Raw genomic sequence first — 72,089 nt, 5'->3', positions numbered from 1 at the left:
AATTTTCATTCACATGGCCGAGAGGTTCTAGGCGCTACAGTCTGGAGCCGCGCGACCGCTACGGTCGCAGGTTCGAATCCTGCCTCGGGCATGGATGTGAGTGATGTCCTTAGGTTAGTTAGTTTTAACTAGTTCTAAGTTCTAGGCGACTGATGACCTCAGAAGTTAAGTCGCATAGTGGTCAGAGCCATTTGAACCATTTTTTTGTCTACCATGCTTACATACGTACTCGATACAGGAGCGTTATACAAGCGAGTGTACAGCTTGTAATTTTTTTGTTTTTCTTTAGTCATCTGTCTAGTGACTGGTCTGGCGCTGCCAGCCACCAATCCCCATTCTGTGCCAACGTTTTTATCTCAGTGTAGCGCCTGCAGTTTATGTCCTCAGTTATTTGCTGAATGTGTTCCAATCTCTTCTTCCTCTAAAGTAACTTTGAAAATTTATAATATAATATATATAATATAATATAATATAATATAATATAATGATATCATAGTCACCCAGTTTCTGCGATTTCTTAAGAATGATCGAAACAGAAGAAATGAATTAAAATTTGTGCTGCGACCAAGACTCGAACCCAGATCTTGTGGATCTACAAACGGAAGAGCAACGGGCCCAAGATGTAAAGAAGGCGGGAGAAACCAATTGCACTGCCCGAAATCCATACAGACGGTTTCTTCAGGGGAAAAACGAAGGTCGTTGTCGATGATCCAGGAGTAAAGACGATCAAGACACCGCTGAAGACGCCACTCAGCGAGACGGGTCTGTGGAGGACTGCTATAGACGGCAAAAGCGTCATCAAAAAGGGTGTTGGGGATGTCCGGTTGGAGACAGGCCATTATAGGGTTAATTGCGACAGCAAAGAGGATGAGACTCAGGGTGGAACCCTGAGGTACACCGGTTTCCTGGATAAAGGTGTCTGACAGGGTAGAACCCACACACACCTTGAAAACTCGGACTTTTAAAAATTCCTGAAGGAAACAGGGCAGGCGGCCACGGAAGCCCCACATTTGAAGAGTGTGGAGGATACCAGTTCTCCAACAGGTGTCGTAGGCCTTCTCCAAATCGAAAAACACGGCCACATTCTGGGATTTCCGCAGAAAGCGATTCATGACATGGGTAGATAAAGTGACGAGATGGTCAAGTGAAGAACGTCGCATTCGACATCCACATTGTGCAGTCGTCAGTAAATTGCAAGGCTCGAGCCACCATACCAGCCAGGCATGAGTCATATGTTCCTTCATCTTGCAGACACAGATGCTGAGAGAGATGGGCTAGAAAGAAGGTTTGTGTCCTTACTGGGCTTATCTGTGGGTATGACAGTGGCCTCACGCTAACGTCCAGGAAATGCTCACTCTGCCCAGATGGAGTTCTACATATTAATCAGATGGTGCTTGCCTGCAAGGGAAAGGTACTGCAACATCTGAATGTGGAAAGCGTCTGGCTCTTGGGCGTAGAATCGCGATGAACTGAGAGCATGATCTAGCTCCCTCATAGTAAAGGCGGCATTGTAGCACTCATGATTCTGAGAAGAGAAGGATATCGACTGAGCCTCCTCCACTCGTTTGCGATGGAGGAAGTCAGGGTAATACTGAGAAATTTCCGCAAAATGGCGACTCAAGGTATTGGAGACAGCAATAGGTTCACGGTGACATAGCCCGCTACAGCAGGAAATTGGCGAATGGATATTGGTCCCAGAGCGCCATCGGAGGTTGGTCCACACAACAGAGGAAGGGGTGGAATTTATAAAGAACTAATGAATGAAATCCAGCTAGCTTTTTTGCTATCCATAGAACGTGACGACACTTTGCACACGTCTGAGTTTGCCTTCATAGGATGATGGTTAAAAATTGCATCACGACATGTGTCAGTCCACCATGGGACTGCAACACTGTGTGGTAAAGAGGAAGTGGGAGGAATGGAAGGCACTGCAGCTGTAAGGATAACGTTTGTGAGATATTCCACTTGGTCATCACAAGCGGGGAAATCTTGTTCTTTGAAGGTCGTCAAGGAGGAGTAAAGCCGCCAGTCAGCCTTAGTAATCTGCCATTTGGGTGTGCACACAGATGGGGTAGGAGTCAGCAAATGGATAGCACATGGAAAATGGTCGCTCGAGTAGATGTCAGAAAGAACAGACCACTCAAGATGGTGGGCAAGCTGGGCAGTGCAGAAGGATAGGTCCCAATGAGAATAGGTGCTCCAATGTTAAGGCAGAAGAGGTGAGTTGATTAAAAAGATCAGCCGAGAGGGCACCTCTCCGACAGGTTCTCAGAGAACCGTGTAACGCCGGAAATGCATATCTTCCTATTTCCATCTATTGCACTGCAAATTTTTTCCTTATTTTCTTACCTGAAGATATAACATTTCTGTGTCTTTGTAAATTGTAATTTGTTTTACTATTTGTATGTATATGCATTTATGTCGATGTATAATTGGTTTGTTTTGTGAATATTATTTGTATTTATACGCTGGGTCTGGCCTAGGGAAAACTATACTATCTAACGAATACATCGATAGGTCGTGTGGAGAACGAAAGTGTTTAGGATCTTTGGTAGTATTAACTCTGCCGCGTGGAGCGCGGGCTGAGCAGAGAGGGTCTGGCTGGGGTGGTGCAGTGGAGCAGGCGTGTTGTGTGACGCTCCCGCGAGTTGCCGTGCTTTCGGGGTTGGGCAGCATGTAATTGCGCTCGACTTGCTATGATAGTTTCTGACACGGTGTCGCGGATGGGAAGCATTAGTTGGCGCACATCAAGAGCCCGTTTCGCCTGGTGAAGAAGGCGCGCCAACATCCAGCTTCTGCAACAGCGACGGCCGACAATGAGTGACTGTCGCCACCTCCTCGATCGACGGCTTCAAACCTTCAATCAACCAACAAGAAAGACTGGAAGCACGTAAAGTTTTAGAACTGTATGGCAGACCTCAGCTTTTCAAACTGTTCCATTTTCGTAACTATAATTACAGCAACTTAGCATGAACATTTGTTGCTCATTGTCCCAATTGCATTACCAAGCAGGGTCCCTTCCTTTTCCGGAATGAACTCGTGTCGTTGAAATTCAAACGCCAGTATTAAAGTAAAAGCATTCGATTTCACTGCTTTAATTTCAAAGTTCAGTTAAGGTATTCATAGCTGGCTACAATATTTAGATTGCACAAGCAAAAATTAAGAGTGCGAGTTTTGTTTGCATATTTTAGCTTACCTGTGACTCCAGCTCAGCTTGGTACGTACTAAATTTCACTATTGTTAATTGTTCAGAATCATTTAATTCAAGTTCAAAGTTAAATCTCTTATTTCTAAATTGCGTAGATTCAAGTAGCTTTTGAAATGATTGTTGAGGTAGTCCAAGACTAACCGTATTTTACTGAATTTCGATGTGCTTCAGAAAGAAAGCTCACTATTAACTTCAGTCACTAAATTAACTTTCGATTTTCCGGTTTTATTAATTCTTTTGCTAAATTAAGTCAGAGTGTAGCGAAATTTATTACTTGTGACAAACTTTCAGTTTTCACACTACACGTGTCAACCTTCAGTTGCCACACTTCTAGTGCTAATTATATGTGTAATAACCTTTCTTTTTCAGTTACTATAGTAATTGTCCATAGGACTGGCGACCGTAACCTCCCCCAAATCTCAAATATCTAATTACCGCTAGTTAATTGTTAACGTAATGGCCGCACATTTACTTTCTTTATCAACTTTACCCCTTTTCAAAATTAATTTCCACCAGTTTCATTTGCAATTTTCCTTTCATTTAGATGTAACCCTTTCCTCCCTCTTTACCGACAGATTAACTTCGGTGACGATTGCTTTTCCCACATTTCCATTAGGTACACGCGGTTTAATTTTTCACTGTCATTAAGGTCGATAAGTGAGAGGGAGGTTACAACCCCAAAGGTGATGATGGTCATTAAAGTCACTAAGTAGCAGAAATGGGTGAGGTAGCTGCCCAATAAGCTGAAGGAAGTCTGCCCTGGTGACATCGAATGATTGAGGGATATAAATGGTACAAAGGGATAACGCCAAGTTACGGTGGAAAAGGCGAACTGCAAGATGTTGAAGATGGGTAGTCAGGGAGATAGGTTGGCTATGAATGTTATCCCACATGAGAAGCATAACGGCTTCATACCAACCTAAGGTGGAAGATCAAAAACGAATTGGGAAGAAACGTGAAAGCTCAAAGTGGTCATGAGGACACAGTATTGTTTTCTGGAGGAAGAGTACAAGGGGACGCTGCAATGCTAAAAGCAGCTCTAAATCCTCTTTGTGGGACCAAAGCCCGCGAAGGTTTCATTGGAGAAGAGTCATGAGAAGGAAGAAGTGAAGATGTGTCGTCTCGGCGGCTGCCGAGTGACAGTCTGGGAAGACTCGCTGCTACAGGGAACTGAAGCAGGAGGATCCTGCTCAAAGAAGTCCGCAGAAGGATTGGCTTGCCTATGTTGTCGGTCTGTGGAGTCCAACGTAGAAAAACGGAGGCCAGCCAGGCTAAGGTTTCATGTGACAACACCGTTGAAGAGGATATTCAAGTCAGTGAAGGAGAAGACCATTTTCCTTTGTTGGACTTCTTCGAGTCTTTCCGGTTAGCAGAGGAAGACTCAGGTGTTGTCTGACAGGAGGGACATAGGAAGATTTCACAGGCGTAATCCTTCTGTCCTTTTTGTCCTGCCAATTGTGTAGCTGGTGGCTTCACCTCTTGAGGCGAGAGTTTGATGGCTTGTTGTACAGCTGGATGGGGGGATGGCGATGCTACCTTGACACTTGGGGTTTTGTCAATCTCAGAGCTGAATTTGAGGTCGCATGTATGCGTGGTTATGTCCTTCATGGAGCAAGAGGTATCAAGAACAGAACTGTAAATGCCAGACGGAGGGACGCAGGTTTAGCAACTAGAAAATAACTTGCGGGGGACAGGGTAAGGCACTCTTCCCTCTATCTGGATCTCCTGGACAGCCTGCTCATCGAGATACACGAGATAAACCCGAGAAGAGGCGGCATGGCCACCATTGCAGTTGACGCAGCAGGGAGAAGGAGGTGGACAGTCACCCTCACACACAACCCTACCATAGGTGACACATTTTGCTCAGTTTCGACAAGATGTTCTAGCGTGGTTGAAACGATGAGACTGGTAGCAGCGCATCAGGTATGGAATATACGGTTGGACTGCATGGCCACAATTGAAGTTGACACAGCAGGGAGAAGGAGGTGGACAGTCTCCCTCACACACATCGCTACCATAGGTGACACATTTTGCGCAGTTTCGACAAGATGTTCTAGCGTGGTTGAAACGATGGGACTGGTAGCAGCGCATCAGGTTTGGAATATACGGTTGGACTGCGATAATTTCATAGCCTTCTTTGATCTTGGATGGAAGCACCACTCTATCAAAGGCGCGAAAAAGAGTGTGGGTGACGACTAAGGAGGAATATACATTTTTCATCACCCACTGCAAGCAATACCACCCTGATCAGAGAGGTAAGACGGGATTTCGGCCTCGGTCAGACCATCATGCAGCTTAGTGTAAATAATACCTAGCGTAGAATTCAGAGTTCTGTTGGCCTCAACATGAACAGAATAGCCATGGAGAAGCGAGGCAGCAAGCAGTTGTCGCGCTTGAGATTCAGAAGTAGTCCCCAAAAGCTAAGTACCATTCCATAAACGAGAGCAGGATTTCACAGAGCCGGCAATGGCACTTACACCTTTCTGAATAATTAATGTATTTACCGTTGCAAAGGGCTGACTGTCTTCAGTACGTGAAATGACATGGAATCATGGTGCAACTAGATGGGTCTTTGAATCGTTAGCCTCATTCCGTTTACGTTTCATACACGCTGAGTGTCAAGATGATTGATGCATTGTGAGAAAATCCACCATGATTGCCAGCATCTCAAATGGCAAGCTCCTTCCAACTGGGGGCCCCTTCACAAGGGGACGCTACTGCCTTAGGTGATTGTTCACACCTCAGGTCACATCTTCTGAACACCTGACAGAGGAACCAAGCGGTAATTTGGGAAGATAGCAGTTCAGGGAATCACCCCTCCCGGGCCTGGCCTGAACCAGGGGGTGCGAACCCTACCTGCCGACCCGGGGCTGGGAATTCCGTATTACCCAGTCTCCTGTTATGCATCACACACGTGGGCTGGCCATCAGGAGTGTACAGGGAGGAAGAAGAAAAAGAGGAACTTCAAACGCCAAAGCGGAGGAACGAGAGGAGAAGGGGGACAAAGAAAGGAAAATGGAATGAAAGACAGTGGTGAGACTGTTCTTATATCAGCGACAGGCAATATCGAACATTCCATTAACACCACAGACATGTTCCTCAAGGGAGTGGAAAAAGAATAGCAAGTGGACAGACATACATCATGGGAGGGAAAAGATGCTGCAAAGTCTGGGGCTTGTGCTAGCCAAGCACGACCCCTCCAAAGAGTGATGAGCCCCATAGGGGGAGGAGGCGAACATTGAGTTGAGTTAGTAGGTCCTCACATCTTTACCATAGTCAATAATCTTGGTTCCACCCCACAAAGGAGTATGGGCATTAAAATCATATAGAAGTAGAAAACTTGGGAGGAGATGGGCAATTAGTGTAGGGAATACATGGTGCAGCGATACACCATCTGGAAGGAGGTAGATATCGTAATTTCTTGTGTTGTCTTCACTCTGAGAGCCACAGCTTCTAAAAGTGTTTAAAAGGACTGAGGCTTGCTAGAGACAGAGGTAAGGTCATAGACACAAACTCCACCTGACAGTCTGTCACAGTCACTACAGATTTTGTAGTACCCCCAACAGCCACAAAGGGCGTGGGAGTGCATCATGGGAAACCAGGATTCCTGAAGGGCAAGGAAATGAGCAGGTGTTACGCTTGAAAGTTATCATAACTCAGCCTGGCGGGAGAAGAAACGACCGCAATTCCACTGGAGAACGACGCTTTCTACCATCTGGGAAGGCATGAAGGGACCATGGAGGCAAATTACGCCTCAGGGGCACCCATCATCATTGGTTGAGTTTTCGCAACCAGTACCATTGCGTCTGAGGCGTCACCAGGATCTAGGTCCTCAGGGGATGCAAGAATCTCCACCTAGTCCTTGGACACAGAACTGTTAGCAAGTGGTGGTGCTGTGGCCACTGGAGTCTCCCATTTCCTAACAGACTTCTTCTTTGTTTGTTTGACATCTAGCTGCTCTTTAGGGCCTTGCTCAGAGAGCTTCTTGGAAAGAGCTTCAGGGAGAGAGGAAGGCCATGAAGCCCTTCAACCAGCAGCTAGTGGTTGCTTCAGCCAACGGCTGGTGTCAACTTGACCATGGGAGGAGACTGCAGAAGGTAGAGTTCCAAGGGACCACTTCCACGGAGGAGCCAGAGGAGGCTGTTGCTTATGTGCTGGGGGAAGGGGACTGATGTCCCTGGCGTTGGGGGGGAGGGGGGGGGAAGATGTCTCACAGTAGAAGGTCTGGGAGCAACAGAAGAAGATGTGTCCCCAGCCACCAGGATGGAGGATGAAGATGGGTGGTCCTGAGAGCCCACAGGAGTAAGTTTAGACAAGGGACTTAATGGCATCAATCTTGGCAGCGCCATCATAATGGCAATATAAGACGATAGCATTCAAACAGGGTACAGCCTTTCATATTTCATGGTAAGACAGCCTGTCTAGGGTCTTGTACTCCATAATTTTAGGTCCTTTTGGAATACCGTGGAATCTGGCGAGCAGAGGGTGTGGTGCTCACTACAGTTGACACAGGAGGGAGGAGGTGCAAAAGGGGTATTTGGATGCAGCGAACGTCTGCAATCTCTACGTGTGGCGCTGGAATTGTACTGGGAGGACATGTGCTCAAATTTTCAGCACATAAAACACCATGTAGAGGGAGGGACATATGGTTTGACATCACATAGGTATACCATCAACTTGACCTTTTCAGGTAACGAATCACCCTCAAAGGCCAAATGAAGGCACTGGGCAACCCTATTGTCTCTAGGCTCGCTATAGATATGCTGGACGAAGTGAACGCCCTGTTGTTCTAAATTGGCATGTAGCTAGACGTCGGACTGCAACATGAAGTCATGATGAAAAGTAATGCCCTGGACCATGTTGAAGCTTTTATGGGGAGTGTCAGAAACAGAAGAATATCACCCAGCTTGTCACAGGTGAATAACCCCTGGACTGGGCAGGGGATGACATCTGAATCAGGACTGATTCATTGCGCATTTTGGACAGGACTGTCACTTACCCAAACTTACCCTCCAGCTGCTCAAAAAAATAAAAAATAAAAAATAAAAAATTGATTCTATGTACCCAGAAAGGAGTTCCCATCGGTTCTGCTGCACACTAAATAACGAGGGGTACATGGTTTCTTCATTATGTAGCCCCACTTTTGTCCCGTGATGTAGCGAGGGTGGGAAACGACTTGGAGTCATTGGCGCAGCATTGTATTCTCGCTTCCCTTTCTTCGAGACTGCTGGGCCCATTCGATCCCCAACGAAAGATGACTTTGTTTGCTTCATTGCTGGTCATCCTCTCTGATATCACCCACTCCGATCAGGGGTTCTCCCCACAGACGCCACCCAGCCACAGCAAAGCCCACCTAGTGCGATGGACATGGCCGGAAGTCCCGATGCCCCAAGAAAATGGAAATCTATTCCTTGGCGTATGTGGGAAGGAGCAGCTCAGGCATCAGTATTGTGATCTCTGTGCAGGCATGGTACTGCCACCAAGAGGGTACATAACGACCCCACCATGATGGGCTGGCTACTGAGCTAGATACTGAGTGTGTAGAAATCCATTATTTCCAGGCACCAAAAGAGGCCAATAGCCTATGGATGGAAATTGTGCACCACATAAGGGTCCTCACCCAGATAACTGGAATGTCGGCAGAGAGTCAGTGCCATAACAATAATGCGTGTAGAGATCTTAATGCATGAGGGACGTAAGATGCACCATGTAAGGTGCCCTCCCCAAATGGCCTACACTTCAGAAAAATTTGGTATGATGAAGGTCAAACCCGGAAAGGGGACCATGACTTAGCAAGCCGAAAGGTTCGAGACTCCTTTTAGTCGCCTCTTACGAAAATCAGGAGTACCTAGGGTCCATTCGTCCATTCTAAACCACAGACAGGAGGGCCGGGCGGGGGGGGGGGGGGGGGGGGGGGGAAAGGAGACCTCATGAACTAACTGCTTGAAATAATGTTCAGAGGGTGCGTTTAGCGCAATTTACAACCATCTTCAGTATTTTGTAGATACTGTTATTGAGAAATTGTAGTCTTACGTAGAATTTCGGCCAGGTACAAGTTTATCCTCACTGCTGTACACTAAAAATAAAAGTTCCCGTCACTGGCTGAATACGACCGGGCAGTAGGTCGAAGGAACAAATAAACGACTTGTAAAAGTTTGGTGGGTTATAGGAAGAACGCGAAACATGGGGTTTCAGCACAGGTGGACTAAATGGTATCTATGAACTTTTTTTGTAGTTAATCGTTTTTCTCTGTATTCAAGTAACATACAGGAATGCAGCTGGGTGACGTCGTCGACAACCGCCGATATTTCTACAGGAACACACCACACGAGTTTCAAGGCAAATCTGCAGCAAGTGAGCGCTGTAGAAGCGAATGTAAAACCTCGGTTTTCAGAGAAATTCCAGTTTTTTAATAGCACTATCCCAGTAGCTGGAAGCGCATGCCAGAATGTCCGTACTGTTATATTCCATACGATGACCGGTGCGAAGACAATGTTCTACAAAGGCGCATTTGCTCGGCTGTTGTAAGCGTGTGTGCTGCTTACGCACCGTACACCGGTCCTCCACAGTCCTGATACTCTGACCAATACACAACATGCCACAACCGTTAAGGAATAGGCAGACATCCGCCTAACGCAAACAAAGATCATCCTTTATGAAACTTAAAAGGACTCTGATCTTAGATGTTGGTCGAAAAACGCACTTCACATCATATTTCCGCTAAGTACGACCAATCTTGTTCGAGATACTCCCTGCGTAAGACAAAAAGACTGTAGACTTTGGAGCCACCTCGATATTATTATCACACATCCGGTGCACAGTTGGTCGACAATGCAACCCACGTCTAATCCGTCTTTCACTGTAACTATTCTGAAGAAAGCTGACAAACTTTCAGGGTTCGAGTTGACATGGGGCCTGTGAACCAAGGTACGAAGTACTCATACACTTTCAGCCGGATGGTGACAACTGTCAGCCTGCGGATACAAGTCAGTGTGAGTAGGCTTCCTACAGACACATGTCCCAACGTTCTCTCTACCTTCCTCTTGACCATCACATCAAGGAAGGGAAGATAGTCATCCTTTTCCACCTCCATCGTGAAAGGAATATCAGAGTGGATTGAATTCAGGTGTTCAAAAAAGTCGTTCAAATTCTCGCTGCAATGAGGTCAAACAATAAAAGTATCGTCTACATATCTGAAAAAAAGAACCTCGAAGGTTTCAAAACGCCGACTCCAAGGCACGTTTCTCGAAATCTTCCATACACAAATTCTCAGTATAGGTGACAACGGGCTTCCCATCGCAACTGCATCTGTCTGCGCGTAGTACTGATCATTGATTAAAAAGTAAGTGGAAGTAAAGCCATGTCGAAATAGGTCCGTTAATTCAGCTCCATACCTAACCTTAATCAACCGTAACGGGTAAGACAGAAGAACACGAGTGAAGAGAGATACCACATCGAAACTTACTAGAATATCAGAGTAATTCAAAAGCGTTCCCTCTGATCGACGTAAGAAATTCGCAGAGTTCCTAATGTGGTGCTCACACAACCTACTATAAGGTAACAAGGTGTTTCACTTTACGTAAGTTGGAGCACAAGTGTGTGTGCGCGCGCGCGTGTCTTTGTGTGTGCGTGGGTGAGTGATGTTTACGAAGTTTCTGTGAAATCCAAGGTACTAAATTCACTTGCAGTGTGTGATGTTTACGTAGTTTCTTTGAAACCGAGTTACTAAATGCGATTGCACAGCGCTTACATGCTTCAGTTTTGCTTTGTAAATGGCAGTGTGTGCTCCAGTCGAAATATCGGCGGTTGTCGACATCACTTGGCAGCAATGAAAATTGTGTGCTTCGGGAGAAACTATGGTACCCAATTTTTTTCTTTATGCTGGAATCTCCGTTTTAAGGGTTTCGAAGTCGCTTTGCAGTAGTTTAAGGATTTCGACAGTTGAGTTTGCAGTAGTGCGTATATTAGTAAACAGTCACAGCATGACCGAGGTGAGTCGTCATTTATGAGTTTCAGACCTACTTTACATTAAAAATATGTCGCAAAGCAGTTAATTCTACTTCACACAAAATGTTGTTTTTATACCTTACTTTTCCCATTTTTTACACAAGCAACTGTTGAACTTCCGACTTTTTGTTGAGAGCTGTGTGTTAATGCTATCTTACAATTTAGTTGGAAAAGGAAGGCTGGAATTTAAAGTCTTTTGGGTATAGATGTCATTAGAGACGGTGTTCTGAATCCAGACCTTTTCAGAATACAGCGATGGCCAACTGCAGAGACCAAATACAAAACATTTAGCGAACGCCGATAACTGTAGCCTTTACATAATTGAACACAAGCTTTGAAGAGCAACAGAAGAGATTGTAAATCATGATTTCCAAACAATTATTGACTGGTTCTCAGAAAATGGACTCTCCCTAAATTTTGAACAAAAGCACTATATTCACTTATCTGCAACGAAGAGAGGGCGACCAACAATTGATAAAGCGCATTATTGGAGTCAACAAATAGGACAGAATGCTCCAAATTTTAGGTGAACATACTGATGACTCGTTGAACTGGAAGAACCATGTTACTAAGCCCCTCGCCGGCCGCAGTGGCCGAGCGGTTCTAGGCGCTTCAGTCCGGAACCGTGCTGCTGCTACGGTCGCAGGTTCGAATCCTGCCTCGGGCATGGATGTGTGTGATGTCCTTAGGTTAGTTCGGTTTAAGTAGTTCTAAGTTCTAGGGGACTGGTGACCTCACATGTTAAGTCACATAGTGCTCAGAGCCAGTTTTGAACGAATCCCCTCGAGCTATTAAGTAAGATTGCTAATATAACGAATGACGCAGAGTTACGAGGCATATGTTTGTCACTGACCATTGTTTTTGACGCTACGAGCAGGTAGGTGAGCTGCCTAAGTGCTGTAAACCATCTTCCCTGGATTGAGGCGACTACAGAAGTTCTAGATGATGCTTACATCAAATAATAAATGTAAACTGATGGAAATATCCATAAAACTCGTCAAAGCGGCGCATAAACATACCAGTAAATTTGGTTGAAGCGTGAAAATACACACGTTTCGTTTATGTGAAAATATTGATCCCGATGCTAGATGTCAGTTCGTTGATCACGTAGGAAACATGTGAATCTTAACATGAAGCGTTGAGTGACTAGCACGAAGAGTTTGTGTACCTTCAATATTAAACTTTTAAAACATACAATGAAATCCATTTTGGTCCTCAGAATATCGGTAAATGCAAAAAGCGCATTGATAAAATGCGGAAGAAGTTAAAATATTTACGACAGCCTAAGAACGTTTCAATCCACTTCTAACGCGAAGAAAAATATACAGGATGTTCCTTCTAAGAATCATCACGCGCATTTACTCTGATGTTTCGACAGTTTTTTGTAACCATTTAGCTGTATAAATCATTCAAAATTTGCAATTTCGTTTCGTCGCTACGTCTTTAATGCGACGCCCATGACGATAGAAAACATGTGTATGTTTTCGATTACAAAAAATTGGTTTTTACAGATGGTTTTTAAACCGAAACTTTACCACCCATTCAGTAGTCTACTGCTGTATTTCTTTTTATCAGCATGTATTAACAGGGCAGCAAAACCGTAAAAATGACCAGTAATCCAGCAGTAACTGAATAGCACTCTTCCGTGGCGGTTGAAGTAGTCGCGCGTCAGTTCCTGTTTTACTGCCCTGTTAATACATAGATAAAACAAATACCGCACTAGACTAATCTGAATGGGCACTTAAAGTACCTCTTTAAAAATCACTTTCTTTGTAATGGGAAACAAACAGGCACTTTCCCTCGACGATGGGCATCACGTGAAGGGAGTGATGAAATTAATTTGTTTGAGCTGTCTCCTGAGCTACATACTGCGAAATATAAAGCGCGAAAATCTGCTGAACTTACCCCAGACACTTCTCACCCCCCCCCCCCCCCAAACTCCGCAGCCCATCCCCACACACAAAAAGGCGAGGTCGGTTCTACTACGTGTAAGCCCTTATTTTTAAACTGCATTAGAGTACGGTACACTGAAGCACTATCAACTAGAAACAGAAAATAAAACAATGACATCCAAAGCAGCTTGGAAAAACTAAAAACTGGTATTTTCGAAGCAGCAGAAGAAGTAATAGGAAAACAAAGGACAGAGAAAAGGAAGGAATGGATCACTAATGACCTACTAAATATGATGGAAGAAAGAAGGAAATTAAAAAATTCTGTGAAGAGGGAAGGCCAAGAGAAATACAAGAGTCTGAAAAACAGAATCAACAGAGAGAAAAAACAAGCAAGAGAAAAATACCTGCTGATCTCTGTATTTCAGTTGAGGACAACATGAGAAATGGAAATATTGGCAAGGCCTATGAATGTGTGAGACATTTCTTTGGAGACAGATGAAACAAGTATAGGGCTGTGATGGATGAAAATGGCAATATGTGGGATGACGATGATGAAGTTGCAAGAAGATGGAAACAATATATAGGAAAACTGTACAGCGGACCAGAACTGCCTGAAAACATCATGGAAGAAGAAACAGAGGTAGATGCACACAACATAGGTGAACCTATATTAAAGGAAGAGTTTGGACTAGGTCTGAAAAAACTGAAAAACAGCAAATCTCTTGGTATAGACAATATCCCAGCTGAACTTCTGAAATCTGGAGGAGCAAAACTGAAGCAGGAGTTGTATAATCTTGTTTTCAACATCTACGAGCAGCGTAAAATTTCTACAGACTTTGAGAAAAACATTATGATCCCCATTCCAAAGAAGGCAAATGCTACAAGACGTGAAAAATATAGGACGCTCAGCCTAGTTACTCACGCCTCTAAAATAGTGACCTCAATTATCCTAAAACGCATAGAAAAAAAGTCGAAGCTACACTCTCCCAAGACCAGTTTGGAGTCCAGAAAGATAGAGGAACCAGAGAAGCAATATTTGCTCTAAAACTAATAAGAGAGAAACGACTAGATAAGAACCTGACAACATACATAGCTTTCGTAGGTGTAGAGAAAGCCTTTGATAATGTTAAATGGGATAAGATGTTTGAGGTACTCAAAAAGTAGGAGTAGACTATAAAGATAGAAAAATGATATGGAACCTGTACAAAAACGACACAGCAGTTATCCGTGGACGGACAAAACAAGAAGAGGTGCAGATACGGAAAGGTGTCCGACAAGGTTGAGCACTATCCCCTGTTATCTTTAACCTATCCATTGAAGAGGCGCTGAAAAAAGTAAGGGAAAATTCACAGACAGGTGTAGTAATTCATAGCCAACGAATAGATATGATAAGATATGCCGATGATATAGCTGTCCTAGCTGAAAGTGAAGAATATCTTGTAGTCCTACTGAATACAATGGATAAAGTTATGGGGGAAGAATATAATATGAAAATTAATAAAGCAAAAACAAAAGCAATTGCATGCGACAAAAAAGAGCAAGTGAAGGTCCAAGTTCATGTAGGCAATGAACTGCTTGAATAAGCTGATAAATTTACTTATCTGGGCATTAATATTACCAGGGATGGAAGGAGCAAGGCAGAAGTGAGAAGTAGAAATGATCAAGCAAGGGCTGCTTTTAACAAGAAGAAAAACATCTTAACATCTAAGAGCATCAGCCTTGAAATCAGGAAAAGATTTTTGAAATCATGTGTGTGGAGTGTGGCGTGCTATGGGTGTGAAACATGGACTCTCGGGACAGAAGAAGACCAGAAGTTGGTATCGACAAGGTCACAAACGAAGTGGTCCTGGAAAGAGCAGGTGAGAAGAGAAGCGTCTGGAGTTTCATTGTTAAAAGAAGACTGCAATTTACAGGTCATCTATTAAGACATAAAGGACTACTGTCCACAATCATAGAGGGATGTGTCGAGGGAAAAAGACCAAGAGGAAGACCACGGCCGAGGTACATGGATCAAATCGTGAAAGACGTGGGATGTAACACCTATAAAGAAATGAAGAAAAAAGCTGAAAGACGCACAGAACGGAGACAAGCTGCCATTGTAGCAGTTGCAAACCAATCCTTCGATTGACCACTACAGAAGAAGAGAAGAAGAGTACGGTACCACGGTTGTTTGCAGTGCGTTAATTAACAATCCTATTAAGTCATATGAGCGACTACTGAAATACATTACCATAGCGCAGCGATAATATTCACATATCGCGGTAGTGACAGGCGTCACATTTTCTCCCTGTTTAGCCACATGCACGCACAAGAACATTAATTATTCGTGGATTTAGATATAGACTCACCAATGCTTCCGGCGTTGGTTGCCGCTACGAGGAGCAAAAGCACGATTGTAGCAGATGGCCACATCGAGGCTCCCACGCGGGAGAGAAAACGTCGCGTTGTCATATCACTAACAACCGAACGCGTACGTGGCACGTCGTACTCCGCGGATGTCATCAGACGACTGAAGCGCCCCACAAACGGTACCCGGTTGGTGGCTGCGCACTCGACTGACGTCACAGTTTGGAAGCCCGCACACGCGTGTAGAAAGCTGTCCCGTTACCACCTGGATCTACCAGCCTTGTTGTTGGGGTGCAGCTCCTCAGAAACCGTTCTGTCTCACTGCCGGCGACACTGCCTTCCTATCAGCGTGATCTTCGCGATTCCGGTACAGGGTTAGTTGTTATTTCCACAGGTTGCCTCTTCATCTATACGTAAATATACATCTACATCTATACTAAGCAAGTCACCTTGCGGTGTGTGACCGAGTGTACTTTGTGTATCATCGTCACTTTTCTCTTTATCCCGTTGCAGCCGCGAGTACTTCCCGGAAAGAAAAATGGCAGGTAAGCCTCAGTGTGGGTTCGAATCTCTCAAATTTCATCTTCATGGTCCTTACGCGAGATATACGTAGGGGAAAGCATTACATTTTCTGACTCCTCTGGGAACGTATGATCTCGGAACTTTGTCAGTAAGCCATACCGCGATGCAAAACGCCTCTCTTGCAGGGCCTGTCACTGGAATTGGTTGATCTACTGTGAGACACTTCAGTGGTGGTGGTGGTTAGTGTTTAACGTCCCGTCGACAACGAGGTCATTAGAGACGGAGCAAAGCTCGGGTGAGGGAAGGATTGGGAAGGATATCGACCGTGCCCTTTCAAAGGAACCATCTCGGCATTTGCCTGAAACGATTTAGGGAAATCACGGAAAACCTAAATCAGGATGGCCGGAGACGGGATTGAACCGTCGTCCTCCCGAATGCGAGTCCAGTGTGCTAACCACTGCCCCACCTCGCTCGGTGACACTTCAGTGCTTACAAGGGAACCTCCCCATTGCACCCCCCTCAGATTTAGTTATAAGTTAGCACAGTGGATAGACCTTGAAAAACTGAACACAGATCAATCGAGAAAACAGGAAGAAGTTGTGTGGAACTATGAAAAAAATAAGCAAAATATACAAACTCAGTAGTCCATGCGCAGGATAGGCAACATCTAGGAGAATACAAGCTTAGGAGCGCCGTGGTCCCGTGGTTAGCGTGAGCCCCTGCGGAACGAGATGTCCTGGGTTCAAGTCTACCTTCGAGTGAAAAGTTTGATTTTTTTTTTTTTTCAGACGATTATCAAAGTTCAGGCACTCACGCATAATCAACTTCGCTCTCCAAAATTCCAGGACATGTTCAGATTTGCTTGGACATATGCAGGATTTGACGGTCTACACACGGAAAAATTTGAAAACGTTAAAAACATATGTTTTGACAGAGCACAGGGAAGACTTTGCGACTGTGAAATGTTGCATTCATTTGTTGCAGTTTATGTGACAAACTCTTATGTTTTCATCACTTTTTTGGGAGTGATTATCACATCCACAAGAAAACCTAAATCGGGCAAGGTAGAAGAATCTTTTTACCCATTCGCCAAGTGTGCAAGTTGGGTGGGTCGACAACATATTCCTGTCATGTGACGCACATGCCGTCACCAGTGTCGTATAGAATATATCAGACGTGTTTTCCTGTGGAGGAATCGGTTGACCTATGACCTTGCGATCATTTTTCCCATTTGAGAGGCACGTCCTTTCGTCTACTAATAGCACGGTTTTGCGGTGTGGTCGCAAAACACAGACACTAAACTTAATACTGTGACCAGAGATGTCAATGAACGAACGGACAGATCATAAGTTTGCGAAAATAAAGAAATTAAAATTGTCACTTGAGGGAAGACATGAACCAAAGACCTCGTTCCGCAGGTGCTCGCGCTAACCACATGACCACTGCGCTCCTGAGCTAAGAGTATCCTTGATGTTGCTTATCTTGCTCATGGACTACTCAGTTTGTATATTTTGCTTTTTTTTTCATAGTTCCACACAACTTCTTCCTGTTTTCTCGATTGATCTGTGTTCAGTTTTTCAAGGCCTATCCACTGTGCCAACTTATAACTAAATCTGAGGGGGGTGCGATGGGGAGGTTCCCTTGTTAGTAAATGACGCTGCAACGAAACGCGCTACTTTTCTTTGGACCTGCTCTATTTCCTCTATCAGTGCTGTTGTTACGGATCCTAGAATGACAAGCAGTACTCAGGTACTGGTCGAACGAGTGTTGTAAGATACCTCCTTTGTTGATGCACTATATTTTCTGCGGATTCTTCCAATGAATCTCAGCCTGGCATCAGCGTTTCCTGCTATTAGTTTTATGTGGCCGTTCCGCTTTAAATTGCACCATGCGCATACTCTTTATTGTTTCATGGACGCAACTGCTTCCACTGATTGTTTTGCAATCGTTTAATCATACAATGAAGAGTCATTCTGTCTAAGTAGTCGCAATACCCGCACGTTACATTTGTTTATGCTGAGGGCAACTGCCACGCGATCCACCAAACGTTGACCCTCCCCTCTGCATGTCTTCCTGGATTTCGCTACAGTTTTCTGGAGTAGCGACTTCTCTGTAAGCAGCAGTATAATCCATGAAAAGCCTCATAGAACTTCAGATGTTGTTACTACTTAATTTACATACGGGGCGGGCCATTTTAATACATAGTGATGAGTAACTCGTGGCAGAGATGAGATACGGCGAAGTGTTTGTTGTAGGTGGCAAAGAGGGGCACGCACTGATAAAAAGTGCCGTGCCAAGGTGATTCGGAGGTTAAAGTGATTTTTAAAACGGGAACCCTTGTATTGATTAAGATTTTAAAGAGTAGCAAATTTTACGTATAAAACCATACATTTTTCGAAGTCATAGCAAGTTTCAATGAAGGTCAAATGAGCAAATATGGTTTTAGTTCTCTTAAGGAGTAACTCGAAATACAAGAGGGATACAGCAAAATACAATGTTAGATACAAATTGAAAGAGGCATAAGGAGTCATATATCTTACCAATAACTATGACGTTAAAGGTGACTACTGAAGTTTATTCGAAGGTTGAGTTTTGTTTCATGAAGACCCCTATTTGTGACATCGAATTTAGAATGAGTGAAGAGAGATTTGGACTTTAAGTTTTAATTAACTAATTTACTGGCAAAAATCAACACATCACAACGCCTAAATGTTATTCTGACATTTTTGAGACAGAAGAAACAAATAAAACGTAGATAATTGTTTAAAAGACGTCGAGTGAGTCCTGTCACCTCTCCCATCCCTTTCATTTTGCACCTGGAAATTAAGGATTGAACATATGCTCAGAGTGACCAGCGTTTGCTTCAAATTATAAATTAATCCTCTGTAAGAAATATCTGATAGCTGAAAGCATGATATCTCGTGGAATGGCTGCACAAGGTCTCAGTATACTTTGGTCACGATTTCTCTTGTCACTGGCTGCAGCTCGTAACAAATTTTTTTTTGAATATCCACACAGGCAAAAATCAGGGAAGTTAGGTAAGGTGAATAAGCGAGCCATACAGTGGTACGACCATGTCCAATCCATTGGTGCGGATATCGTTCATTTCAAAATGCCCTTTAGATCCGGTGAGTAATGTGTCAGTGCACCATCGAACTGCCCCAAATTCTTTGTCTGACCTCAAAGTCAACATCTTCAAGTAAGCGCGGTAAATGGTCTGTCAAGATTTCTAAGAAATTAAAAAAAAGGGACCTGCCAGATAGCCACTGACAATTCCACACTAAAAATTAAGGCTCCAACGATGCTGATTATCAACAGTTCTGTACAACTGTAGATGGACATCCGACCAGTAATGACAGTTGTCCCTGTTTAATTGACCAGTATTTGTAAATGAGGTTTCATCTGGAAGGGACGTGAACACCTCTTGATGATGTAGAGCCCAGTGGCAAAATGCAAGGCATTCTTCGAGCTTCCGAAGCCTTAGTTCTTGCGTCATTATGATATGGAAAGGATGAAATCTCTGAGCCTTTAGGATTCTGAGAACCTTAGACTTCGATAATACTAGATCCGCTTGAATTTGTCGTGAACTAATATGAGGATATAGCTGTACCACAACAAGAACGGCTACGACTCGATTATAATTTTCCCGACATCCATTACTATGACGTACACGACGTAACTACCTCCAGGCTATGTCAGTCAGATGGCGAATAGTGACGTTACTTGGGAAAACGTCTAGCATCAGTTGCAGCCACGTGGACGTCTACACCCTGACGCTCTCCTAAAATCGTAATCATCTCTGCAATTCCATTTGGAATGTACTCAAGCGTTGTACACTACTGGGCAATAAATATGCTACACCACGAAGATGACGTGTTACACACGCGAAATTTAACCGACAGGAAGAAAATGTTGTGATATGCAAATGATTAGCTTTTCAGAGCATTCACACAAGGTTGGCGCCGATGGCGACACCTACAACGTGCTGACATGAGGAAAGTTTTCAACCGATTTCTCATACACAAACAGCAGTTGACCGGTGTTGCCTGGTGAAACGTTGTTGTGACGCCTCGTGTAAGGAGGAGAAATGCGTACCATCACGTTTCCGACTTTGATAAAGGTTGTACTGTAGCCGATCGCGATTGCGGTTTATCGTATCGCGACGTTGCTGTTCGCGTTGGTCGAGATCCAATGATTGTCAGCAGAATATGGAATCTGTGGGTTCAGGAGGGTAATACGGAACGCCGTGCTGCATCCCAACGGCCTCGTATCACTAGCAGTCGAGATGACAGGCATCTTATCCGCATGACTGAAACATATCGTGCAGCCACGTCTCGGTCCCTGAGTCAACAGATGGGGACGTTTGCAAGACAACAACCATCTTCACGAACAGTTCGACGACGTTTGCAGCAGCATGGACCATCAGCTCGGAGATCATGGCTGCGGTTACCCTTGACGCTGCATCACAGACAGGAGCGCCTGCGATGGTGTACCCAGCGACGAACCTGGGTGCACGAATGGCAAAACGTAATTTTTTCGGATGAATCCAGGTGTTGTTTACAGCATCATGATGGTCGCATCAGTGTCTGGCGACACCGCGGTGAACGCACATTGGAAGCATGTATTCGTCATCGCCATACTGGCGTATCACACGGCGTGATGGTATGGGGTGCCATTGGTTACATGTCTCGGTCACCTCTTGTTCCCATTGACGGCACTTTGAACAGTGGACGTTACATTTCAGATGTGTTACGACCCGTGGTTCTTCCCTTCATTCGATCCCCGCGAAACCGTACATTTCAGCAGGATAATGCACGACTGCATGTTGCAGGTCCTGTACGGGCCTTTCTGGAAACAGAATATGTTCGACTGCTGCCCTGGCCAGCACATTCTCCAGATCTCTCACCAACTGAAAACGTCTGGTCAACGGTGGCTGAGCAACTGGCCCATCACAATACGCCAGTCACTACTCTTAGTGAACTGTAGTATCGTGTTGAAGCTGCATGGGCAGCTGTACCTGTACACGCCATCTAAGCTCTGTTTGACTCAATGCCCAGGAGTATCAAGGCCATTATTACGGCCAGAGGTGGTTGTTCTTGGTACTGATTTCTCAGGATTTATGCACCCAAATAGCGTGAAAATGTAATCAAATGTCAGTTCTAGTATAATATATTTGTCCAATGAATACCCGTTTATCATCTGCATTTATTCTTGGCGTAGCTATTTTAATTTCCAGTAGTGTAGGCATATGATTCAACCAAATAAAGCGAAATCGAATCGCAGTTTTAGCGAAGTGAGGACTCGTATTGCCACTGACACAAGAACACTGTTCCAGCATGCGGACGTGTGCTACACCTCTCTCTCATCCCGCACTCTCCGAGGGTCGAGCACTATGGCCCCAGACGATCACCCTCTCGTTCGCTCTACCAGTGGCACCGTACAAGATCATCAAATTAGACTGTGTCACAATCTACAGCAATAGAACCACCTACTGGTAATCAGCAGTTACTTCATCTGATTCAAATTTAGTAAATAAACGAGACTATTATGCGTATAAGTTGTGTTACAATAGATCTTATCCATTTTATTGCCTACTCGACTGAGCAACTTTTTATCCCTTGTACTACGGGTGCATTATTAACATTTATGAGCGAGAATAGTTCTGGGACCTTTGCATAGGTGCATATGTGTAAACATTTTGTTTCTCCGAACTGCTTCGACGAATCAGAACAAGTCTTATCGATCTTGTGGAGAGAATTCTCTGTCCTGAAAGACTCACATGTGCACGCCACACATACTCCACTACCGCAGTAACAGCTTCCCACGTGTAGTGCGCGCCTGACCTGTTATAAGGAACCGCAAAATTCTCCACCCGATAGCGGATGTCAAGAAATTTGCATCCAAAACCGTCGCAGAATCATGCAAGCTTCTGATTTTTACGTTCGACTTTGCTCCAAACCAGAGGACCACGGTCGCTCAGGGAGCAGTGTTGCTAAACCATCGCTGTGCTTCCACCCCCGGGTGAATCTAGCAGTCTCCACCAAATCAGCCATCAGCTTGTGGGGACCGAGGCTGGTCTCTGAACCCAAGGGGCAAGAGTCGTCAGTGCCTTCAGTGCGCTGTATCGCTGCCGGCAGAGGCTCCTTTGACGTTCAGAGAACGCTATTCAGCGTGGCTCTTCGTCCAGCGAAGTCGGACTAGCATTTCCCAAAGAAATTATAATACCACGAAGAAAAGCATGGATTTAAAATACACTACCTCATGAAAAGCATTCGGACAACTTGTAGTGGATAATAATATGAAGTTTGTCCACCTTTCGCCTTTATGGTGGCTTGAACTCTCTTGGGGAATGTTCAATGAGTGATTGTCTGTGGAGAAATGGCAGCCCATTCTTCCTCAAGAGCCGAAACCAGAGAAGGTAGTGGATCGGATGTTGGGGTCTGAAGCGAAGTCGACGTTCTAACACATTGCTCTTAAGTAGCCACTTTATTTCAGGAAATTTACTGTCCGCCCACTACTTTGAAGCCCATGGTAATGACAGGGTGCACTGTCATAGTGGCACAAGCACTGAACCATTCCTTTGCTAGATGTAGTACACAGCACTGTAAAATGGTTCATCCCCTCCCACATTTAGCTTTCCCCTTAGCACAATGAGGGGACCACAAACTGACCACGGAAGACACCCCATACCGCAACATGACGTCTACACGGTTAATGTTCTCCAGGAAATCGCCAAACACAAGTCTACATCTACATCCATACTCCGCAAGCCTCCTGACGGTGTGTGGTGGAGGGTACCTTGAGTACCTCTATCGGTTCTCCCTTCTATTCCAGTCTCGTATTGTTCGTGGAATGAAGGATTGTCGATATGCTTCTGTGTGGGCTCTAATCTCTCTGATTTTATCCTCATGGTCTCTTCGCGAGATATACGTAGGAGGGAGCAATATACTGCTTGAATCCTCGGTGAAGGTATGTTCTCGAAACTTCAACAAAAGCCTGTACCGAGCTACTGAGCGTCTCTCCTCCAGAGTCTTCCACCGGAGTTTATCTATCATCTCCGAAACGCCTTCGCGATTACTAAATGATCCTGTAACAAAGCGCGCTGCTCTCCGTTGGATCTTCTCTATCTCTTCTACCAACCCTATCTGGTACGGATCCCACACTGCTTAGTAGTATTCAAGCAGTGGGCGCACAAGCGTACTGTAACCTACTTCCTTTGTTTTCGGATTGCATTTCCTTGGGATTCTTCTAATGAATCTCAGTCTGGCATCTGCTTTACCGACGATCAACTTTATATGATCATTCCATTTTAAATCACTCCTAATGCGTACTCCCAGATAATTCATGGAATTAACTGCTTCCAGTTGCTGACCTGCTGTATTGTGCTAAATGATAAGGGATCTTTCTTTCTATGTATTTGCAGCACATTACACTTGTCTACATTGAGATTCAATTGCCATTCCCTGCACCATGCGTCAATTCGCTGCAGATCCTCCTGCATTTCAGTACAATTTTCCATTTGTAGGGAAGCAGCCTACTCACGCTGTTGTAAATTCACATCAGTTTCCATTGTGTGCCAGCCAGTCTGCTGTAACTAGCTCTGACGTCATAAATGTTGCGCAATACCTTAAAAATCAAGCAAATGACCTAAAACTTTTCTAGCATGTCAGGAATAATACTAAATTAATGTGTGTTAAATATCAGTTCGATAACATAAGTCATTTTCGAAATTTGGACGTTTTTCTGAAAAAATTATTGGCGCAACAGAAAAGAGCTAGAGACTTCAAAATTTATATTTAGATTCATCTTTCATAATGATTTAATAAAAATAGTACTTTGGATTTCACAAATTAAGATTTTAGTAGAAATTCATGATTTTGTGGTTTTCGTCTCAAAACTGAAGGAAGCAAGATAGATTAAGTAGGCTAGTAAATAAGGCTAGGATGTTTAGATTTAAATAGGTTGGAGGTCCGCTATGATTATGAAGATGTGTAAAGTTTCTTTTTAATACCTATAAAATTATAGCGATAGCGGATCTCAGCAGGGCCAGTTCAGAGCTCATCTACTGCGTGCAGGGCAATTAAATTAATTCTCTCGCCTAAAGTATTTAACTTAGCCACGTCAAAATTTTATTATCAATAGTTACCTGCGTGCTGAATGCACGTTTAAATTAAGAGCTTCCTCGGCCATCAGCAAAAGAAGCTATAAATTATTATGTAACTTGAAGTGGTGCGTTACTAGCCCAGCGGCTAGTTGGGAGAGCGGATAAGATCAGGCGTTCCCTTCGCCGTCCGCACCGCGGCTTTATGTATAAGGACGCTACGCGAGGAAGCAAGGCCCCAGTTCTCTCCAGACGCTGAATGACACGCCATCTGTGTCGGGAGCCGCGTCGCATCAGTGTCACTGCTACAAACAGCCTCGGGTGCCGTATTAAGTTACTAGAGATACGCGGAACCATGAAAATATATTATGTGAAGTGTTAATTCTGGAATGATTTTCATTATCTAGCTTCAGTTTGCGTATTGTCGTATTTTCACGTGCCGTCGCGGGACAGACATTCTACCAAATATTTAGCGTGGCGTTTGATGAAATATTTTCATCAAATTATGGCGAGCATTCTTTTTAACATTTAATTCGGACATTTATAGTTGCATCAGCGCATTAGACTCTGAACTGCTCGGTTAGTTAGGTTGTAGGGATACTTGTGTTTTTTATCAGTGAATTTCAGAATATACTCAACTATTTTGGAAAACCGTTTTTGATTAGAAATCCCGGACAATCTCCTAATTCCTCAGAGCTATAAGCTGCAGCTATAATGGTATCTCAATTGAAGTGGGCACTAGGATCTCTAATTACTGGCTCCATGTTTTATTAAATCACTTTCTGGGTGCCAAGAAGTAAATAGAGAGCCAGTGTTGAGAACGGCGAAAGACAGCATTAACAACATTCTAAGAGCCAGAAACTGATTCAACTTGCAAGCATTTATACAGCAATGCAATTTAAATTATTTTTACAAACTTATCCGCCGCCCCACATATGGTGCATCGGCCGGGAAATCAACTAAGTGAAAGTGATTTTTTAACTATTCGGATTCGCGAGTGGAATGCGACACGCAGCTGAGTAATAGAACAGTGAAAGTGTTACGCGTGCATGTGAACGACGCAATTGGATTAACAACGCATCTGGATTGACGGAGCTGGCACTGAGTCTAGCGGTGCTGCCGGCATCGCGAGAAGCCAGTCTCGCCGCACCGCAGTCGTCCGCTGGAGCAGCCGGCGCAGCGCCTGCAATTGCGGGCCACGCAAACACACAACAGCCGTCGGAGAGCCGTCTGCAGTTCAACGTGCCACGTCGCATCAGGAATCCTGGTACGCCGCGCCGGCAACGCCATACGTCGTGCAGAAGGAACTAAGTTAAGTGAAAAACTGTTAAAAATTTTACTAACCTGCACTAAAAGACTGTCGGCGATGGAACCGCCAAAAGAAACTGAGTTTAAACTTAAATTAGAACCTATGTCTGTTGAGGGAACTGTAAATTCAGACAACGTTTCAAGTATAAACATGCATGAAGGTAGTAATGTTAAAGTGAAAAATGAAGTATTGTCTCCTGACAATAGTGTGCGAAGGGGCAATGATTCAATAATAGAGACCCCTGTAGTAAAGCGGAAAGTAGAAATGGTAAATTTATTGGATGATAGTTTCTCTGATGAATTAAAAATGAAACAGTCATCAGAAATGGTAGAGTTTAAGAAGGAGAAGTTAGAGATGACTAATCAATCAGAAGTTTCATTTAATTTTGATGATTCGGGTATTGGAGCTAGATTTATGTCACCTGAGTGTGATAAAAAACCCGCCAGTGAGCAACCCAAAGATGCTGGGGCTGTTGATCTAAATGTTATATTACAAGCAATAGCTGCCAGTAATGCACAAATGACAGCTGAATTAAAGTCTGAAATGGTGGCCAGTCAAACAAATTTTAATAAACGATTTGAGGCAATGGACAATAAATTAGAATCCAATAAAGCTGAATTAGAAAATTCTTTCAAGGCTAGTTGCAATAAGTTGAAAGAGGATCTGGACAGTTTGAATTATAAAATTGATTACAACCATGAGGATATTAAGAAAAAGGTTGCTCAACAGTTTTCTGAAATGTATAAAACAGTTAAATCCGAAGTTGCTGAGGTTCGCAAAGACTTCCAAATGGAAGATGCGAAGCTGGAGCACAAGTTAACAGAAAAGATCGAGGCGGAATCTGAACTGTGCTCAGATAGATTTAAAGATGTTAATATTAAAGTAAACATATGTCAAGCAGATGTAGATGCAATTAAAACTGACACTACTCATATTGTGCAAAGAGTAGATAATGTTGAAATGAAAGTAGAAAATATCAGTACTAACATTGCTAACATTGAGAGTAAAGTAGCTTCAGTAACTTCTGGTAATGGTAGTATACAACAAGTTGTAGCTGCAAATGCCGCTTTTATCGGGTGTCGGCAGTTCTTGCGGTTCGATCCAGATAAAAATATCCACCCGCTAGATTTCTGGAACGATTTTGAAGATGTGATTCCACCAACTTGGTCTGAACGAGAGAAAATCTCGTTTATTAGAAGCCATTTAGCAGGTGACGCCATGCGTTGGTCAGCTGATGTTATGTTGAAGTGTAAAACATTAGCGGAGTTTAAAGCAGCTTTTATTAATGAGTATTGGTCTAGCAATAAGCAAAATGAAGTGTTGAGAGAATTTTGGAGTGGAAAACGCTTCAATGCAGGCAAGGAATCAATTAAAGAGTTTGCTAGGTCATGGATCTCACGTTTGTCACATTTGGCGGAAAAGCTAAAACCAGAAATGATTATACTAGGTCTTGAAGCCAAACTGCCATGGTATTGGCAAACGAGAATTATATCAGCCCCTAGAGACAATCTGGATCGTTTCATTGAATATTTGGAACGTGTAGAACGTGTTGCTGCCAATGAGGAGCAAGCACGTAATAACCGTAATGCCAATAATAATAATAGTAACTTTAGGAACGAGCAAAATGGCAATGTAAACATCAGAACAGTAGGTGTTCGCCATCCTAAGAGAGGTAGGAATTGGGGAAATAAGTATCAGAACCAACAATGGCGTCCAAGGGATAATAATTTTGTTCCAAACAGAAATATGCATGTAAACAACAGTACGGAAAGTAATGCTGTGCCAGTCAACTATAATGAAAATAAAGGAAACAGTAGTAGGCCGAGGCAGGAAAACTAGTTCCCGTCTATGAGGACACTGGCGCTCACCAGGCGGTTACTTTTCCTAAGCCAGTAGTTAAGGGAATTGGTAAGACAGATCAGAATACTCAAACTGAGCATGTGGATGAAGTGTCGGTAGCAGCTAAGGATACAACAGAAATATTAGATCACTCACAGTATTTGATAGATACCGTGTTAGAAACGCTTTCTAAGTGGGAAGAGAAAGAGAAGGCGCAGCTGTGTAACGATAGGGACGAGCTACAAAATACTGAATTGTCAGGTGAAGAAGCAGAAGAAATTCATGCTTATATTTACGATGAGAATGATGTGCTCTTATCTAAAGTGCCTGTGCAGGATGTTGATAATGTACTAATAGATTTAGGACAGGAGATAAGTGAAAATGTAGAGGGTAGGCTGTTGAGGGTCGATGAACCCAGTAGCTGTGACCAGTTGTCACTTGAGAAGGAAACCGACGATAATGGTGAAAGTGATTTAGCTGTAACTAATGTTATGCCCGGTCTGGAGGCGCAGAATCGCTCAGACTACAGTAATTTGGGTTATGTTCAGCAAACTAAATGTAATGAAGTCGTGCGGTGTTTCGATTTAAAATTAATAGACCGACTGGAAAAGGCAGCTGAAAATGTAATTCAGGAAACCCCTACACACTGTGACCTAAATGTAATGAAGACAGATGTCGATCACTTTAGTTGGAGACAAATCCAAAAGGAACTACTAGATGAATTTGAGAAACCACCTGTACAACCTAGAATAAGCCACCCTATGATAATAGTGAATATGTTGGGTATCAATGTACGTTGTCTCTTAGACAGTGGAAGTGAGGTGAGTGCAATATCTCAGTCCTTCTTTGACGCATTACCTGGTAAAGACAAGCTTACAGTAATGAGAGTATCAGGACTAAGAATAATTGGTGCTACTGGCAAGGTGTCAAAAACGGTAAAGCAAGAAGCTTTACTGCCCTTTAACATTAATGGTAATTTAATTGATCATCCATGTTTAATTGTAAACAATCTCAGTATTGAGGTTTTAATTGGCATAGATTTCTTGTCAAAATATCAGAGTGTTGTTGACTTTGAAAGAAGCCAGTTAAAAATGGTCTTGCCAATAACCGGAATAATTACAGTCCCTTTTAGTGATAAACATGTAGTAACTGATGATGAAACTTGGGAGCTGCCTATACGAGTTCTGAAAAATAGGAGGTATTGGGACGAAGGTGTTAATCTTAGTAACAGTAAGCTGAACACAGCAGAAGAAGGAGAAGCAATTATTTTAGACAAAATAAAAGCTAAATTGCAGGAAATCTATAAGATTTCAGACAGTCAAAAGGAAGAACTGAGACAGGTTCTAAAAAGGCATCATAAAGTATTTTCAGATCGACGTGGCGTGGTCAAAGGTTATGTATGAATGCTGTAGGGAGGAGGTTGCTCTGTAACCTCTACACAGTGTGGCAGCTGTGCAGTCCCAGCTGTGTGAGATCTTCTTTCCTTTTCAGGTCTCACTCATTCTTCATCTTTCCTGTCCTCAAAAATTTCGACCTCTTCTTTCCAGACATGAAAATTTTCTGTCATGACTATCAAGCCATGAGTTATGTAACCATTCTATCTACCGATTAGTGACAAAAAAAATACCTAATGTGACAAACCTAATAGTGACAAACAATAGGGAAGTATGAAGTAATTAAGATACAAATGTATTTGAGTAACAATTATGTATAGTACCCTGGTAATATAATAAGTACAAAGTGTTGTTTTATTGGAAATGGTCCACCAACAGTAAGTTAAAAAGATATATATTAATTCATGTACAAGCAGGATCTGAAGTGGTAGTAAAACATATTGCATGCTGTAGAGCTAACTAATCAATAGTAAAAGAGATTGCTTAGTGTTATGAAAAATATGCAGATAAGTTGTAAGATTAAACTCACCTGGTGTAGCAAGGAAAGGCAGTGTAATAGAATTGAGCAGTGTTTGTGGTTGAAACGTGAAGGACACGTCCCTGAAGTATTTATAAGGTTGGAGCTGGCCATTATTTTAGGGTAGTGTGTGACAGGATACACCTACACGTATTGAGGTTATGAGTTGGAGGCGTGAATGCGACCATAGGTACCCTTATGTTAGATGAGACAGAGCAGCTCATGGTGTCCTATAGGTTTAAGGAATTAGCATTACGCTCGTACATAATTACGTGATGCACATTAGTGGTAGGTCTGAGAGAGACTACCTGAGGTTTCAGCGTCCGATCGAGTGGAAATGGATTGCCACGTGAGCAAACTAATCAGTTGCAGTACACTATGGATATGAAATAAATATGCTGTCCTATGCTTTAAATATTAATAGTGAGTGTTAAATAAGTACATACACTAGCAAAATAAATAAATACCATACTGACAGACGTGAAACATTATTTTAGCTCAGCATAAATACACTTCAAAGTAGGTAAGTACCTAATTGCAGATGTGGAATTGACAACAGCAGAGGACCAATAAGTGGATTTAGTAGTCAACTAAACGTAGTGTGTTTTGAACACTCACAACTGTACTATTACCAAAAGTTACTCACATGTACAAAGAAGCTGAGAAAACAACCACTAATCATACTCATACTATCTCTAAGAATAAGGTAATCAAAGATGAGTCAATTAAGTGCTTAAAATACAAATGTGTCAGGAATGTACCGAGCATTGGTTCAGTGTTCCGGCCCAGAAATAATTAATTCAGATTAAATAGGATTTATGATTATATGCCTTGAGCATAAAATTTTCTCTAGTACGTGACTAACGGCGTTTTGAGAGATTTGTTTACCGATTTTATGACAATTAAGTAACCGCGAGAGCAATACTGAAAAAGTTCTGTTAACTTCGTTCCAGTAACATATTGGAAGAGAAAATGTATATATCCCCATTTCATTGTGACCCACCCTTAGATATTAAGTGAACAGAGTCTGAGGCACTCTTTTTGTTTGTTCTACAGCACAAACCAGATAATGGCAGCCTGGTAGCTGCGTGAAAGCGTGGAGTGACTTGGACACAACTCACAGTGACCCCTCCCCTTTCCCCCATGTAATTTAGAGAGAACGTGAAGGACGCACACCATAGCAACTTCCCCTCCTCTACCCTTGTGAATGGAAGTGTAGGACGCCAGCCAAATCGGCTACAACCACGTGTGTAAAAATTATTGGTGAACTTTTCTTTCAGGTTTAGAAAAGACTGCTAAGAGATAATCATCTGTTTATGTGTCATGTTATTTTCTTTGAATTTGTGTATGTAAAAATGTATTTCATGTATTTAATGGATTTAAGATTTTCATAATTTTTCAATTTGTATGTGTTTGTCTAAGGCAATATGTATACCAAAATATTTCATTGACTTTGCTTAAAATTTTGAGTAATGACATTGTTTAAAAGGCAGTGAACATGCCCACAATTTAAATAATTAATGTAGGTAATCAGTTTTCTTTAATGTTTCTACAGGTTTATATTTCAATTTTGATTTTCATAGGGAGTTAAACTGTACTCTTGCTTCCCTTTTTGTAATTAAATTTTTTTTTCATTCATTAACATTCATAAACAAAAAATTTAAGTAGAGGGTGATGTAGGGAAGCAGCCTACTCACGCTGTTGTAAATTCACATCAGTTTCCATTGTGTGCCAGCCAGTCTGCTGTAACTAGCTCTGACGTCATAAATGTTGCGCAATACCTTAAAAATCAAGCAAATGACCTAAAACTTTTCTAGCATGTCAGGAATAATACTAAATTAATGTGTGTTAAATATCAGTTCGATAACGTAAGTCATTTTCGAAATTTGGACGTTTTTCTGAAAAAATTATTGGCGCAACAGAAAAGAGCTAGAGACTTCAAAATTTATATTTAGATTCATCTTTCATAATGATTTAATAAAAATAGTACTTTGGATTTCACAAATTAAGATTTTAGTAGAAATTCATGATTTTGTGGTTTTCGTCTCAAAACTGAAGGAAGCAAGATAGATTAAGTAGGCTAGTAAATAAGGCTAGGATGTTTAGATTTAAATAGGTTGGAGGTCCGCTATGATTATGAAGATGTGTAAAGTTTCTTTTTAATACCTATAAAATTATAGCGATAGCGGATCTCAACAGGGCCAGTTCAGAGCTCATCTACTGCGTGCAGGGCAATTAAATTAATTCTCTCGCCTAAAGTATTTAACTTAGCCACGTCAAAATTTTATTATCAATAGTTACCTGCGTGCTGAATGCACGTTTAAATTAAGAGCTTCCTCGGCCATCAGCAAAAGAAGCTATAAATTATTATGTAACTTGAAGTGGTGCGTTACTAGCCCAGCGGCTAGTTGGGAGAGCGGATAAGATCAGGCGTTCCCTTCGCCGTCCGCACCGCGGCTTTATGTATAAGGACGCTACGCGAGGAAGCAAGGCCCCAGTTCTCTCCAGACGCTGAATGACACGCCATCTGTGTCGGGAGCCGCGTCGCATCAGTGTCACTGCTACAAACAGCCTCGGGTGCCGTATTAAGTTACTAGAGATACGCGGAACCATGAAAATATATTATGTGAAGTGTTAATTCTGGAATGATTTTCATTATCTAGCTTCAGTTTGCGTATTGTCGTATTTTCACGTGCCGTCGCGGGACAGACATTCTACCAAATATTTAGCGTGGCGTTTGATGAAATATTTTCATCAAATTATGGCGAGCATTCTTTTTAACATTTAATTCGGACATTTATAGTTGCATCAGCGCATTAGACTCTGAACTGCTCGGTTAGTTAGGTTGTAGGGATACTTGTGTTTTTTATCAGTGAATTTCAGAATATACTCAACTATTTTGGAAAACCGTTTTTGATTAGAAATCCCGGACAATCTCCTAATTCCTCAGAGCTATAAGCTGCAGCTATAATGGTATCTCAATTGAAGTGGGCACTAGGATCTCTAATTACTGGCTCCATGTTTTATTAAATCACTTTCTGGGTGCCAAGAAGTAAATAGAGAGCCAGTGTTGAGAACGGCGAAAGACAGCATTAACAACATTCTAAGAGCCAGAAACTGATTCAACTTGCAAGCATTTATACAGCAATGTAATTTAATTTATTTTTACAAACTTATCCGCCGCCCCACATATTGTTACAACCTCTCGATATACCACAGCATCGACCGCAAAAAGCCTCAGTGAACTTCCGATGTCATCCACAAGGTCATTTATGAATATTGTGAATAGCAATGGTCCTACGACACTCCCCTGCGGCACACCTGAAATCACTCTTACTTCGGAAGACTTCTCTCCGTTGAGAATGACATGCTGCGTTCTGTTATCCAGGAACTCTTCAATCCAATCACACAATTGGTCTGATAGTCCATATGCTCTTACTTTGTTCATTAAACGACTGTGGGGAACTGTATGGAAAGCCTTGCGGAAGTCAAAAAACACGGCATCTACCTGGGAACCCGTGTCTATGGCCCTCTGAGTCTCGTGGACGAATAGCGCGAGCTGGGTTTCACACGATCGTCTTTCTCGAAACCCATGATGATTCCTACAGAGTAGATTTCTAGTCTCCAGAAAAGTAATTATACTCGAATATAATACGTGTTCCAGAATTCTACAACTGATCGGCGTTAGAGATATAGGTCGATAGAACTGCACATCTGTTCGACGTCCCTTCTTGAAAACGGGGATGACCTGTGGCCTTTTCCAATCCTTTGGAACGCTACGCTCTTCTAGAGACTTACGGTACACCGCTGCAAATAGGGGGGCAAGTTCCTTCGCGTACTCTGTGTAAAATCGAACTGGTATCCCATCAGGTCCAACGGCCTTTCCTCTTTTGAGCGATTTTAACTGTTTCTCTATCCCTCTGTCGTCTATTTCGATATCTACTATTTTGTCATCTGTGAGACAATCTAGAGAAGGAACTACAGTGCAGTCTTCCTCTGTGAAACAGCTTTGGGAAAAGACATTTAGTATTTCGGCCTTTAATCTGTCATCCTCTGTTTCAGTGCCAATTTGGTCACAGAGTGTCTGGGCATTTTGTTTTGATCCACCTACCGCTCCATGTCACTGCCATAGGATACAGTGTGATTCGTTACTCCAAATCACTCGTTTGCAGGCAACCCCTGTCCATTAGCTCACTCCTTACGCTACTTCCAGCGTCGGTTAGCACTGACGGCAGGAATGTGTGGCTCATGAGGCGGAGATCCACCACTGGGCTCCATCCTTTTTAGCTCCATAGGCACAGTCATTGTGCTAGCTGGATTCCCGGCAGCACTTTGGAACTGACGAGTGATTTCTTCTGCTGATTCAATGCGATTTTTTGCAACCACCCTCCACAGCGCTCGACGGTTGCTGTCCATCAGTACATGACATCAGTCTTGTATTCGTTTATCTGTGATTGTTTCTCTACGCTTCCACTTCACAGTCATATCACCAACTTTGGAAGTTTTAGAAGGGTTGAATGTATCCCCGGTGAATTAGTCACATGGGTGACATCCGATGACTATAGTTCAATTCTTTTATCTTGGCGGTTCGCGCATGCCCGCCCAGACGCAGGAGATTGCTGCGTTGCCAGTTGTACGCGCCAAGAGAAGCAGCGCCATAGTATAGTTCGCAAACTTACGTTTCGGTGGGAGCGCGCAGTTTATGAAGTAAAGCCTCCACGGCCGCATTAACCCTTTCGCTGCTACAGAGACGTGCTCCCCGCATTCCCCGATGTGTGCGATTTTGTCATCATTGAACTGCTCGTCTCTGCAGACACACGGTGTTTCGACTGCTTTGACACACTTTATCATTCGATTTCACAAAAACTATTTGGCCCAAAAATTTGATTTTTACACATCATTTTGACTGATACCTTCCCCCCATAAATGACTTAATTTTGTTTCGATGTTCAACGCACTTACTGTGCAGCATTAGATGTAGTAAACCGCTGCACGAAATTTTGAAGAGTTTGCAGAGGTAAAAGTGCATAGCATATACTTTCCGTGTGGTCGATTTTAGTTGCCACTAGAAATTTCAAAAAATTACATTCAAACGAATAAAATTCATGAAGTAAGACACTTCGATATTGTTTTTAAATAAAGAAAATATTAAGCACCGAACAACGTTTGAACTCAGAACCTTTCATTTAGCAGACATACACTTTAACCATTACACTAACACAGCTCGTCGTTCAATACATCTCCCGGAGGACTTTAAACTATCACACAATATACCGACAAACACTGTTGGTGTGACTATGAATTACTCACGTTTGGTCGAAGTACAATAGGAAATAAACAATTACCGCTGTTCTTTATTGCGAAAAAGAAGTTAGTGAGAATGATACAAACACCTTTCCTTGCTGTCGCTATTAGGAGGTTTATTGCTTGTTTGGTTTAATTAATTAATAGAATATGAAGCAATTGGTATAAAGAATGCTTTTTCCAAACTTTCTATAAAAGAAAGTCTGCTATCAAGACATTGATTTTGTTCAATTACTTTATTTATGACTGAACGTTTCTAAAACTGTATAGACTCGTCCGTGCTCTGCTCTGCAGTCAAGCTCTGGCAACGTCGTTCTCTGTTTATTGGCTGACTGTGTTTTGTGACGTCAGATGCGCAGAGCGAACCTAATCTCGGCCGCCGTCATAAATGACGCGCACTTTAGTACACGTTCGAAGACACTTGGGCTCTACTGACCGACCCACTGTTCAGTTACTGCTTCTCTATTGTTAACACGATCTGCCTCGTATTATATGGGTGCTTTCGCCTCTGGTTGACACGTAGTGGTCGATGCGCATTACACAGGGGGATCTGGATACTCCTGATCAGATAGCGTATCTAGCGATAGATTTACGAAAGCATACAATGAGAGGCATTGACTGAAAAACATTTAATACGAAAGCACATAACATAAAAAAAATCGTTTAACACGAAATAGTTGAGGCTGTCCATAACTCCTGCTATCACTTTAAAAACCCATAACTTGGAAACTATTAGAGACAGTATATCGAGGTTTTATTTAAAACATTCTTGGTATTCTTGGTGTGTCAGTTCTGGATAAAATCTCGAACTTTCGACGATTACCTGCATCGTCATCGTCAGGAGCTGACTGTCTTCACTGCTTTTTTTTTATATTGTGATTTCATTCCCCTGCCCCATATGGGCAGGGGAGGGCTGTCAGCGGTACAATCCGCCGCTCTTCAGCCGAGTGACATGACAACTTAAAATAAGAATAAAATGTTAGATACATAAGGCGATAAAGGGGGACTTAAAACAGAAAATGGGAGAAAATGGAGGTAAAAAATAGACTAACACGGAGATGTTCATGGAGGACAGTTAAAAAAGTCACCAGAAAACTAAAAAACACAGTGGGCGATTCTTCAGAACTCAGAGAAGACACTGAATGGACAAGCACAGGTTAAAAGTCGGCCACAGTAGTAAAAACAATCAGGAACAACACACTTAAAAGCCACTTGGAGCACACATGACGAAGAATAAAACTGCCAGGCGGGACCTGCCGAGGGAAAGGGCAGAGAGGGTGGGAAAGGAGGGGAGAGCAATGGGCAGCAGGGGAAGCAGCGGGACGAAGAGAGGAGGGGCATCAGTGGGTACACGAAGAAGCAGGAGACACGTGGGGCGGGAGATGAAGGGGGAAGACAGGGCAGGAGGGAGCGCAGAGACACTGAAAGGGGGCACAAGAGATGGAGGGTGAGTAGTCTTCACTGCTGCTGTGGTAGCCTCTATGGTCTATATAGTCCGAAGACGGCTTCTGATTGGTCGGCTTATGATTGGTCGGCGATTACGTACTGCTGTCGCAGACGGTGTCAGTTTGTGCACTGGTGGCGCCACCGCTTCCGTTGGAACGTAAACCGTGGAAGGAACGTCTCTGCTGCTTCTCTGCATCAAGCGCTCGTTTCCATGCACAGCTCAGATGGTATCCGCTATTGCGGTTAAAGTTCCGTTGGCTCATTCTTATTTCAACAGCCTCCTTAATAATAGGTTCCCAGTACGTGGAGGCATGGGACAGAATTTTAGTTTCGTCGAACAATATTTTATGTTTGTTCGTGAGGCTGTGCTCCGCAACTGCCGATTTCTACAGTTCTCTATTTTTAATATGGCGTTGGTGCTCTGCACAGCGGTCGGAAACGGTACGAATCGTCTGACCTATATAATTGCTTCCACACTCACAGGGTATATTATAAACTCCAGGGAACCTGAGGTCGAGATTGTCCTTAACAGGGCGCATCATCTCCTTAATTTTCTTAGGGGGTGCATTCAGGTATAAATCGGTATGCGTCGGCTTACGGTATACAGAATGAACAGAGTTTCCATCATCCTGCTCAGAAGAGAGCCGTTTTGAACACGTTGGTATATATAGCCAAAACTGTTTCTGACGAGGACCACTTAAGGTCCGAAATTAACCATCTGAAGAACGTGTTCCGAAAGAATGGCTATGGTGCACACGATACAAAGGCAGCGTTATCCAAAAGAAGGAAACGTGAAAATGCTGCAACCTCACAGGATGAAACACCGATTGCGGTTCTTCCTTTTTGTGGCGCGATTTCTAGCAAAATAGGGAGAGTCCTGCGTAGACCGATTTTTCGTCCTCCTAAGAAAATTAAGGAGATGATGCGCCCTGTTAAGGACAATCTCGACCTCTGGGTCCCTGGAGTTTATAATATACCCTGTGAGTGTGGAAGCAATTATATAGGTCAGACGATTCGTACCGTTTCCGACCGCTGTGCAGAGCACCAACGCTATATTAAAAATAAAGAACTGGAGAAATCGGTAATTGCGGAGCATAGCCTCACGAACTAATATAGAATATTGTTCGATGAAACTAAAATTCTGTCCCATGCCTCCACGTACTGGGATTCTGTTGTTAAGGAGGCTGTTGAAATAAGAATGAGCCAAAATAACTTTAGCCACGATAGCGGATACCATGTGAGCTGTGCATGGAAACGAGCGCTTGATGCAGAGAAGCAGCACAGACGTTCCTTCCACGGTTTACGTTCAAACGGAAGCGGTGGCGCCACCGGCGCACACACTGACACCGTCTGCGACAGCAGTACGTAATCACCGACCAATCATAAGCCGACCAATCACAAGCCGTCTTCGGGCTACATAGAGGCTACCACAGCAGCAGTGAAGACAGTCAGCTCCTGATGATGACGATGGAGGTAATCGTCGAAAGCTCGAGATTTTATCCAGAACTGACACGGCAAGAATACTGAGAATGTTTTATATGTTAGTACCGTCGCGAAAAACGGTTTGTTGTAAAATATTCAGCAGCTTAGATTGATTTTTTTTCTGTTATGCCAAAATTTCAATCCGTGTCCCACTTGTCGCTCGTAGAACATCGAAGCGGTATTCGCGTTCTGCCCTTGTGCGGGTCAGCAGTGGCGCATCAAAGGTTCTGATTGTACACTCACTCTTTGACGTAACCTCAAACATCCTGACGTCGGGAGAGAGCGGGTCCATACGACGAGATCATCACGATCCACCCGTCTTTCAGGAAGTGTGTCATACAGCACGTTCCACGCATTCAAACTTCAATGTCGGGCTGCACCATCACAGTGGAAGACTAAGAACGGCTGCAGCTCTTCGATCTGCAGTAGCAGAAATTGGTCGTTCATGACCAGGTAAACATTTCCCGTTATGGCTTCTTTTTCAGCGAAGAAATATGGATACATCACCCTATCGTGCATTAGAACGCAACAGATATGATTAACGGTATCATGTAGGTTTTCGGAGCCTGCGACCTTTTTGTTTTGTCGATTCACATGTCCAGAAGTGTAAAACCTGAAAACAGGCACTTAGTCATCATCAGCATCCATGATGACCAACATGGAACATGCAAATGCATATCGCAGACGACTATCTTGCATGGTGACCAATATGGAACACCCAGATGTGTACCGCAGAGGATTATCGTTAAACTGCAATACTTGGACCATTTGCATTACATACACAAAAATCTTCATGCGACAATAAACTAATGAGACTGATATGAAAAAAAGTTACTTACCGTTTTAGTCAAGTTTAGTGTTGTCTCCTTCAGAGTAGTTCCCTTCTGATTGCACACACTTTTTCCAGCGCTTCTGGTGCACCATTTCTGGAACTCATCTTCTGTAATATCCTCCAAGACCCTCGTCACAGCTTTTTGGACATCTTGTGTTGTTTCAAAATGGTGTCCCTTGACCGCCGTTTTCACTCTTGGAAACAGAAAAAAGTCGCACTGAGTGATATCTGGTGAATAAGGTGGCTGTGGAAGTACTGAAATTTGTTTTGAGGTTAAAAATAGCCGTACTGACAGAGCGTATGGGATGGCGCATTATCGTGATGCAGAATCCATTATCAGCAGTGTTGGCATAGACACGAAGAACTCTTTTACGAAGTCTTTCTAAAATTTCTTTGTAGCAATATTGGTTAACTGTTTGTCCAGGAGGCACCCACTCTTTATGAACAATTCCCTTGGAATTTAAGAAGCACACATGCATGCATTTCACTTTTGACTGTGACATGCGAGCTTTTTTTGGACTGGGTGATCCCTTTGAGCACCATTGCGAACTCTGGCGTTTTGTCTCTGGATCGTACTGAAAAAACCAACTTCCATCACCAGTGATAACACGGCTCAACAATTCTGGATTGATTTCCGTTTGCTCTAACATATCGGCTGCCACATTTTCCCGTGTTTCTCTCTGTTGTGGTGTGAAATTTTTGGGGACCATTTTTGTACAAATCTTTCTCATACCAAGATCTTCAGTTATTATTAGACGAACCGTTTCTCGATTGATGTTCAGTTCTTCTGCAATCATTTTCACGGATAATATTCGATCAGATTGTACGAGTTCACGCACCCGGGCCAAGTTGACATCCGTCCTTGAGCTTGATGGTCGTCCACTGTGGTCTTCATTTTCCACATTCGTTCTGCCTTCACGAGCTCTTGACATAACCTCCTCTCCAAAAGCCTTCTGAAGCTTACCGTAAGTTGTCGTCGCGTTTTCAGCCAATTTAACGCAAAAAGAAATGGCATACCGTTGCGCAATATTATGCGGTTCCATTTCCGTGACGAGAGACACAAACACGTGTTAACTTATTACAGTACAACTCACGACTGAGCAGTTGCATCGATGTGTCTCTTGGAGTAGAAGCAGCTTATAGACCAAGGTTAAAGATATTGTGCCTACGCAAGCCTGCAGGGTTGCCACATCTTGCAAAGAAAATCAGTCTCATTACTTTACTGTCACACCTTGTATTCTCGCTGTATATTCGATTGCCGGTGTTCCTAAATTTTACATCAGCACAGTTATATTTTTCCTCATGACAAACAGAGGTAGTTTTTCAGATCCTAATGCTTAGTATCAGTGCCGTGTTGTGATCCACCACCTCACTTCCCTGTCGCCAAGCATTAAATGCAACGTAGACTACAACCTGTGACTGGTTGGTCACAGTGGCGAAGCTTGCTAACAGCTTTACCACAAGCATTATTTAATACTATTCCATTCCTTCTACACGTCTTCGTGTGTAGACGTTTTCATGTGTTTTCTCTTTGGGTTGTACATACGGTGCTGGAATACTGCCACAACTTGATCTCCATTTTAAATTACCATTAACAGTATAGAATTAGACAATTGCAACTCTTTATGTTGTTGTTGTAGTCTTCAGTCCTGAGACTGGTTTGATGCAGCTCTCCATGCAGCTCTATCCTGTGCAAGTTTCTTCATCTCCCAGTACCTACTGCAACCTACATCCTACTGAATCTGCTTAATGTATTCATCTCTTGGTCTCCCTCTACGATTTTTACCCTCCACGCTGCCCTCCAATGCTAAATTTGTGATCCCTTGATGCCTCAAAACATGTCCTACCAACCGATCCCTTCTTCTAGTCAAGTTGTGCCACAAACTTCTCTTCTCCCCAATCCTATTCGATACCTCCTCATTAGTTATGTGATCTACCCACCTTATCTTTAGCATTCTTCTGTAGCACCACATTTCGAAAGCTTCTATTCTCTTCTTGTCCAAACTGGTTATCATCCATGTTTCACTTCCATACATGGCTACACTCCATACAAATACTTTCAGAAACGACTTCCTGACACTTAAATCTATACTCGATGTTAACAAATTTCTCTTCTTCAGAAACGCTTTCCTTGCCATTGCCAGTCTACATTTTATATCCTCTCTACTTCGACCATCATCAGTTATTTTACTCCCGAAATAGCAAAACTCCTTTACTACTTTAAGTGTCTCATTTCCTAATCTAATCCCCTCAGCATCACCCGATTTAATTTGACTACATTCCATTATCCTCGTTTTGCTTTTCTTGATGTTCATCTTATATCCTCCTTTCAAGACACTGTCCATTCCGTTCAACTGCTCTTCCAAGTCCTTTGCTGTCTCTGACAGAATTACAATGTCATCGGCGAACATCAAAGTTTTTACTTCTTCTCCGTGAATTTTAATACCTACTCCGAATTTTTCTTTTGTTTCCTTTACTGCTTGCTCAATATACAGATTGAATAACATCGGGGAGAGGCTACAACCCTGTCTCACTCCTTCCCCAACCACTGATTCCCTTTCATGTCCCTCGACTCTTATAACTGCCATCTGGTTTCTGTACAAATTGAAAATAGCCTTTCGCTCCAGGTATTTTACCCCTGCCACCTTCAGAATTTGAAAGATAGTATTCCAGTTAACGTTGTCAAAATCTTTCTCTAAATCTACAACTCTGTATACATTTCCATTTTAAACTGTTTTTCATCAACTGCCTTATGTTTAATTACCGCTGTTTTCATTCCAATTTATCTTACAGAGCGCGTAAAAAAACATAAATTTACCGTACCTATATTAGGATGAAAAAGCAAGAAACGATTCTGACACAAAACCCGCTTATCTCAACACACAATTCAGCTACTTCGACACACTCAGAACTGAATTCAAAACTTAAACAAGGTTTTTTGACAATGGTAGCATCCAAAGACATAAAAATGGCAGCAACCATTATTTACTTTGTTTATTTACTTTGTTAGGCGTAATAAAATAGATAAGACAATAATTCTGTGTGATGTCGCGATCGCTGAAAACAGCTACATTTGTTCATTGCAGAAGAAAAATCTCTTCGTGTAAAACTATTTCTGTTTCGCATTAAAAAAAAAAATCCTGAAATTCCGTAGCATTTTGTAGGGATCGCAGTACAGGGTTTCCAAAAAGTGTCTTTATCACTTCAGAAAGTCCTAACTTGGGAACTATTAGTGATAGAGACAGTAGTTTGTTGTTAACTGGGTAGAAGACCTGGAAGTTTCTTTTATTTTTTGCTGCGGGTTTGGTTTGTTGTGCATCAGTACGGCTACAGACCAAGAGAAAGCGCAGTGTCTCATCTGGTACGCAGATTCTCGACGTCAGTGTGGAAGGTCATCACAGGCAGTAAACAAATACCGCGAGATGAGTCAAAAACTGCAAAGAGACAGGCAGTGTCAAAGACCCGCCTAGAAACGGGTCTCCCCCATCTATCTCAAGCACGTGTTGACAGGGTGCAAGGTGCATTTCGAAGCAGCCCTCAGGAGTTAAGTCGCCGTGCATCATGCGGATTGCAGGAGGCAAGATCAGCTACCCATAAAGGCTCCCTTTAGCAGCACATGAATTTATGTCACCGTCTGACTTCTAAATTACAGTTGATAGTTCATTACGAGTTTGTCTTTTTTTTTTTTTTTGTTAGTGCAGCTTCCACGTTGTCAAAAACTCTACGAACTATAATGGAAGCAACGCGTACTGTTCCACTGTTTAGGCGCCTTGCCTCGCTTTGCGAGTTTCCTCCCTTTGGAGGTTCGAATCCTCCTTCGGGCACGGATGTGTGTGTTGTCCTTACCGTTAGTTTAAGTTGGACTAAGTCGTGTGTAAGCGTAGGGACCGATGACCTCAGTAGTTTAGTCCCATAGGAATTTCCCACGAATTTCCAATATCTTTTACTGTTTACAATGCATTTTGTATCTGCCAAGACGACATTAAGTTTCAGCAGCTACCATTCAAAAATGAGAACAGTTAAACGAAATCGAGCAGGAAGAACCCCGTGAACAAGTGCCTTCCTTTTGTACTGTATTCTAAAATATTGGCAAAAATCAGGCCTACAGCTCCTCTTCTACGAAATGAGGTATTCGCTTCGCCCTTCACTGCTTTCGCACATTTGCATGACTCACAGACTGCAAAAGCATTTGTCAGCATGCAAATTCCTCCTGCAGCGAGGGCGCAGTTTCCGTGTCAGTTGCTCCTGGAAAGAAAAGAAAGTTATCAACTTTAATATACAGAGAATTAAAAACATCAGTACTGAAGAGAGGAAATATATATTTATCTATTTAATGGAGACAGTGGTTTTCCTCTTAGTAGGACGTGAAACGCTGTACTGTCCCGCATCAAAAAACAACGTTTTTCGCTGCGGTCAGCCACTGTCCGAAAATAATCTTTGAGTACGATATACCGTTGCCGATGGTTTTCTTCTAATGGCGGCGCGACCGCTCCAATATTGGAGTGCGGCAACTATGGTGAGCATCGCATGTGCCATGTACGGCAAGAAAGGAAGAATGAATTGATTGTTGGTGTTAATAACGATCACCCTCCTTTACCTCCTCTGTACTGCTGCTGATGACGTGTCACTGAGCACATTTGTTCTGTGCATGCAGTACACGTGAGGCGCCTAGTTGTTTCCACTGCACTGTGTGGAATACGAAGGTTCTGTTATAGTTCACTAACCTGCTGTCGTCAAGTTGATGTCCCCAGCGCAGAAAACAGCACGCAGGTCGTAGGTTCTGAATCTTGAGGCCTTAAACTGGCTTTTAACGAGGTTCTGTTCTGAAATAATGTATCGCTTCTTTGGGATGCCACTCGCGTGTTTTAATATAGCCACACGAGATGACTACATGATCTTAATACAACACCTTCTGATACAGCAAAGTACATGATCAAACACAATGTTTACGAAAATGTATCTATTTGTGGCGCGTGTCTGTGCCTCATGACTACCGGAGTGAATCTTTTAATACTGCCACAGACAACATGACTGTACATCTCGACTGCCTAATCCAGAGTGACGAACAGGAACTTAAATAAAAATTGGAAACACATCCTACGACAGGCAACATGTCTGTTCTTCTCGACTGCCTAATTCAGAGTGACGAACAGCCCGAAACACTTCGCGCGCCATACCAGAAAAGGCGTGATCGGAACGCTTCCGAAGTGCTTCGTCTGAAATTTCGCCAGTCTTTTCTTTTTGATTTAAATTGTTTTTAATAATTCTAAAATTACTGATTGATAGTCAGCTGTTGAGAGATATTTATATTAAAAAGTGAAGTCATTCCAGTGAGTCGTTTAACTAATAATAATAACTATACTTTGACGTTTTCGCGCCCTTGCTTCGAACACAGCAGCCAATCACAGAGCAGTAGCATTATGCAGGCGGTCTTTCTCACGGAAATGGTACCGAATCTAACATCTATCACAGGTAGGTCACGCCACATTTCGTCATCTTTATTCTTCTTGCATCTGCACTGCTCTGGGAACAGCTTCTTGGAGCCTAATGTGATGGGTGACTAAGTCAGAAATATTACACATGTAAGGTGCGAAGGGCTATGTAGGACGATTTACAGCCTTGGCATCATGAAAGCAACACCACCTAGATGTCATCCTATCATCTCCAATCTCCTTTGACGCCTCACTGCAGAAGTCCTCGATCCGATTGGAAGCGACAACTTACCAGTGCTCCTCACCATCTCCTACACACAACCTCATTCATGTGCACCCCATCCAACTCACCATCCAAGAGTTATCCAAGACTACTCCAATTACCAACAGAAATGCCTACCGGGACTTCATAGAACCCAGACTAGAAGTCACCCCAAGGCCTTCCAACAACTTGACGATATTCCTCACGCCACATCCTCCCTGAGGCAGACCGTGTCAGAGGCAATATCCATCCACATTCCTACCAACAGCCTGCATAATCTCCGTCCCACCCTTCTCCAATATGCCCTAATCATCCTTGGAGAATACCATCACGTGTACCTCTCCTTCCTGCGAATTCGTGACTGGGATACGTTCACAAGACAACGTCAAATACAGAGACACATAAGGAATTTATTAAATGCAAAAAAGTCGGGACTGGTGCCAGACATGCACCAGACTGCACGTTATACTCCCCATAAACTCTTCCAAGTATTGGAAAGCATTCTATCGACTCACAAGCAATAACCCCATACCTCACTATCTGCTCCTCCACAACAACCATCCCTTACCTGATAGCCTGAGGAAAGTTGACCTTTTGCATCCTATATCTCCGACGTCTTCTCCATTCCTGATTACTGTCATTTTCATTACTTCCTGTTGCAAGCCATCCACGAATGTACTAACACTGCTGCCTTTCTCCTGACTTCCAGCTTCCACTACTTGAGCAGTGTTGTGACTTGGCAAGACAGCCAAGCCACTATGAGATAGCTGAAAGGCACGCGTTTAAGCTCACGCAGGCTGGCGTGAGGTCAGGAACAGTTAAAGGAGTTGAGTCTAGTAAAAAAAGTACGTAGCTTCTCGAATACTTAACTTTAATCCATAATTCGTGAACATCGGTCTGACGGTACATTCATTTCAAGATAAATAGCAAATGATAATGGCGCCTTGCTAGGTCGTAGCGAATGACGTAGCTGAAGGCTATGCTAACTATCGTCTCGGCAAATGAGAACGTAATTTGTCAGTGAACCATCGCTAGCAAAGTCGGCTGTACAACTGGGGCGAGTGCTAGGAAGTGTCTCTAGACCTGCCGTGTGGCGGCGCTCGGTCTGCAATCACTGATAGTGGCGACACGCGGATCCGACGTATACTAACGGACCGCAGCCGATTTAAAGGCTACCACCTAGCAAGTGTGGTGTCTGGCGGTGACACCACATTCCTCCCCCGCAAATCGGCGAACGGTTGTGTTATAAGGCTTCTGCCCGCCGTGGGGAGGACCCCATGTTGACGTATGCGACGAGGTGGGGAGCCTAACAACAGGCGAGGCTGTGCCACCCGCATCCTGCTATTCGGTCCGAGGGGAGCTAGGAAACGCCTGAAAACCTAGTCCAGGGTGCACGCCAACATGCGGTGTATGCGCCCGTATAGAGACAGGAGGGGCCGAAGGGTCGACCTCCATCGGGTCGGGGCACCCGACGGGCGAAGACGCCATGTGGTCCGGAGCGGGCAAGAGGTCCATGGCGGAGGACAACTGGTCTCGGGAAGCGATCGGTGGCGCGTGACCCAGGGAGGCGCCCGGCGGTTGCAGCGACGCGTCCACTGCGGGCGTCGCCGGCGGGAGAACAGGCGGCGGTGCGTCGCCATGGGGCAAAATGGAAGGCAGCGTCGGTAACACCTGGGGATGAGGCGAGCCAGTAGATGGGTCCCCAGGGCGCTGACCGGACAGCACCGTCGCTGAAAGCAGACGGTTAGCGGCAGAACCCGTGCGACGACAGAGGCGCAGCTGATTGAGATGCCGACGCACCTCACCAGAGGCCCCCAAAACCAGATACATAGCGCGGCCGAGGCAGCGAAGAATGCGCCCTGCAAGCCAACGCTGCGAACCTCGATAGTTGCGATAGTAGACAACGTCGCCCGGAGCAAAAGCAGGTGTCTGCCGCTGCACAGGAGCCTGATGCGGCGGATGTAGCAAAGACATCAAGGTTCGATGAGGGCGACCATGAAGCAACTCAGCCGGCGAGCAACCATCTCGAGGCTGAGAGCGATACAAGGACAAAAAGGGCAATAAGGCGTCCTCCCGAGAATGCGACTCTTTCAACTTCAACATCTGTGACTTGAAAGTCCTGACCAATCGTTCAGCGGCACCGTCTGGCTGTGGCGAAAACGGCGCGGACGTCAGATATTGGATACCATTGGCCTTGCAGAATGACTGAAATTCGCGGACATGAATTGTGGGCCATTGTCGGAAACAATAGTCTGTGGAAGACCTTCAATGTAAAAGATAGCCGATAACGCTTGGATGGTGGCAGAAGACGTCGTGGAAGACATCTGGACAACAAAAGGAAAATTACTGAAGGAATCGACAACAACCAACCATCGAGCATTCCAGAATGGACCAGCTAAATCGATGTGTAAGCGTTGCCAAGGGGAAGTGGCTTTTGGCCATGCAAAGAATTTCCGCGGTGGTGTGGAGTGTTGTTCGGCACACGCCAAGCAAGAAGAGCACATATGCGTAATCGCGGCATCGATTCCGAACCAAGTACAGTGCTGACCAGCAAGTTGTTTCGTTCGCACTATACCCGAATGTCCTTGGTGGAGAAGCCGTAAGACAGAGGACTGTAACGAACGTGGGACCACGACCCTGGACTGATCATTATCGGAACGCAACAACAAAACACCACGTCGTACAAAAAGTCTCTCCTTGTGAGCAAAAAATCGGCGAACCAACGGATCCTTGATCCGTGACTTTGACAAGGGCCATTGCGTAGCAACAAAACGCAGAACGGAAGCAAGGACAGGGTCAGCAGCTGTGGCTGTAGCTACCCGACGAAAATCAATCGGAAACAATACGACCACGTCATCGGTTTCCGAATCAATGAACATGCAAGCAAGTTCAGAAGAATCGAATGCTCTATCCTCAGCAACAGGCAAACGGGACAACGCATCGGCGTTTCCGTGCTTAACAGTGGACCGATACAAGATATCGTAGCGGTACTGTGAGAGAAAAATAGACTGGCGAATGAATGTCTGCGCAGTACGTGGAGGTACAGGCTTGGTCGGATGAAAAAGCGATGTCAAAGGTTTGTGGCCTGTGATGACGGTAAAGTGACGACCATACAAGAAATCATGAAACTTTGTAACACCAAATACAAGCGCCAAAGCTTCTTTCTCGATCTGTGAATAATTTCTTTGCGCGGACGAGAGCAATTTGGACGCAAAGGCAATAGGGCGATCGTGCGAACCATCTTTGTGCGCAAGCACAGCACCGATCCCAAAATCCGATGCATCCACCATCAACAAAAGGGGTTTCTGGGGATCGAATGGCGTAAGGCAAGTATTGGAAAGCAACGCCGATTTCAACTGGCGAAAGGCGCGTTCGCATTCCGTCGTCTAGACGAACGGAACACCTTTACGGCGTAAGCGATGAAGCGGAGCTGACATGGAAGAGGCGTGGCGCACATAGCGATGATAATAATTGATTTTTCCCAGCACACTCTGTAGCTGCTTCAAATTCCGCGGCGAAGGCAAATCTTGTATGGCACAGAGGTGCTCGGGACTGGGATGTATGCCTTGGGCATTGAGTACATGTCCCAGATATGGTAAGTCCCGAGCAATAAACACACATTTGTCCTTCCGCAAGCGAAGACCATTTTGTCGCAAGACCTGAAATAATGTTCTGAGATTGGCTAAATGTTCTTCTTCCGTCTTTCTGGAGATCACAATATCGTCCAGATAGTTTGCTGCAGTGGGGACCGACGCACAAACAGTTTGTAGATAGTGCTGAAACAATGCAGGGGCGGATGCACACCCGAATGGCAGTCATTTGAATCGGTACAAACCAAGATGTGTGTTAACCACTGAAACGTGCTGGGATTCTTCGTCCACCGGAATTTGCAAGTACGCATCTGCTACATCCAACTTCGAAAAATATTTACCCGGGCACAGTTTGTCAAAAAAATCTTTCGGGCGGGGTAAAGGAAAAGTTGCAGTCACTAGTTGAGGATTCACTGTTGCCTTGAAGTCCACGCAAAGTCTCAATTTTCCCGATGGGTTTTGCAAAATTACTAAGGGTGATGCCCAGAGAGAAGCCCACACACATTCAGTTACACCTTGTGATTCCAAATCGTGTAATGTTCTTGCGACCTCATCACACAATGCGTGGGGAACATTGCGCGCTCTGAAAAATTTCGGTTGCGTGTTTACTTTCAGTTCCAAATGTGCTTTATAGTTCTTAGCGCAAGCAAGGCCCGGTGCAAAAATGTCTGCAAATTCTTCACATAGACGAGAAACACTGGCTGAAGGTACAGTCTGGTTCACTGATAGGGCCTGATTGACTATAACAAGTTAAACAACTGAAATAAATCTAAACCAAACAAGTTCACTGCAGAAGAAGAACAAAGGACGTAAAATGACACAAGTTTTGTTTGTCCCTTGTATGTTGCAAGAAGGCTGCACTGTCCTAACACAGGGAGCCCGTGACCTGAATATGTAGTTAGCTTAACATTTGCGGCACGCAACAGAGGTGTGCCCAGCTGTTTGTACGTGTCTTGATTGATCAGCTCCGGCATCGAGCTGGAACGGTATCACTTTGCCATTAATGGCCAAGTCTACAAAAAGTTTATTGTCCTGCTGACGACAAGAGCAACTGTCTCGTGCAATGTGAACTGACACTGGTACAGAATCACTTGCGACATGACGGGATTTCCGGCGATGTCGACGCACACAATGTGTGGGACGAACACAGTCCCTGTGAGAGAGAGTGGCACTGGGCGAAGTGGAATGAACTACATGAATTTCCATGGGCGAAATTTCACGAGCCTGAGTATCCTTGGTTCGATTTCGATTCCAGCGCGAAGCAAAGGGCCTGGAATGGTTTTGAGCACCCGATCGGAGCTTTTTCTGGCAAACACTTTGAACGGTCCTTTTTTATTACAGAAAAAGCAAATAGCCTGGCGTGACGGGCAGTTCCCACGCGAATGTCTAGTAGCACACCGCGGGCATGATTTAAGCACTGCATTTGCTTGCTTGCGTGGCACACGTGGGCGGAGAGCCTGGTGGCAGCTGCGCGGATGGGCGCGAGGGCTGTTTACTGTTCCGTGCAGCTCGCCCGGCGGGCCGGTTAATGTGACACACGGCTGGTGAAGTTTCAAATGATGCCTGAGCAAAGTCAAGTGTGTCCTGCCGATCCAATATGTCCATCACTTGTTGAAGGGAGGGATGGATTAGTTTCAAAAGCTGTTCCCATATACGAACATCAGAAACGTTCTGTGCAATAGCATCACGTACCATAGTATCTGAATAAGGGAGGCCACAATGACACTCAAAAGCACAATCCCTAGTAAGGCCTTGCAAGGTTGCAACCCACTCCCGATTAGTCTGACCTGCCGTACGTTTTGTACGAAAGAAGGTATACCTTTTTGCAACTACATTGACTGATTCTTTGAAATATGCATCTAATGCAGACAAAATTTCGTCGTAGGACAGCGTTGCTACGTCGCGTCAGGGAAATAATTTGACTATCACACGGTACGTGGTCACTCCGGCGCAGGCCAACAAAAAAGGCTGCCACTCGTTACTTGAATTCTGTAGGCGGCGAGTTGAAATCCAAATTGGCGTGACCACTCCATCCAGCTTTCCAGTGCAGCATCAAACGGACGAAAAGGTGGTGCAACAGCGTGTTGTGGCTGCAGCAGCGGTGGAGCGGCGGCTGCTGCATCGTTTTGCATTGCACGTTGACCCTGGACGAGCTGTCCAAGGGCATCCAGTAGGGCCTGCGTCTGCTGATTCTATAAGCGATAAAATTCGGACGTACACCTGGAGATTGTGGCGAAGCCATTACACAAGTAAATCAGTCTATCAATACGAACGCAAAATCCTCGTTGTCAAACTGTTGTGACTTGGCAAGACAGCCAAGCCACTATGAGGTAGCTGAAAGGCACGCGTTTAAGCTCACGCAGGCTGGCGTGAGGTCTGGAACAGTTAAAGGAGTTGAGTCTAGTAAAAAAAGTACGTAGCTTCTGGAATACTTAACTTCAATCCATAATTCGTGAACATCGGTCTGACGGTACATTCATCACAAGATAAATAGCAAATGATAATGGCGACTTGCTAGGTCATAGCGTATGACGTAGCTGAAGGCTATGCTAACTATCGTCTCGGCAAATGAGAACGTAATTTGTCAGTGAACCATCGCTAGCAAAGTCGGCTGTACAACTGGGGCGAGTGCTAGGAAGTGTCTCTAGACCTGCCGTGTGGCGGCGCTCGGTCTGCAGTCACTGATAGTGGCGATACGCGGGTCCGACGTATACTAACGGACCGCGGCCGATTTAAAGGCTACCACCTAGCAAGTGTGGTGTCTCGCGGTGACACCACAGGCAGCATACCACAAACAGAAGTTAATACACAGCACCGCGCATATACTTCACAGAAAACGCAACACATCCCTTGGTCAGGACTGCATCACCTATCGTTACCGTAAAGAATGATCCCTCTCCTACTCTGTCACCCTTGCGACCTTCATACCACTGTCACCTCCACACGTTACTACCCTGAGCTCTAGAAAACCTAAAAAATCCTACTTTTCTTCAAACCCCACAAAACCCCAACTGATGTATGCGTAAATCTACTATTTTTGTGGCCTTGGACAAAGAGAAATGCAATTAACTATGTTCACCTTATTGCGTATTTCCTATCTATTCGCCCACCCTTTGCCACTATAAACAATACCAGTTCTGGTACCTTCTGTCCCACTGCAGGAGTGCCCCAAGACTCCGACCTCTCTCCTCACCTTTAACTCATCTACACTGTTGATGTACACCCCCCCCCCCCTTTTCCCCAACAGTCCATCTCCTTGAGTGTGCTGATGATACCACTTTCCTCACCTTCTGCACTACACTCCAGCAGTCCCAACAATCCCCCCAAATCCACCTCAATGAGTTTACATGCTGTTGTAACCAATGGGTTCTCAAGATCGACCCCTCCAAAACCCAAGCACTAACTATAGGATGAACCACCTACACCTTCGCCTCCATGACTTCTACCTCACCATTTATGACCATCTATCCAGTCAACTAGCACACATAATATCTTGGACTGGGAACTAACATGGAAGCCTCACCTACTAACAGCCCAACAGAAATCGCACAAAAGACAAAAACTATTAACTGGCCAAACGTGGGGATTACATCCCTTTGCTATTCTCTGCACCTACAAAATACTACTCCGACTCATCTTCTACTATGCAAATGATGCATGAAAATCTGCCCTACCATATTTCTATAAGTCCCTCCAGATCCTCGAATGCCATGCACTCTATCTTGCTTTCTGCATCTGTTTACCTTCCCCCACATGGATCCCTTAGTATCTCATCAAGTCCTCATCCCTCCTCACCCACACTGAACACCACCTCATCTCCTATATTATCCGCAATTTAGATTCCAATAACCCCATTGTGTAGTCTCTTATCACCAACCCTGGTATACTGCCACGCATTCTCAAACACAAACCTCCATCCCTACACCTACACGCACTCCATATTCTATCTCAACGCAGCTTCAACCAACTCCCTCCCCTAGGCAATGAGATCTGCCCTATTTATCCCTCTTACTAACATTAAACCAGTTACGGTGCTCGCTTATTTCCAAGTCTGTGTCGATCTTAGTGCTGAGTTTTCACTCAGACGGCGCTTTGGCGTTAGGCGGTTGTTTCCGTGTGTGATCGCTGGCCGCAGCTTAGCTGGAGGCGTGTGAGGGGGAGAGAGGTGGCTGCCTTGGCGTGGAGACAGTTCGGCTCGGCTGGGGTTGTTTGCGTCTGGACGCCGAGTGGGGCCCTATGGGAAGACCGGACTGTGATTTTACGGTTAATAGTGTGGACACCGGCGTGGTGTGCGGTTTAACTTGATTTGCAAGGGGAGCAAAATCTCGCCTGTTGTAGTTTGTCGAGCCTGAGTTTGAAATACCTTCTATGTGTGGCGGGATGTCATTTCGTCTTCCTGTCTCTCCGTCGCGAGCGGTTCAAGGCGCTACAGTCTGGAACCGCGCGACGGCTACGGTCACAGGTTCGAATCCTGCCTCGGGCATGGATGTGTGTGATGTCCTTAGGTTAGTTAGGTTTAAGTAGTTCTAAGTTCTAGGGGACTGATGACCTCAGAAGTTAAGTCCCATAGTGCTCAGAGCCATTTGAACCATTTTCTCCGTCGCTGGGATTGCTATCCTCGTTTACCGTACCACGGATGTATATCGATGGGGTACGCTGCTCTCCGTACTCTACTAGACGCTGGTGATGGAAGTGCGTCGTTCAGCGGCACGCTAGTCTGGGTGCTTTACGTTTGATCTTCAAGTGTGTAGTCTTCGAGTGGCACTCCTTAGAGTTTACCTTGCGCAGTTAGATTGGAGTTTATTTTGTCTTGTGGTGCTTCCGCTTTCCGATAACGAAGGTTAAGCTTGATTCGGCACTCCGTACGGCGCTTGGCACCTCGGCAGGCGAATCGGAGCCACATTCGCGACTAAACGGAAGCCTTTGGACTGAGAGGTCTTGTGTTTTGCATATTGTTCATAATTTGTTGTTTTAGTATTAAGTTGACTGAGGTTTCTTATGGATTTCCCGGCATTTGGTCGGTTGTCCGGCCCGGGCTAGGTCTCGTTATTTTAAAAGTAGGTCCTTGTTTTGGCTTAGTACGACTTTGGTTTACTGCCTGGTGATTCTGGTAGTACGCTGGGTCGCTGTGGTTGTGTTGCATTTTGTATGGGGCTGTGTGCTCGGAGCCGTGGAGTACCATTTGTGTGAACTGCTTCACTGGGGAGTACTGATCGGGCCATTCTTGGTCCTCTGCTGTATGAATTGATTTTATTACTATTTTAAAGTAACATTATCACTTAAATGATTTAATTCTTGTTGCGTTAATTGCAACTTGGGTACTGAGAAATTTAGTAGTGTAATTACGGAAGATTTAATAGTGGCACATGCCCCTTTACCTGTTTCGTGATCTGCCGGCCGGAGTGGCCGAGCGGTTCTAGGCGCTGCAGTCTGGAACAGCGCGGCCACTACGGTCGCAGGTTCGAATCCTGCCTCGGGCATGGATGTGTGTGATGTCCTTAGGTTAGTTAGATTTAGGTGGTTCTAAGTTCTAGGGGACTGATGACCTCGGAAGTTGGGTCCCATAGTGCTCAGAGCCATTTGAACCTGTTTCGTAATCGTTAATTACCGAAAGACCTTAAGCTCATAGTCATATGATGTGATTTTCTTAAATTTTTGTATTTTTATGTCATGTTATTGTTTTTTTTTTTTAATTTGCTGATTACTGGTGTACTGTTCCAAGTACTAAAATGTTTCAGGTAGCCATTACTTGGGTGGAACGCGCGGAACCGCAACGGAGAGAGTAGTTGCGTGCCTTACGTGTCCGTTGTTGGCGCGGCCTGGTGTCCGTTGTTTGTTTTGGTGCACCTGAGTTAAGTATTGTGCGGCCTCCTCCCTTGCGGCCCCGTCGTGTTCTTCTCATAAACATTTCCTTCAAGGCATTTTAGTTAATTTTATGCTAGTACTATTTTAATTTCTTACATTGGTAAAATTGTGCGGCCTTCATTATGCACACTGTTTGTCATAGCGGAGTTGATGTGCCATTGTAATTTCTTAAACTCCATTGTGTGTGCCCCTCGTGATACATATTGTTTGTCATAATAGATTCGAGTATGGCAATTATAATGTCTCATATATCATGATGTGCGCGTGCAATGGTGCAATAAATGGATAATTATTATTTCTGTTTTTGGCGCCCTTCATGCCTCCTTTCTTGTCCCTGTTGGTACGCTATCCTTGTACTTGTGTTGGTAAGCCACCCCAAAACCTTCCCATCTTTCCCACTCCACACAAGGGCTCCTTTTCTCTCTCCACCCACCCCTATTCCTTCTTCTTGTACCACTGCGCTCGTCATACACCACTACTAACAGACCCATATCTCTGTACCCAAACCCTTTAACCCCTATGTAACATTTTCTCTCCTCCCACAATTCCTCTCACCTATTGCAGGTCCTTCAGATGTTAAGTGACAGTGCAAAGCTAGAGTGCTTTTCTCACAGAAGAGTATCAACTCATTGCAATTATGTTCTTTAAATTGTATACATTTTTCATCATTTTAGCTGTTTGTCATTAATTTTTTTAGTTTAAAACATAAACAGTCTTCATATTAATTTCCCTCTTCTTTCTACATCTTATGAATGCTCCTGGCTGAAGAGCGGAGTATTGTGCCACTGGCTGCCACCCGACCCCCCCCCCCCCCCCCGCAAGGGGCGTGGGCAATGAAATAACAATAAAAAAAGAGCCTTGGAATCAGTTTTCACTGAGACTCAGCAGCAGAAGTGTGCTCCTCAAGATGGAGGACAAATAGATCGTCGAAATATCGAATAATGTTGCTTTCAGGATCCAGCACAAACTCGAGGAGACTGTCAAGAATTATTACACTGGGAAAGCCTATGAAGTCACATACATTTACATAGACTGGATACTGGAGCAGGTTGTTCGATATTCAAGGCCACAGTTAATACACTCTTGGAAATTGAAATAAGAACACCGTGAATTCATTGTCCCAGGAAGGGGAAACTTTATTGACACATTCCTGGGGTCAGATACATCACATGATCACACTGACAGAACCACAGGCACATAGACACAGGCAACAGAGCATGCACAATGTCGGCACAAGTACAGTGTATATCCACCTTTCGCAGCAATGCAGGCTGCTATTCTCCCATGGAGACGATCGTAGAGATGCTGGATGTAGTCCTGTGGAACGGCTTGCCATGCCATTTCCACTTGGCGCCGCAGTTGGACCAGCGTTCGTGCTGGACGTGCAGACCGCGTGAGACGACGCTTCATCCAGTCCCAAACATGCTCAATGGGGGACAGATCCGGAGATCTTGCTGGCCAGGGTAGTTGACTTACACCTTCTAGAGCACGTTGGGTGGCACAGGATACATGCGGACGTGCATTGTCCTGTTGGAACAGCAAGTTCCCTTGCCGGTCTAGGAATGGTCGAACGATGGGTTCGATGACGGTTTGGATGTACCGTGCACTATTCAGTGTCCCCTCGACGATCACCAGTGGTGTACGGCCAGTGTAGGAGATCGCTCCCCACACCATGATGCCGGGTGTTGGCCCTGTGTGCCTCGGTCGTATGCAGTCCTGATTGTGGCGCTCACCTGCACGGCGCCAAACACGCATACGACCATCATTGGCACCAAGGCAGAAGCGACTCTCATCGCTGAAGACGACACGTCTCCATTCGTCCCTCCATTCACGCCTGTCGCGACACCACTGGAGGCGGGCTGCAAGATGTTGGGGCGTGAGTGGAAGACGGCCTAACGGTGTGCGGGACCGTACCCCAGCTTCATGGAGACGGTTGCGAATGGTCCTCGCCGATACCCCAGTAGCAACAGTGTCCCTAATTTGCTGGGAAGTGGCGGTGCGGTCCCCTACGGCACTGCGTAGGATCCTACGGTCTTGGCGTGCATCCGTGCGTCGCTGCGGTCCGGTCCCAGGTCGACGGGCACGTGCACCTTCCGCCGACCACTGGCGACAACATCGATGTACTGTGGAGACCTCACGCCCCACGTGTTGAGCAATTCGGCGGTACGTCCACCCGGCCTCCCGCATGCCCACTATACGCCCTCGCTCAAAGTCCGTCAACTGCACATACGGTTCACGTCCACGCTGTCGCGGCATGCTACCAGTGTTAAAGACTGCGATGGAGCTCCGTATGCCACGGCAAACTGGCTGACACTGACGGCGGCGGTGCACAAATGCTGCGCAGCTAGCGCCATTCGACGGCCAACACCGCGGTTCCTGGTGTGTCCGCTGTGCCGTGCGTGTGATCATTGCTTGTACAGCCCTCTCGCAGTGTCCGGAGTAAGTATGGTGGGTCTGACACACCGGTGTCAATGTGTTCTGTTTTCCATTTCCAGGAGTGTATATCTTACATTGATGTGCACTTACTCTACCTTGTAAACAGAAATTATGAAAGGAAACGGAATTATGTAAATGTTTTTTAGCAGCAGCATATTCTCTAGGAAGGCAATCCACAGCGTGTCGACAAAGCCGTGAGAAGAGAAATTCATGTATCTGAAGGTATGGTTGGATGAGGAAAATTGTTTAAAGAAAACATTCAGGGTTGCAGGCAGAGTCTGAATACCACATTTACGTTGAGGCAGTAACAGATGCAAAACTGAAAGACCGAAACGTTTTTATGGGTCAGATAACAGTGCAAACATTAAGGACAAGCGACATGTAGAACAACTAACAAGAGAAGTCCGTGACATTGAACGTTCAGAACTACTCGAAAATATGCTTAGAAAAGAAATAGCTCATTCCAGAGAAAAATCCCATGCGAAACTTGCGTCTTACCCCGAAAGACATTTGAATGAGCACCCATTCAAGAACTAACAGAGAAAGTTCTTGCGACAGTGAAGACGGAAAACTATTTGCCAAATGGATACCCAACTTTACAAGAATGATGTCCAGACTGGCACTGCAGGATGTGCGTTGTTAGTGTCACCACTTGCCGTTAGGCGTCGGTACTGGTACGGCGACGTAGGGTTGAAACACAAGCATCGGTGTGCATTACAGGTGCGGACATCAGCATGAGTCTAGACAACGTTAGCGGGGCCTTAATCTGAAAGTTGTTTTATGAATACAATAGCAATGGAGCTGATGCTATTTGAGAGTATCGGCGCATTGTAGGCATATGGAGAGGTTCTCTTTCTGTACAGCGGCTGATGATTCGGAAGTTCGAATTAACTGGCGATTTGGGAATTGCTCCTAGGAGAGGCCGACGGCCTATTGCACCTCAGATTGTTGAAGATGTTACTGTTGCCATGGATGAGAATGCTGGACGCAATGTGCGATCTTCAAGCAGGGAACGAGCTGTGTCGCGACAGCTGAACATTCCGTGGTCCACTGTTCGAACAGTGCTGCGAACAATTGTGAAACTGTAGCTCTAGAACGGTCCGGGCTGTTGTATATGGTCGCCACACTGAGCAACGTTTGTAGCCTAGAACGTAAACACGAACACTTTTAAAGACACACACAAGAAAGAACTGTGTATCGAGGCTTCAGCTCTCTGCTGATAGACATCTACAGAGTGGCAAGTTAAGTGTTTATATTTTCCTGTGTTTTCTCGTAGTATATTTATTAAATGTCGTGCGCGTTTTTCTGCTTAAGAGCTGTAAGCTCACAATTTGTAAGTGAAAATTCTAGCAGTCTATGGTGCAGTTTTCTCTTCTTCTGAACAGCGTGTTACAAAGTTCACTGAGGCATCAGCGCTTATTGGTGACGCCTCAGGAGGATAGCGTGTTGCGTATCTAGCAATTGTTTGCTTATATAGTTTACTTCCTCAGTTGGTCTCGGTAGGAAGGGTAGGATGTGTGAATGCTGTGTGTGGACGCAGGAGGAGCCGGCCGCAGTTCGAGAAGAGCTGAATGCGCTTTGGGCTAAAGTCAGCCACCTTCAGGCTGCTGCCTCGGGGTGTAGTAGCGGTGGCGGAGAATCTGGCGCGTCACACGGAACACCTCAGGTGTCGCTTGTTTCGCCACGGCTCTGCTACCGAGGCACCTCCTAGTGTACAAGACGCGGTGGATCCGCCCTCACAAAAGAAAGAGTGGCGGGAGGTAGCCCGTTCGCGTCGCTCGAGGCGAAGGCCCTTTGTGGAGACTGATCGTCTGGCTTCGGCCATTCTCTCTTTAAGTGGATAGATGGCCGCTGCTTCAGCATGTCCAAAGGACCTTTCTATCGTAATCAGAATAACATAGGCACTGCAATATCGATACCGAGCAAGCGACTTTCATGTACAATGTCTGACCGTTGTGGGAATATACGTAATGGATGTAAAAGTACAGGTCGCAGTTGCGTGGTTCACGACATATGGGAGTTTGCGTTTGGTCGTCAGTCGTGCACGGATAGCCAAATGGCAAGGCGAGCACTCGGGTTAAGCACGAAATCCGGGTTCCAGTCCCGGTCCAGCACAAATTTTCATTGTCGTCATTCCGTTCTACAGGTTATCCGCAAAAATGCGCTCTGAGCACTATGGGACTTGACATCTGTGGTCATCAGTCCCCTAGAACTTAGAACTACTTAAACCTAACTAACCTAAGGACAGCACACACATCCATGCCCGAGGCAGGATTCGAACCTGCGACCGTAACAGTCGCGCGGTTCCGGACTGAGCGCCTAGAACCGCACGGCCACCGCGGCCGGCCTGGTTATCCGCAATTGCTATTATATTTAATGTATTACAAACGGCTGTAGTCGCCGTAGTAGTGCCTGTTCCTTTGGACGTGCATGCATGGAACTTTGCATCGTAATCACAATAACACAGGCACAGAAATATCGAAAACTTCTAGTTGGTGTGATGAACGGCAGTTAGCTCTAAATGCAGAAAAACGTAAGATAATGTGGTTGAATAAGAAAAACAAACCTTTAATGTTCAGTTACAGCATTAGTAGTGGCCTGCTTGACACAATCAAGTCATTTAAATATCTGGGCGTAACGTTGCAAAACGATATGAAATGGAACGAGCACGTGAGAATTGTGGTGCCAAAGATGAATGGTCGACTTCGGTACCTGGTAGAATTTTGAGAATGTGTACTTCATCTGTAAAGGATACAGGACGCCAGACCTACTCTTGAGAACGGCTCCAGCGTTGGGTATCCGTACCACGTCGGATTAAAGGGAGATACTGAAAAAAATCGGGGGTAGGCTCCTACATTTGTTACTGGTAGGTTCAAGAAACACACAAGTGTTACGGAAATGCTTCAAGAACTCAATTGGGAATCCCTGGAGGAAGCCGACATTCTTTTCGGGGAACATTACTGAGAAAATTTAGAGAAACGGCATTTGACGCTTACTTCAGAACGATTCTGTTGCCCCCAACATACAGTACTGGCCATTACAATTGCTACACCACGAACATGACGTGCTACAGACGCGAAATTTAACCGACAGGAAGAAGATGCTGTGATATGCAAATGATTAGCTTTTCAGAGCATTCACACAAGGTTGGCGCTGGTGGCGACACCTACAACGTGCTGACATGAGGAAAGTTCCAACCGATTTCTCATACACAAACAGCAGTTGCCCGACGTTGCCTGGTGAAACGTTGTTGTGATGCCTCGTGTAAGGAGGAGAGATGCGTACCATCACGTTTCCCACTTTGATAAAGGTCGGATTGTAGTCGATCGCGATTGCGGTTTATCGTATCGCGACACTGCTGCTCGCGTTGGTCGAGATCCAATGGCTGTTAGCAAAATATTGAATCTGTGGGTTCAGGACGGTAACACGGAACGCCGTGCTGCATTCCAACGGCCTCGTATCACTAGCAGTCGAGATGACAGGCATCTTATCCGCATGACTGTAACGGATCGTGCAGCCATGTCTCGATCCCTGAGCCAACAGATGGGGACGTTTTCAACACAACAACCATCTGCAAGAACAGTTCGACGACGTTTGTAGCAGCATGGACTATCAGCTCGGAGACCATGGCTGCGGTTACCCTTGACGCTGCATCACAAACAAGAGCGCCTCCGATGGTGTACTCAACGACGAACCTGGATACGCGAAAGGCAAAACGTTATTTATTCGGATGAATCCAGGTTCTGTTTACAGCATCATGATGGTCGCATACGTGCTTGGCGACACCGCGGTGAACGCACATTGGAAGCGTGTATTCGTCATCGCCATACTGGCGTATCACCCGGCGTGAAGGTATGGGGTGCCATTGGTTACACGTCTCGTTCACCTCTTGTTCGCATTGACGGCACTTTGAACAGTGGAGGTTACATTTCAGATGTGTTACGACCCGTGGTTCTACCCTTCATTCGATCCCTGTGAAACCCTACATTTCAGCAGGATAATGCACGACCGCATGTTGCAGGTCCTGTACGGGCCTTTCTGGGTACAGAATATGTTCGAATGCTGCCCTGGCCAGCACATTCTCCAGATCTCTCACAAATTGAAAACGTCTGGTCAACGGTGGCCGAGCAACTGGCCCATCACAATACGCCAGTCACTACTCTTGGTGAACTGTGGTATCGTGTTGGAGCTGCATGGGCAGTTGTACCCGTACACGCCATCCAAGCTCTGTTTGACTCAATGCCCAGGCGTTTCAAGGCCGTTATTACGGCCAGAGGTGGTTGTTCTGGATACTGATTTCTCAGGATCTATGCACCAAAATTGCGTGAAAATGTAATCACTTGTCAGTTCTAGTATAATATATTTGTCCAATGAATACCCGTTTATCATCTGCATTTCTTCTTGGTGCAGCAATTTTAATGACCAGTAGTGTATGATGCTCGTAAGTACCACGAAGATAAGATACGAACAATTAGGGCTCACTTTGAGGCGTATAGACAGTCGTTTTTTTTCTTTCTTTCTACTTGCGAGTGGAACAGGAAAGAAAATGACTAGTAGTGGTTCGTAGCACCGTCCACCATGCACCCAAAGGTAGATTGCGGAGCATCGGTGTAGATGTAGATGCAGATGCAGATGTAGCGGTTGCCACGAAGAGTAGCCTGTCTATATAGCAGCGGACAATTTAGCCGATGCTATGTACCCAATTTTCGACATTTAGTGTTGTGTGTGTTCAATATTTAAAATTTTTTGCTGTGCATGCGATATGGCTATGTGCCATAAATAGACAGCGCTGTAGTGTCTGAGGCGAAATTATTTGGACAAATAAGCGACCCATGAACGATAAACTCTGCTACTTTTAAATATCAGTAGTTTTAAACCCAGAGCATAAATAAAAAGATAGGGAATTTATTCATGGCTCATGTCATTGAGCTTGGCGTGTCTCGAGCGTCTACGTAACGCGGATGTTGCCTTTTACCTATTCCACGATAAATGCCACGTGGTGATGGGAAGAGGCTGACTACATGCGGGAAACAGCACACAACCTCCACACGCCGATCATCCACAACATGAAGCTATCAAGTCTACATAGTACTGAATAGAGTCAAAATTTTATAATTCCTTCACCATCACCTGCACTATGAAAACATCGAGTCGACGTAGTATTGTTTCGAGTCATAATTTTACAACCGATTCACCATTCTTAGGCAATGAAGACATTTAGTCTACATAGTATTGTGCTGAGCCAAAATATTTAATCCGTCCTCAACCTACAAAAAGAGTACCTTGAATCTATCTCATAGCGAAAAAAGAAAAACACTACTGAAAAACTTACGTGTGAAAATAAATTTGTATAATTGGTGAACAACTCCCTCATTCATAACCAATCAATCTGGGATTAAAATCAAATCACTGATCACCTATCACGATGTCTCGTGCAAATCATCAGTAAAAAAGCATCAACTAGTCTAACTTCTCTCACTATCTGTAAATATGTACTAACTGGGATTTTTTTGAGTGCTTAAAAGTGAAGAGTAATCATAGGGTAAGATACTTAACTTACCTGCATCAAACCTCATAGAACACGTTTTCACCTCCGCAATGACTACGACCTTAATGTCGGTGGGGAGGTATCTGTGTCTCAGCGATCCACTAAGTTATATTGGTGGGAGTAGTGCTGTTGCTAGTGTCGTCCAAGATAGATTGGTCATTTGGTGACATCCCAGACAAAGTGTAGTCACCCTAAGCGGCTCCCGTCTTGGGAGTACGTCGGTAATAACTACATGAATCCCCAAATAACTCGTATGTAATGAAAATGGAAAAATGATCAGAGATTTTGCCGCCTACAGTACTGTAAAAAATAACAAACTCACTTTTTAAGGAAAGAGATATACGTAAGTATACTTTACCAGTAGATGTCTTAGATCCGTTATTGACTACATTTTAGTACATGATAAGGTAGCAGGTCAAGTAAGCGATGGAAGAGTTTTAAAAAGGACAAGGTACAGAACAGATAATTTACTGCTAATCTCCAGAATATATCTTTCCCCGAAATGGAAGAAAATGACAAAGCAAATAAGTTACTAACAAGATCAAAGCGTTTATAAAGTGTACTTGCTTGAAGAGAACGGCATCAAACTTTATCAAAGCAAATTAAATAAAGAACCAGCAAAGTTGTAAGCTAAAGATAATATAGATTAAAAACAGCAACATCTAAAGAATGTGATAGACAGAGCAGCGGGAGAAGCTGTCGAAAAAAAAGAACAGGACTATAAATTTGGATAAAATACTTAACCAGCTCCATAGCAGAAAAGATACAATCCTATAAGGAAGTAGGTGACAAGGGATTAGATGAAATACAGTCTGAGGAAATAACATATGCCTTAACATCACTTAAGAACATAAACGCCACAGGATGAGATGGTAATAATGCTGAATTGCTAAAATATATAAGGATACATCTACGACTGCTACATCTCTAACACAAATTTTGAACGAGCAACAATATCTCCAAAGACTGTAAGATTGCCAGATAATATCAATTTTTTTAAAAAAAGAAACAAAAGCCTATGCATTAACCATAGAGGAATAAGTTTAGTGGATGGTAAGACTTTAAACACAAAACTCAAAAACACAGTGGAAGTAGTACTGCATGAGGAACAAATGGGCTTTAGGAAAGTAGGAAAGAATCCTCAACAATAGATGCTGTTTTTATATTACAACAGATAATACAAAATGCAGGGACTATAACAAAGAAACACACATTTCTTTTATCGATTTTAGAAAAGTTTTTGACTCTGTCAATACACAGAACCTTGGCAGACCCGAAACGTCTGATAACTGCGAAAAGTGGACATATGTAGGTGTACTGGTCATTTATTTGGTGGTGGTATCAGAATGAGTGGAAATATAAGCAGTAACGTACGGCAGTGACAGTAGTATCTCTGAAGTTTTGTATCTTTGGCTCAGTAGTATAGCGAAGAATTGTTGAGTGTTGGACCTGGAATAAGCTGCTAGAATTTTTACGTTTTAGTGTAGTGGATATTGGAGGAGGACTTTGCTGAAGAAAATTGTTAGGAATTATTAATTTGATGGAAGGACTCACAGACGCACCATTTACGGAACAGAGAGACTCGATTTGCATTATGAGTATGTTTTTAAGGTAACAATTTTTGCTGGCACGTACTGATAATGTTACTGACTGTTGCAACAGAAAAGTCCACCTCCCGACTTCGGTTTAGTTTAATTCATTTCGATTTGCCTAATCGTAAAAACATTGCATTCTCAGACTTTTGTAAATAAATTAAGTTTTTGGTTTTTTGTGAGTTTTATGTTCATGTGAAATAAGAGTTTGAAAAACAGCATTGTCATTTTAATGAACGCATTAGTATTTTCATTTCAAGTAAGAAGTATTTTTTGTATGAGAAAATCAGCCAATCTTTCTCCCAGTAGTTTAATTTTACTTTAACATATTTTAGTTGGCGCGATTGCTTCATGCTGTGCTGATTATGCTGTAATTTTTCAGGTTAGATTCTTTTCATATTTTTTTGGCTCTTTCGTTTCTCATCTCATGTTTCCATTGCGCAGATTCTAGGCAGTTTCTTTGCAAATCAGATTTTTAATTGGCCAGTGAATAGTGTGTCTCACAGGAGTGCTACATACTTTCAGTGTTTCAATTGTTTAGGCCAGTGAACAGTTTGATTTTGGTACTGGTTTTTGAGTAATGGTTTCGATTTAGTTTCTTCCATAGCGAAGGCCATTTTCTTTTTTCTTTATGTAAATGTGTGCACTGAGATACGCTGTTCGCAATAGTAATTTCAGTTCAACCTCTTTATAACAGAGGACAGTACTTTCAGTTTTATGTAAAAAGCGGGCAAATAATTTAATGCTCATTAACAAACGAACGATCCCGTCACAGCAAATAGCTTTCACTTGTCTACCACTGCTTTGAATTTTGTCCGCTGGCACAATTTCTTCGTTTTATTTTCCTACAGCACACAGCACAGCGTATGTTCTATGTACTAATAATTTCACCTTTCTTTCTTTCTTTCTTTTATGTAATTGTTACGAGTGAAATTTTTAAAGTTTTCAGGTACTTGACGTGTGACAAATATTCATTCTGTGCAACAAATATTCAGTACTTGTGACGAAGTTTCATTACGTGTAAAAATTTGACTATTGGACTTTGCTGTTAGCCAACGGTTACGTCATATTTTCAGTTACTGCATTTTTTTAAAAATTTCTTCTGAGCGATAAATCATATTACAGTTTTAGCGATTTTGGTAATTGTTGTGAATCTCACTTTGTTATAACAGTGAATACCAAATGCGTTCAGCGAAGAGACGAGCAGCAGCAGAACCTGACGCAACACAGCGAAAGCGTGTCGTTTAACTCGTTTAATAATGAACAGTTACCACTTTGCGTCAATACAGCACTAAATGTAATCTAATTACGGAATTACAGGAAAAAACACCTACACCTGAAATAGAACGAAATTGCGAAACGAGCGATAGTTGTCAAACTAAACAATAATCGTTAGGCGATAAGTCACCAATGTATAATATGCAAATCGGACCTCAGACAGTGAATACCACAGTTAACGATATGCAGTTGATTAATACAGATTCAGGTTTCGCATCGTTTGTTTCTAGTAGATCGAACTCTGTCACTATGTCGAACAATACGAATTCAGATCAAAACGTAACATTGATGTTTCAGATGCTACTTCAGAAGCTTAAACAGTCGCAACTGCGAAGGAACCAACAAGCATACAGATGAAACAGACGCAAGAACAAAATAATGCTCAGTTCCAACGGCTGAGGGAAGAAGGCAAACAGGCGCAAGAAAAGATACAAACCTTAACTAACCGATTAGAAGTTTTAAAAAGCGACCGCGCAGAAACAGGGGTGAAAATTAGCGAGGCCGTCCCCAATGAAACAGTCACTGAGGTGAAAAAGCAGACCGTATTATTACAAGGGAATGTCAAAGAGATTACCGAAAAATTCGTAATCTTACAGTTACGATCAGAAGTACAGAAAGAATAAATAAGTAACATCTCAAAAGAAATGGACGAACTATGCACAAAAATGACAAATTTGTCTGCCAACAATGATCGAGATTCCGATGACACAGTGCGTGTGCACTTCATGGATACAGCCGAATACCACTGTTCGAAACATTTCAAAAAAATCAGATAAAAATCAATAAACAACAACAGAATGACATTGCAACCATACAGGTACAACTTTCGTGTATTGGAGAAAAATTGAACATTAATAACCATAGACAAGAGTTTATACCTAGTAATACAAGTCCACACTGTGAATTCCTAGACGACCTTAGTAACTTATGGCATTTAGGAGATTACCAACGTGAACCATTCAACACGTGGAGATTTGACAACAAACAAAGCGCTTGGCACAACCCCGAAAGCGCTGCTCCAGGGCACAAAGGCACATTTGAATATAAACACTTCCTCACTGTACGAAAGTTAAAATTTTTAAACACTTCCTCACTGTACGAAAGTTAAAATTTTTTCGAAATTTCACTAACAACATTCGTGCTAGGGCGTGGCTTCATCAGTTTATCTATGCATTACCACCAAACTGGTCCCCTTGAACAAAAGCTATAATTCATGTGTGGATACCTAGAAAATGAGCCAACAGTTAGAATGCGATCGGTTATAAGAGATCGTCAATCAGAAAAGGACTTTTAACAGACTTTTTTTCTGCTTACTGGTGTTCATCACAGGAGGATATAATCAGGTCGAACAACTTTGAACAATCGGAATTCTCAAGTCCAATACAGTATTTTGGGGACATGATGTGGCAGAAGCAATACCTCTATCATCCGCTCAGCCCAAGTGAGTTAATTAGAATTTGCCCCACAAAACTGTCAAAACATTTACGTCAAATGATCTCGGCAAGCAGGTGTAAGGACGATTTAGAAGAATTTTTGAGATTTTTGGAAGAGTTGGAACTATACAGTAATCATGCTGTAACAGAAAAATCAGCTGACCATATGTTTGATAATTACGATTACTCATGCTCACGACATGACAATAGGAATAACGGTAGATTATATAATGAATTTTATGGTAAAAACAGACGCAATCATAGACACGATCGCCGGCCGGTGTGACCGTGCGGTTCTAGGCGCTTCAGTCTGGAACCGCGTGACCGCTGCCTCGAGCATGGATGTGTGTGATGTCCTTAGGTTAGTTAGGTTTAAGTATTTCTAAGTTCTAGGAGACTGATAACCTCAGATGTTAAGTACCATAGTGCTCAGAGCCATTTGAACCATAGACACGATCCTTACGACACGCAAGTCTGGCACCGAAACGACTACAAAAGAGCCGCAATTTCAGAAGCCACAATTCGAATTCTTTTTCTGGAAATAAATATCGTTTCGAAAACAGTCGTAAATATAGTAACAAGCAAATAATAATCAAGGAGCTTCATGTAATCAGCAATTTAATCAGTCAGGTCAAATCACCTGGTACAACCATGGAAATTTAGGTAACAACTGACAGTAAAACAAGTCTATATGGCAGAACTATGGTAGATCATCACCACAATGGCACATAGGGACAATCGTAGTTAGATCATCGGCACCTAATGACAGTCAGCGACAAGGAAAAAGAATAAACAATTACTTCAGGTCCTGGCAGCTGAAGGGAAAAGGCTGTGAACAGAAGACTTTGATACCATAACTATTAACTTTATGCAATTCGAAGATATTAGTGGCATTTTGCTCCAGTAAAACGAAGTTGGACCAAAACAAGTTGTACACCATGTAATCAACATTTGCATTGCTACTAATAATTTTCTGTAGTTTTGAACTCAGGTAGCGCAATATCAGTAACCAACGAGTCAGCATATAATAAATGTACAAAAAAAAAATACTTTGCTCAACGCGACCTCTTACAAAAATTAAAATACAAGGTGCCATTGTGGAAAAAGACTGTTGATATTAAACATGACACCTTTCTGGATTTTAGTTGTCAGGGACATAGTTTTGCTACGAACTTTCTCATTTCTCTACTCAAATAATTTTAGGTCTGAATTTCTTTAATCAATACAAAGCAGTAATGAACTTTAATCATGCAGAAATTAATATAACGATATCAGATCAACATGTCATTTTAAAATTTGAAGATTAATTAAGTTCACAAGAAGAGATCAGCCGCTCGTGTTTCCCATGCAACGATTTTTTTCATTGTTAAATCGATTCTGTTGACAGTAACACAGCTTATAATTCTACAAATAACGCCAGTTACGATCAGGTAATCATCTAAGTACACTAATACAGCAAAGGTAGAGGGAACAGAGAACTGTGGTGAACACGACAGGAAAGAACTTAGCGATATTTTGCAAGAATATGTGGTAGTGTTTACATATAGAACCGGCACCATCAAAGGATTTCAATACCATTTCCAGGTTAGAGAGCACAACAAATTCTGTGTAAGACCACATGTAACACTGCTTCATTACCGAGCAAAGGAGAATGATGAGATACAGCTGATGTTAGGAAACGGTGTTACTGAGCCACCTGTCAGCTCCTACAGCAGTCCACTGCACACAGGTGAGAAAAGAGATAGTTCAATTACGTGGGTCTTGGACCCACATCAGATCAGTACTATCATTCTTCCAGAAATATACGGATCTCAGACACTTCACAATTTGTTACAAGATTTCTATGGCATACAAGTATTGTCATCTGTAGATTTGCACTCCAGTTTTTGGAAAGTAGAGTTACATCCTGACTGCAGGAAGTACACAGACTTTTTATACTTTGGGACATGTTACCAGTTCTGTAAACTGCCTTTTGGTTTAACATTTCATCAACAGCATTTATTCGTGGACTAAACACTGTTCTTCCAGGCTATCTAAAGAGACACTTACGTTGATGATATTTTAATAGCAGAACCAACTTGGTCAACATATAACAAAATCTTAGAAAATTTGTTAGTCATTTTTGAAGATTCAGGTCTGACAGTGAAATTAGAAAAATCATATTTTGGTAAGATGAGTGATATTTTTAGGCCATATCATTTCGCCAGAAGTTATTGCACCTGATCCTGAAAAACTGGAAGCAACCACAGCAATCCCACCATCTATTACTAAATGACAGTTCTGAAGATTTTTAGTACTAAATTTTTACCATAGATTTTTGAAATTGAAAATTTTGATTGTATCTACATTATGTTCTTTGACAGGCAAAAACACCATTTGGCTTTGGAATGATGAAGCACAATAAGAATTTATTAGTCTGAAAGAGTCACTGCTCACTGCGTGTATTTTAGCTCACCCTGATCTCTCAAAAGATTTCTGCTTTTCTATAGAGTCTTCCAAAATAGGACTCAGAGCTCATCTTTTCCAAGAGCACATTAATAATAAATCATTGTTCAAAAAAGTATTGATTTGCCTTTAAAGTGTTAATGCTGTAATTTTTCAGGTGAGATTATTATCGTATTTTTTTGTTCTTTTGTTGGTCATGTCACGTTTCCATTACATGGCTTCTATGCATTATCCTTATAATTCATATTTTCGAGGGTTCAGTGAACAGTGCGTGTTTCATAGGGTTGTTACGTGTTTCAATGTTTCGATTTTTTTTGGGCAGGTTACAGCTTGATTCTGGCAGTGGTTTTTGAGTAACAGTTTCAATTTAACTTCCTGCACAATGAACGCCAGTTAGTTTTGTCTTTATGTAAATGTGTGCACTGAGACACGCTGTTCGCAATAGTAATTTCAGCTCAACCTCTTTATAACGGAGGACAGTACATTCAGTTTTGAGGAGAAAGCAGTCAAACGTTTTAAAGTTTATAAGATCAAGTCAGAGTGAATAACTTTAAACTATGACAAAAAGTTTCTATCACAACACGATTATCATTCTAGAGCTCAATCGATAAATGACTAATGAGTTACCCACCACCAAAGGAGTACGAAAATGCTGTTGCATCTCCCCGATTCTGTCTCACTTTTACATGAATAAAACAAATAGGATTTTAAAAGGTATATATATCTAGACAGGAGGGCTCTTTTAAATAATTAACTATATGTTGACAATGCAATGATCATAGGAGACAAAGAACAAGACACTCTGGAAGGAATTTCCTTACAGAAAGAATTAAGAGCGAAATCTGACATGGAGATCTCAACAGGAAAAACTAAGACAATAGCCTTCATTGGGCAGAAACACATTAGAACCAAAATAGTGGTAGATCAGAAGATTTTTGAGCAAGTAAATCACTTCAGTCACTTAGGATGTGAGGTGACATACGGCCACAGCAAAGATATAGAAATTAAGCTTAGTAAATTCAGCTGGGTACGTGGAACAGTTAAGAGAAACCTTGAAAACAAAACTAGGAAAGATACTCAAATTAAATTCTACACTGCTCTATGAAAGTGAGATCTAGGTGGTTATCAAAAAGAAAGAAAGCGATATTTGGGCAGCAGAAATAAAATTTCTGATACGAGTTAAAGGTGACACAATAGAAGATAGACTAAGGAATGAAGATCTTACAGAAGGACTAAACATTTGTAGATTGTAGGAGAAAATGGAACGAACACCTAGAAAGAATGGAGAGTGACAGGCTCCCCTTAAAGGCGAGAAATTACAAGGGCCAAGAAATGAGAGAGAGAAGAAGATCCCAGCAGTGATGGGCACCATATCAGGCAATTTCGCCAAATACCCGAAGAGAAGACGGAGAGGCACATGTTTTCTTTCTCTCGACAGTTATTTCTTGAGAACTTATATATATGTAAATAGCTAGTGTCTGTAACGTAGGAACTATATTATGTAGTACTGTATAAATATACCAGCTCTATTTTGCATTTTTATTTAAATGCTTCAAAGTAATTTTAATAATAATAATAATAATAATAATAATAATAATGTAAGAGCTTCACCCAAATTTAAACAAAAGTAATGCATGTCACTCATAAGGCGACGTGAATTAATATATTTTCGATATTAATCAAAGTAAATGTAAAAGAGAGTATGCAGAAGGCAGTGGGCAGGCATATATCAAACAATAGGTATAGAAGGCTCTGAGTCATCTCAATCGAGAAGGCGCACTGGTTGATGTGGCTGGGTGCAGATGGGAGTGTTAGTTGCGCGGGGAAATTGATAGTTTCTAGAACCTTCTAGAACAATTTCAGCATAGCAGTACCGTTCCGTTGCGTGATATCGGCATCGAGTGAAAATACTCCCATTTGTTTTTAACCCTTCAGATCAAGAAAAATGTATTTTAAATGTAACCTAAAGCACGTAATTGAGGGGAGGGCTTAAGAAAACGATCTCCTCTCTTACATGCTATTTTCTTTCATTAGTTTATAACGTGTAACAATGTGATTACTGATCAGCGCGGAGGTACATAAAAAAGGGGAGGGGCGCACTAGTTTTGGGGTTGGTGTTTTCGTTCTAGAAAGTCGCGCTGGGTCCTTCAAGACTCCGGTCAGTGAGTATTTTTATAGTACAAATGGCTTTCCTGCCATTGCTCCGAGTGTCTGGAACAGCAGTTGAGTAGCAACAGGTTATTCCGGAATCTAATACGCCAGTAAAAGCATACACGAGGCACTGATTTTGACTGTGTGATACGAAGTCTCATTGGAACTGTGATGAACTTTAGGACAACGGTAGAACCACGTATCGCAATCATGATGCAGTCTCATCATCACGGGTAAGTGATTTCTTGCATGGCTCGGCGCTGGTGTGAATTTCCGATAAGTCTTCAAGGTATTACTGTAAGCAAGACGGCCGTAGAATCGATTGCAGTTAAACGAATTTAAATTCATTGTGTAATGTGGTAATGTTCAGGCGAGCGAGTGTTAGTGGTAGGTGCATCACTAGAAGTCCCGCGTGGCAGTACAAAATTAATTATGACGACCTAAGATGCAAAATTAATTATGATGACCTAAGATGCAAAATTAATTGTTTAACTATATGTGGAGCCGGTATCTAAATTCTATGTACGTAAAGAGAAAACAGATTGTTCTAGAAGCGACTAACGCTTATTGCCTTGTTCTGAAGGACAGAACCTGATTCATTGTGAAGATAAATTATGAACATAAATGAGAGATGTGTCATCATAAGGCGTGTAAGGAAAGACGTTAGCCTGATAGTCTGTCATTTGTGCGCTCTCGGATCAACTACAGGTGCCAAAAAATACTGTAATAGCAATCCCTTGCTGTTGTAACATGTGCTTTATTTGAGGACACTGCACCTCTGAAGTATATTTTATTTATCACGTTAGGTCCATGTTGTTATTTGCTGCCACACCCTTTTTCATTACGACATTTCTTGGTTGATTTATTATTTACAGTGAGTAGCATCGAGAGCCGGAGAGCAGGACGATCTTTGAGAGCCAAGCATCTTCGAGAAATATAAAGGTCGTGGGCTGTGGTGCTTACGACACATAACAAACGTGAGGTGGACATTGGCACGCTGTGCACCCAATTTAATATAATGTACAGACGAATGGAAAGCTAGTAGAAACCGACCTCGGGGAAGATCAGTTTGGATTCCGTAGAAATATTGGAACACTTGAGGCAATACTGACCTTACGATTTATCTCAGAAGCTAGATTAAGTAAAGGCAAACCTACGTTTCTAGCATTTGGAGACTTAGAGAAAGCTTTTGACTATGTTGAGTGGAATACTCTCTTTCAAATTCTGAAGGTGGCAGGGGTAAGATACAGGGAGCGAAAGGCTATTTACAATTTGTACAGAAACCAGATGGCAGTTATAAGAGTCGAGGGACATGAAAGGAAAGCAGTGGTTGGGAAGGGAGTGAGACAGGGTTGTAGCCTCTCCCCGATATTATTCAATCTGTATATTGAGCAAGCAGTGAAGGAAACAAAAGAAAAATTAGGAGTAGGCATTAAAATCCATGGAGAAGAAATAAAAACTTTGAGGTTTGCCGATGACATTGTAATTCTGTCAGAGACAGTCTTGGACTTGGAAGAGCAGTTGAACGGAATTGATAGTGTTTTGAAAGGAGGATATAAGATGAACGTCAACAAAAACAAAGCGAGGATAATGGAATGTAGTCGAATTAAATCGGGTGATGCTGAGGGAATTAGATTAGGAAATGAGACACTTAAAGTAGTAAAGGAGTTTTGCTTTTTGGGGAGAAAAATAACTGACGATGGTCGAAGTATAGAGGATATAAAATGTAGACTGGCAATGGCAAGGAAAGCGTTTCTGAAGAAGAGAAATTTGTTAACATCGAGTATAGATTTAAGTGTCAGGAAGTCGTTTCTGAAAATATTTGTATGGAGTGTAGCCATGTATGGAAGTGAAACAT

The sequence above is a fragment of the Schistocerca americana genome, chromosome 2 (genome assembly GCF_021461395.2).
Source record: "Schistocerca americana isolate TAMUIC-IGC-003095 chromosome 2, iqSchAmer2.1, whole genome shotgun sequence".
NCBI lineage: Eukaryota > Metazoa > Arthropoda > Insecta > Orthoptera > Acrididae > Schistocerca > Schistocerca americana.
The sequence above is the reverse complement of the archived record's forward strand: the minus strand, read 5'-3'. Positions refer to the sequence as shown.